The sequence below is a fragment of the Nelumbo lutea genome, chromosome 3, assembly GCF_056320005.1.
Source record: "Nelumbo lutea isolate HS-2025 chromosome 3, American lotus-T2T, whole genome shotgun sequence".
In the NCBI taxonomy this organism is placed as follows: domain Eukaryota; kingdom Viridiplantae; phylum Streptophyta; class Magnoliopsida; order Proteales; family Nelumbonaceae; genus Nelumbo; species Nelumbo lutea.
Window position 1 is genome coordinate 19021788 of NC_142686.1, and position 72089 is coordinate 19093876.

Here is a 72089-nt window from a genome sequence, read left to right on the forward strand (position 1 = left end):
GGCTATTTAGGGCCAATAGCTTAGGGTGTTGAAAATGTTCTCATGTGCCTGTTTATCTTTTTGGAAAACGGGAAATAATTACACTTTTACCCACACAGATGGTAACATTAGTATTTTCAACATGTCATCAACTTGTCTCACTTTTACCCCACACAGATGGTAACATTAGTATTTTCAACATGTCACCAACTTGTCTAGTTGAACCATTCGAAGCATCACCCAGTTATAATTCGGGGTCCAATTGTATTAAAACTTGAAAATTGGTCAAAATCATTTAAAAGTTCAAAAATTATTTGACCTAATTAGTTAGACCATTGACTTGTTCAACCCAATGACTGGGTCATGGATTACACACTAAATATGTACGCAAACTTTTAGAGGCTATAGTTTTGCGCTCCGATGTTCAATTGGGGTGACCTTTTATTTTATTTTATTTTGGGTGATTTTTCAAGATCTCTACATCCCAAGGGTTGTAAGTGCCTTGTCCCACTATTACAAAAAACACAATTTTTTACTCTAAAATCACATTTCTTAATTCCTTTTACAAATAAAAAATTAAATATAAAATAATGCATATAAAGAATATAATTATACATTATTTAATGATAAGATGTGATGTACTTGGTGGCGAACTGTCTGGTGAACTGCCTAGTGGAGAATTGCCTGGGGGCGAATTGCCTGGTGGCGAACTGCCTAGTGGCGAACTGCCTGGTGGAGAGCTACCTGGTGGCGAACTGCCTGGTGGAGAGCTACCTGGTGGAGAACTCCCTACTAGGCGGCCTATGACTTAGAGAATGGTGGAGCCCCCTGGTGCAGTGCAACCCGACTGCCCTCAGCATGAGGTGGTCTTCTTTCCTTTGTAGTCAGTGGGTGCTAAGGGACCTGCGAGAACCCCATCTTTTCCTCCTCTTTGTAGGTGACGGGAGCTGAGAGACCTGCGAGAACTCCATCTTTTCCTCCTCTTTGTAAGCGGCGGGAGCTGAGGGACCTGCGAGAACTCCATTTTTTCCTCCTCTTTGTATAAGGTGGGAGCTGAATCAGAGGACCCGAGGGTATTTTCCCGACGGGGGCTCTCCGACGCTTAAGTTAGCACTCTGATTGTGGAGAGCTTTGAAGATAATATTGGAGAAATCGTAGTGCTGATCTAATTCCTAGTGTGGCCCATAGGCTTTGGGAGTGAATCGTAGTCTACTCTTTTTTGACTTTTGCCTGTGCCGAAGAGGCGATCGGGTCTTAAGTAGTAATGTGGCCCGTAGGCTTTGCTTGTGAGGTGTCGAACTATGATTGTGCTGCATCAGCTTTGTAGTGCCGGCCACCCACTCCTACAAGAAGCTACTATGAGCTCGACCTTCAGGGGCAACACTACTAACTTTAGGTTGCCAACTCACACAGGAGCCTTGGAAGGCTCGACCGGTAAGGGCGCCTATGTAGTCAGTTGGTTGCCAACTCCCGCGGAAGCCACGAAGAGCTCATCTTTGTAGGGAAGACCTTGCAGGGAGGACTGATGAGGCATTATCTGAATTGAAATTAAGGTTGGTAGAGCTACTTAGTCCATTAGCTCCCTGCATAGTCTTTGGGTTCATAAAAAATGTAAATTATAAAGTGATAGCTTCAATTTCTAAAAAGTGAGGACTTAGCTTTGGTAAGATGAGAACTTATCTTTTGTAGGATGAGAACTTAGCTTTTTGTAGTGTGTTCCCACAGACGGTGCCAATTGATGTAACCGTTTTCGGCCACAAACAATGTTTTGTGATGTAAAATTTTTTTGGCTAAGTACCTCGTTATTTGACCTGGTGGTGACGTGCCTTAGTGATGAGCTACTTGGTGGCGAACTGCCTGGTGGAGAACTGTCTAGGGGCGAACTGCCTGGTGGCGAACTGCCTACTAGCGAACTGCCTGGTGGCGAACTGCCTACTGGAGAGCTACCTGGTGGCGAACTGCCTGGTGGAGAGCTACCTGGTGGCGAACTGCCTGGTGGAGAGCTACCTGGTGGAGAACTCCTTACTAGGCGGCCTGTGACTTAGAGAATGGTGGAGCCCCCTGGTGCAGCGCAACCCGACTGCCCTCAGCATGAGGTGGCCTTCTTTCCTTTGTAGTCAGTGGGTGCTGAGGGACCTGCGAGAACTCCATCTTTTCCGGATTACCTCCACCTTCCCCCCCCCCCCTTTTGGGGGGTGAGGTCTTTATCTACCGGAGTCCTTGCGGGTTAGGTGGGTGAAAAGCCTCCAAACGGTAAGACTCGTCACATCCCGTCAGAACCGGGGTACGGTGGTGAACTCCTCGAGGTCGTCAGGCTGGCGCTTGTGTCAGGCGGCCAGGTCGGCGCCTGGGCCAGGTTGTTAAGGCGGCGCCTGCGTCAGTCGACGGGTCGGTGTCTGGGCCAGGTTGTAAGGTCGGCGCCCGTGTCAGTTGGTGGGTCAGTGTCTGGGCCAGGTCGTCAAGCAGAAGATCTTCCTACGATACGCCAAACTACTCCTGTACCGAGCTTCTCTACAAGTGACAAACTGCCTAGGGCGAGCTGCCTGTGGCGAGCTGCCTATGGCGAGCTGCTGCCAATGCCTGTGGCAGGCTACCTATGGTGAGCTGCCTGTGGCGAGCTGCCTATGGCAAGCTGCCTGGCGAGCTGTCTATGGCGAACTGCCTATGGCGAGCTGCCTATGGCGAGCTACCTATGGCAAGCTGCCTGTGGCGAGCTACCTATGGCGAGCTACCTATGACGAGCTGCCTATGGTGAGCTAGGCCATACTTAGTTGGCACGAGATGCCATGTGTCACAATTCCACTGGAGGGCCAAATCTGCCCTCATCAAAATGTATTTATACACACATATAATAATATATATGATAACATGTCATGCCCAAAGACGTTTTCAGCCAAAGTTTTCTCAAATTTGGAATCTGTCCAATTCACCCCCTCCCTAAAATCCCATGTAGCTGTAATGGCCTTTTGTTTTTATTTTTGAAGTACCGATCGAGTCATATCCATGTTAGAATATCTATGACAAAAGTGAAGATGATGTGCTCTGTTCGGCTGTTCCTCTACTATCAATCATCATTAATTAGTTTAGTAACTTCGTTACAGCTAAAGACTCCGAATTCAATAGAAGCAAAGGATAAGTATACAACAAAAGCAGCGTAGCATTCACAACCGAAAGAGAAACAGAAATGCCATCGTTGGGTGCTACACTGAGGATTAGTGCTCCTCTCTCGACTGTCTCAGTAGAAACCAATGTCAAAATTCTGCAGTTCAAACAGATCAGAGCTTGAATCACTCTCTCTACCATCATCTACATCATCGAACCTTGTAAAGCTCTTCTTCTCTGCTGAGTAATCCTCAACCCAAGTCCTATCTTTCTCTAAAAACCCATGATTCAAGTTGTTGGTTTTCTCTTCAAGTCCACTGTTGAACTTGAGTAGTTTTTCATCCAACCAAGCCAAATCCATACTTCTTTTCTTATTCAAACCCTCTCGTTTTAAGCTAATCGAGCTTACCTTCTCATTGTTTTTCGACGGCAAAGGCACCACTTGTTTGTGATCAGAGTAACTAATGGGATCCTTGTACATGTTTGTAGAAGTAGTACTGTTTGCATAAGGAGGTGTTCTATAACCAGATGAGCTTGAAGATGATCGCATCGACTTTGAATCGGTGGTGGTGCTGGTGCTTCGAAAATGACTATTCATGCTTCTGCTCCTCCTTTTTCTCCTTCCACCTGAGCTCTCTTCTTCATCTTTCTCTGACTGTGTACTGGACTTTGATTTCTTCTTCCTGGAAACTGCTTGGTGGAATAGATAGCTGAGAAAATTGACAAGTCTACCACATGGAGACCTGGGTTTCTTCTGTATATTTTCGTTGATGATTTGGCTTTCGATTTGACGAGACTGAGACTGAAGCGTATGCCGCATGGGCATGCCCCACTCCTGCCTTTCTTCTCTCATGGCCTTGTGGGAAAGAGCTGCACCATAGAGCCCGAGGACCTCATTGCAGCCAGAGAAATACTGCTTCGCTTCGAATATATCAAGTTCACTGGAATCATTTCTCCGGTGAACTCGCCTGTAGACCCTTTCTGCTGGGTACGAGAACCCGGTGACAGACATGATTGCTGCGGGCTAGCTAGCTAGGGTGTTGTATGGAAATGGAAATGGAGAGAAAGGAAGCATATATAGATATACAAGGAGGGATATGAAGGAATTTTTGAACTTTTGGGGAGACCCACTTGCTTTTTTCTTTTAGCTTTTCTTTTAGCAGAGACCCGGGAGCTGAGGGGGAACAAGTTCTTATCGCTTCTTATTCTGTCAATAACAAAAATATTTGTGTCGTGGGTGGGTGTAGAAGCCGTGAGTTTTTCTCTGTCTCCTTGGATTCTCGATGGGCTCTGTATTCTGTAGTACACAAACTGGGACTGGCCGGTAGGTGTGGCAATTGGGCGGATTGGATTGAATTTGGTTTTGAATTGAGTTGATTCAATTCATCTAACCTGCCAACCCATTAATAATTAATAATGCATTTATATAAAATTAAATGAATTGATTTCAATCCAAACTCGCTTTTAGATAATTTTTTTAATAAGTGTAGGGTTGTTGCTTTAGAACCATCAGTGGAGTTTTAATTCGTGGCATTGAAAGAGACATGTCACTTTATTCTTTCACTGCCCATCACTCCCTGTCCTCAACGTTGGAGATAATAGAGTCTATAAAGTATTTCATGCCTATAATATCATCCAGGTCTTTGTATACAACATCCACTGGATGGAATGTGACAGTTCGATTAATATTAAATTGGGTGAACTCTACATACTTTAATTCAGTAGTATTGAAATTTTGGGTCTTATCTTTGACGAAGGATTTTGGATTGTATAAAAAATAAAAATAAAAAATCAATTTTGAAAAATCTGATATTCTATATATAAAAAGACTTGCCAAACGCTGTAACTCAATCTTGGCCATCAATGTCATCAACTCTCTATCTTTTATACGACAATATGGTCCATCATCAACCCATATCCCACCCGCTAATATACAAACGCAGGTGCACAAACATAAAAAATAAACCATGCAGACGCAGTTATAGACTGTATTGATGCTTACATAGATATTTTACAGGATCAGAACGTGTGAAACTGTGAATTGAACCACGGTATATCCAACCAGACCAGACCAACCTCAGCATCAAGTCTATAGGAGATCCGGTTTCCTGCACAACCTTTAGCCAATTTCACCAGTGAAATCATTTGCTCTTTCTGAGTCCAACTCCAACTCAGATCTGATACACAGACAAGTAATTGAGATAATTATAAAACTCAGTTCTAATGTTTGTTTTTTTGTTTGGGCCTCGGTCTACATCAATTCTATATTCATTCTACAACATCGAATACATGTGGTATGTACGAGCCTGACAAGCCGGACCTAATCGGCTGATTCAATCAGCCAATCAAGACTCAAGAGACAGGGTTGTGAGCACCAAAAAGATTGACCCATTTTCTGTGCTCCAAATCTAAGTATCAGGCCTGCCTGGCCTACCCACAACTGGAAAAAGTGTACCAGCTTTTTTATTTTTATTTTTTAACGCTGGCCACATGAAAGGGCCCACGTAGCCGGGTGGCCTCACCATGTAGAGTCCGGATCTTCTGTTCACTACCCACATAACATTGCAGTCACACATGGAGAACATCTCATCCTCTTATATAGGAATGGCAATGGGGCGGGGATCATATTCCCCGTCCCCAACCCTGACTATGAAATTAACCCATGTCCCTATCCTCAATCCCCCCACTGGGGATAAATTTGTCCTCCATCCCCGATCCCTGACAGGGATGGGTCCCCTGAGGGGACCCAAATCCCCAAAATTTTTTTAGATAACAGTATTTATTTGAAAAATAAATTTACTTAAAATAAATAAAAATTTTAAATTATAAATAATTTTTAAATATGTTTTGATACATAATTTAAAACGTTTGAAATTTTGGGAGCATTTTGAATTATATAGTGGAATCTCTTTATATCCGGTAATTATATTCATTTTGAAATCTAACGTTTTAAAATTTCATATGATTTGGATCTTTGTAATTCTGATGATTTTGCCAGAATTTGTGTAGGTTGTAAACAAGTTTTAGAATTCTATATAATCTAGAACCAAACATCGGAATTATTGTTAGAATTTCTGCAAAGAATAATCCAAATTCTAGTATATTATCCAAACAGCTTCTTTGGTATCCATTTGGGAGTATTGTTCTGGAGTGGTTTCTTGATTTTCACAGATCCCAACTCATAATCTGCAAATGTCTGAATTTAATACATAAGTATATCTATTATAATCGGGTCATATCGATAGTAATGTCCGGTTTTGAACTGGTTTGCACATTTACCATAAAAACAACAATTTGACGTTTTAGGTAGAATTATCAATTTATATTAATCAGCTTAAAATATTTTAAATAGAAATAAAATCTAACATTTATACTAATCAATCCAAAGAGGCAATGACAAGGCAACACCATTGTATCAAATACCCCCTTATTGGGCTGGACCAGACCTGACCCATTGACAATACTACTCATAGGAAAGTTGGTGCTGACTTATAACTAAAAGGAGGAAAAGCTCAAGTTTAGAATGAATATGGTCAAATTTCATCTGAGACAATGACTTATCATTGCTTACGGTACCTTTCTAACCAGACAAAGTTTATATATCTTAGCAGAATTAAAGGGCCCATAAGAGTTGCAAGAAAATCGCAGACTTGATTCAATTTGTGGTAATGGGCGATTAGTCGTTTTGTGGCAATGGGCGCTGCTTAGTCCAGGCTCTCCCAAGGCAGATTGATGAACAAGAATTAAAGAATTTAGATTTGTAGGGTATTCGGCGGAACGTCTTAGCATTTCTTTATGTTTGGTTTGGGGGAAAAAAGTAGGGAAAGCAAAGGAAACCTATAAAAGTTTTATAAAGATTTTTCTATTTTTCCCTTCCTTTCTCTACTTTTTCTTTCAAACCAAACAGTCTTAAGTGAAAGCGTGGCTATCCCAATAACACACATGGTGCTTTCTAAACCATGTTATGCACATTTGAAATCTCTCTCTCTCTTGGTCTCTATTTTTAATTCATTAAAACCATTTCACTAATAAAATCTTTGATTGTCACAATTAGGCTGTGTTTAGTTTAAAGGAAAACTGAGCATTACCATGCAGAAATGAAAACATACTTTTTTTTACATTCTCCATATTAGTGCCTTTGGATTTATATGGCAGTGGATCAAGTTAAGTGGTAAAGGGGTAAAGCCACACTGACACAACCCTAGGTTGGGTCAGCCTTAATCGGGTTGAGGTAAATTTCGGCCAATCCGGTCTGTTGGTATTGTAAATTGAAATATATATATATGCATAAACTTGACTTAAAAAATGAAAGCAAAACTTTGTTGATATTATATATTCACTTTGAGTTCAACGTGAAATTAAAGAACACAAGATTTTATATACCATTTTGTCAAAACAAAAAATATAGGATTATTTTACCAAAATATATCAGTACTATTTGGATATTTTACCAAAAACTTGACTCAAATAGATCTTACCTCTAGTACTATTTGGATATTTTCCCATTTGGAGACATTTTTTTTTAATGGGATGCGATTTGATTGCAAAGACTAATTTATTTTCGTTTCAAATTTTATTTTATTTTATTTGTTTGTAATGCAGATAAAGTGATTAAACATAACCTGAAATAGTGCAAAAGAACATGCATTCATCTTATTTGCATTATATCATGCATTAGTATCAGTGCAAATGAGATTGTACGTACGATACAAATTAACAAATAGAGTCTAGAAAGCCCGAAGGCAAATCCATTTGACTAGGATCTAAAATTATAGGGTTATGGCACAGCTGCATGCTTTCAACGATAGCAAAAATACAGTTAATTGAGGAGGAAGGATAAAGAAATTGTCAAACTCAGATGCAGAAAGAGCATTACGAGCAAATTAAGTGATGGGCTTCCGAGTTTGCGTCATCCCTGTAAATATGCTTGATATCATAGCAAGAGAGGGAGAAGTACCTTGCAATTGTCCAAAAGCATTCTAATATGTGAAGGAATGAAATTTTAAAAGGGTAAGAGTGTAAGACCCCAACATGGGTTAAGCAACAACCCTCGAGCCTCCTTCGATCGAGTACTATCACATATTGCAAATAGAGTGAATGAGTTCGCAAGAGGCCTTCTTCAAGGAAGGCTAAGGCTTCCTCATCAAATGGAGAGCAACAAACTATCTGTTTAGCATTTCCTGCCACCAATATTGCAAATACCAACACCCACAACATAGAGCAAGCCATTAATGGCCCCATCAACATTAATTTCCACCACGTGAGAGATGGAGCTGACCACACTCTAAATTTAAGTGAATTAAGAATAGCAAATTTGGATCCAAAGAAGACTAACTAAGGGTTCAGTTCTGAGCGACTACAAATACAAATATATAAAGTGCAAAACCTTATATTTTGTATAGCTGCATTTGAAATGATGCAAATAAGTGTGAATGCAAATATATAGCGTGCGAAACTGTTCATATAAATTACAAAGTTGGGTTAGTTTTGCATTAGCAAATTTACCTTTTTGCCAAACATACTTTAAACTGTAGTGGATGCAAACACTAATTCCAAAAGCCCACTTGAATGCAAATTTATTTCTTTTTTATTGATGTATTTGTACATCTCATTATCGATGTAAATATGCATTGAAAAATGTGTTTTTTTTGTCATTTGTCAATGCATAAATGCAATGTTGCCAAAGTGAACCAGAGTGCAAATTTACCCTGAATCTAGATTTACACTCCATTTGCATCGTTTCCAAATGTATCCTATGTATTTGCATGTGTACTCCTTCCAAACTGAGTCAAAGGAACAAATGATTATTAGTTTCAGTTGTTGCCTCACAAAGATGTTTGGGTGATAGTTGAGCTGGCCAAGGATGCCACGTGGCAATTTCCACTACCATCATCTCTCTCTACCATGTCTACACCACGTGTGGTGGAAGAGCATGACCAAGAAAGAGTGTCCTACACGAGCAAGTAAGCAGACTCTGCCGAGGAAGAGGATACCTCCCAAAAACCTCGACGGATTACCTCATCCTAAAAACTCCATAATCCCTATCCATCTAGGATACAGATACCTCGCTATAAATAGGGCTTGAGGTAAGGGCCCCATTTTTGGAAGAACACTCTTTGAATACCTCTCTGCACTACCTCTTCGGCTCAGATTAGCATTATTTCAGCTTATTCGGTCTGACCACCTCTTTCTCTACCAAATTGTCTTGAATGTCAAAGTACCTACATGGGGAACAACTCCTTGAGCCTTTGACCTTTCTCCTGATTGTAAGTCTTAGTGCGCGACTTTGTCCTTCCACCTTGGCCTCGTCTAGTTAGCAAGATTATATGATTGTATCCTTGGTTCGAAACACCTCGGGTTGAACACCATCAGGTCAAAGGGGATAGATATGACCAATCCTTAAAGGAATAGGAGAAACTTAGGTGGGGCCAAGGTTCAAAAAATCAATACAATATGCTTCGTATCGAGCGTATTATATCATATGACCCCACTATTTTCTAATGAAAAATATGGATATTAAACTACCCAAAAACCAAATTTAAAAAAAAATAAAAATAAAAAACATATTTCTGCATGGTTCAAAGTACTAATACTACATAGAGGCATATCAATACTTGGAACCATGGGTGGAATTAGTTGTTTTATAAGCTCAAAATTTTAAATTTTATGAATAAGTGCTCACGATTCACAAACTTTGTCGTAGAAAACTTCTCGTTAGATGGGGTAAGGGTCCAATACAAAACTTGGTCAAATAGAGAGGATAGCTTTAACTAATTCCAACATATCCTGTTGAGTGTTCACGAACAATAATAATAAGAGGGGTTAACAAAACCTTTTGCATTGTCAAACTGTTTTGTTTTGTCTTTAACTCGCAAAAGTTGTGATGTTTCAAATATTTGAATTCGAATCCGATTAGAAAATCCGATATTTGAATTTGTTTCGATATCCAACAAATATTAAAAATTAATATTTGAATTCGATTAAATATTCAAACATTTTATTTATTCGAATTTGACCAATTAATTATTTTAGATAATTAATAAATATTTTATTTATATAAAGCATATAAATATATAAATTATTTATATAATTTAACTATTATATATATAAACTATATAAAATATTTAAATATTTTATATATTATATATAAGAATTAAGTAATTGGTCAAAATTGGGTCATGGTTTAAGCATTGTGTATTGCATGTTGACTTTGTTATTGCAAGGCATATATACTTTTTTTTTTTTCATGCTGCAAGCATATACACTTATGTTATGAAGGATATTTGATAGTTTATGTATTTTGTGCACGTTTCAATCAAATGATTGGATTGATGTTTGTACATGCTATTTTACTTGTTAATTGTTTAAATGACAAAAATTTAGATGTGGTTTATGGGAGAGTTTGGATTCTGAAGATCCAATTCACTATGAGTTTTGGGGAGGGTATCAATTGCAATGTTTGGAGAGGTGGGGAGGGTGTGGAATTTACAAAACCCTCTTTGAACTCGACCCATTGGAAAGTGAAAACAATAAAAAAGAGAGGGGAACTTCTCAATTCAAATTCCCTATATATGGGCTCCACCTCCACTACATGAGGAGGGAAAATTCTGAGTTCGATTGACATACCACTTTGCAGTGCACCAGACGATTAGAATAGTCCTTCATCATCTTTGAGTGCTGAAAGGGAGACGTCTGACCGGGGACCAGGTATGGAACCTAAAATATCCTTAGAAGGTGAAACAATTTTTTGTGGAGATATCAAAGAAAATTCTTCAATCGAGTGATTGTATTTTTCCCTAGGAGAATCTGAAACTCTAAGACATGTCCTGCTCGCGACTTCATCTTAGTTCAGTCAGTTTGGTTTGGCTCTTAGGTTTCCTTCTCATCAGATGCTCTAACGAGAATTTCAGTTTGAGAACGGTTGCAGAGCTGGACGGATATGGATAGGGGCGAGCATAATTCGGTTAAAATAAAAAAAAAAAGAATCTAAATTTCGGTTTCGGTTTAATTGGTTTGGCCAATTCGGTTTTTATATTCAGTTTTTTGCTTCAGTTACCATATTTCCCAATTACGGAAAAGAAATGAATTAATATTTAATTAATTAATGCATATACTTATATATGGAATGAAAGATCGAAATCCATAAGATAAGACCAACCATTAACCGAATTTGCAAAAAAAAAAGGCAATTCCGCACACATTAGTGTATTAGACACGTTCACGTTATCATGTAAAGTCCAAAACAACAAGAAAATCGAAAATAGAAAGAGAGAGACTCTTCGTCTCTTCGTCTTCCTCACTATGGCGCTTCTAGTTCCAGAATACAAACTTGAGAGTTGAGACTTCCATAGTTCCATTCCATAGCCCATACTTTCCACTCCAGTTTGCAGTTTGGCACTTCATATTCCTCATCAACTGTTCCAGTCGACTCCAGAGCAAGAGCCAAGAGCATAGCAGACTCCATCACTCTAGAGAGGCAGAGATCAGAATCCTCCCAAGCAAAGTTCTTCGTCTGCCGCAGTTCAGGCAGGCACTCTACACTCAGGCAAAGACGCGAAGTTCTTCAGTTCTTCTTCTTTTTCAGTCTTCACCACCATCCGACTTTCGACTACCACAATTCAGGCATGAATTCTGTACTCAAGCAGAGTTCTTCGGTTCTTCCTCTTCTTCGGTCTTCACCGCCAATTTACAGGCTTACAACAGCCAACAGGTATTTATTAACTTCTTCTTCTTCTTCTTCAAAGGGCCAAAGTCCCAGCATTCTGAAAGTGATACTACCAAAGGTTGAAGGCATTATGAAATTCTCTAATCATTCTTTTTACCATTAATATATACTTGTAATATATATATTTGCAATCTATTTCATGAATCCAGCTATTCTGTTATGTGGAGTGTAGATTCAGTTCGGAGATTGATATTTTTCCTCAATGGTCATCCCAACAAGTCACAACTTCAAATTAACCGATCCACTCAATAAATTTATTGAAAGTTAAATAATAATATAAAAAATATTTTGGTTAGAACCAAAATAACCGAAAAATTTTGGTTTGTCATTTAGCTAATTCGGTTTTGAACCTAAAAAAACTGAATGCTCACCCATAGATATGGGAATGATGGCGTAGAACTTTAAATTAGCTTATCTAGCTTTAACATGCTGGCAGCTTTGCTTTTCAAGGAATAAGCAGTTTTAGTAGGTGTTTGGCATTGTTGCTTGGAACATTGTACCATTTTGTTCGGAAACAGTGCTGCCATATAGTCATTTTTTGAGAAAACAACATTGGTTTTGTTTGATACTAATAACAATATTTTCAATATTGATCTATATTATATAAATATTTAACATTCAAGACGATGCCACATTGATGCCATAGGCAACAATGCACTGTTTTCTCATAAAACATTGAATTTGGTGTTGCTTGAGACCATACTTTATAATGCCGTTTTCTTAAAAAATAGCATTGATGCCAAACATCACCTTGGTTTCTTTTGCCTTTAGTAGTCGAATTCATAATGGCCCAGCCCATCACTTGGCATGTAATGGGCTTTTATACCACTTCCCAATCGTAATTCTAGTAATGAATCTTTATTTGAAATAAATAAAAAAGAAAGCAAAAAATTAATGGGTACTTTTTCAGTTCTATCTATGTTAAGTATGCCTAATCCAGTTCGAGGCCCACTTTACATAATTGTGTAGTTCTTTTCTTGGCAACAAATTGGGCTCGGTTTTGGCCCAAGGCCATCCCAAGCACAAAATATTTGGCTGACCTTGGTGCGGCATAGATGTTTACCACTATTTGGTGAATCGAGTCTATTGGACCGACGGGACAAATCATACCTCCCTTAACATACCAGGATCATATCCTATACATACTATATGTATGTATTAAAATTAATTCAAAGTAATCAGAATATCATATATGATATCATCTATAAAATTCGCTAAGCATAGAATATTATCCAAACCAACTTTACTATTGGATATTTTGGGCTCGGGCCCGATCTCTTTCGATCCATTTACAAAGAAAGGGATCGGATACGGGTCACCTTAATCGGACCGCATTTGAATACGAGCTCGGGATACCCCTGGGAGCACAGCATCCAGCCGCACATCGAGAATATGAGTCATGAGAGATATTTTACTTCGCTGGATACCACGCTCTCAGGTTATACTGCAAACCGATCCAAAGTCCAAAGTCCAAAGTCCAAACCTATTCAAGTTGATACATCACGATTATACATCTACTGCGACGAGTAAACCCTGCCAAAAACCCACACTCCGAAGCCGCAGCCTCTTCGGAGCCCAGAGCATCATTCTTCCCGTCTTCTTCTCTTCGATCAGTATCTATTTGCGGCCACGGCAAACCCCGGCGAGGAGAGTTTTGCCTTAACATACGCCCTCGTTCCTCTTAATGTGCGCACCTATTCAGCTCAGCAAACCCTCTGCATCTGTTCTGTTGCCCTAAATTTGCTCCGGTGGAGTTTTCAGTAGAAGAAACCTTCTACATCGACGCGCTTCGTGTTCATATTGTTCTTCACTGTTTTCTCTGATTTTAGAAGTGAATTATGGATTCCCACGTAGGTCTTGTTCCTCCTACTCCTGCACCCTATAAGGACAATGAGCCCAAGGCTGCGGAGAAAATTGATTACCTGAATCTTCCTTGCCCCATACCGTACGAAGAAATCCATCGAGAAGCTCTGAGTCAGTATTCTATTTTTTTAATGGTTTTTCACTGCCCTTTTTTTAATGGTTTCGTAGGTTCTAGTTCATTTCCCCCCTTTAAATAATCTATTTGATCTCTGAATGCTTTTCTCTCTGGTGATTATAGCATTATCTGCATTTATTTATTTATTTCAATCATATTTGTTTATGACATTTATTTATTTCAATCATCTTTGTTTCAATTTAGCTTGATTTGAGATGAAATTGACGGTGAATAGGTGAAATGACGGAAAGTATGAATCCATTACTCCAGGTCCAGGATGAAATAATGGAATTATGAATTCATAGTTTATTGTCAATGGAGTTTTGGTTTATGCTGTTTTTTTCTTGTACCTGCTCATATTTTGCGTATGAGATTTCTGAAGGTGTCTTGTGAACTTAATTATGATGTTTTGCAAATTAGTTTTAGGGTCAGCTGTAGATTGCAGATCCCCATTTAAAGGTACAGAAGCAAATACTGCTCACATCGGAAATTAACGCCATCTCCTAAACATATTCCGTCATTCATTGTTTTTTTTTTTTTTTTGTTTTTGTTTTTTGGTATGTACTAATTTAGTGAGAAATCTCTGGAATATCACATGAGAAAACTTAATTTGTGAAACTTAACGTAAGCTTTATGCTTTTTGCTTGATTTAATCTACTTAATGCGTGCTAACATATGCATATGCAAATACTTTTTTTTGGTGAACATATAGTCATACACACATGCTCGTGTACGTAAACATAGACGCATAAACAAAAGCTTATGCTATGTGTACACATAGACAATTTAGATGATGGTTTCTGATGAGACCTATAAATTGCAAACAACAATCAAATCATGAAACATTTCCTATTAGTTTCCCCTTGTTTTGGGTGTTAGTGGGGAGCATAAGTATTTAGCATGAACTGAAGAGTTTATTTAGGAGAATTTGTTTACAAAAATGATCATATTTTGGCCACATTGGGGAGAACACATTGCCATTCCAATATGTTTAGCAGAGAGTGGACCTCTGCGTTGGTCATGTGTTCACTAAGCCAAACTGAGTTGGTCCTATTGATACTGCAATATCAATTATACCTTTTTGCAAATTATTTTAGCGATTAAAAACTTCATTTCTTTTTTTTTTCTTTTTAGTTTTGGGGAAGACCAGAAAAAGGGTTGGTTTACCATGTGGCTAGGGTTTCTTGGGCTGAAACTTGCCCCTGAATAGCTGAGCCTGAAGGTCAAACATGGAGCCTTTTGGACAACCAATTATGCTGCCGTGTGAAAGATTCTTAGGCTCCATTTGACAATACAAATACAAAAATGATCAGTACAAATGCAAATATGTCTGGTTGATGAAAATGCAAAGTTGGTTTAGTTTTATAATGATAATTTGTGCTCTTGCGAAATGATTTGTAGTTATAATAGGCACAAACACGAATCCTGATATTGGAATCCTTTTTTTTCTTTTTTTACATTGACCAACTTTGTGTGCAACGTTTGCATCCATTTTTTGGATTCAAACTTTGCTCTCATTTTGAGTGCAAACATATCTTGGAATTTGTGTTTGCTGTCATTTTCAATACACAAATGCATTCTTCCCAAACACTTACAAAATTGAACCAGAGTGCATATTTGCACTGAACCGGTGTTTGTACTCTTCCCAAACAGAGCCCTAAGATCAAATAACTTATGTGGCCATGCTGATCAATATTGAGTTCAATAAGAAAAAGAGGAATGTTAAAAAACATTTTACAGATTGTCCTCCTTTATTATCATTTATCTTGATAAACAACCTAGGAAAACTTAGTTTGGAGCTCAAAAAGGAATTTCCATTATTCTCTCTCTACTTTTGTTAATGGAAAAGAGTTTAGCCCTGAAAACCCTGCCATGTGTTGAAATAGACTCTTTGGGTAAGTTTTATATTAAAAGGTTAAAAATATTGGAGGGCTAAAATTGATTGGGTGAAATGCTTCTTTTAACTCGTTGCACCTGGAAGGTGAGAACCTTGTTGATGCAGGAAATTTTGTGGAAATTGTTATAGGGAAACTGGGAAGAGATTTGGGTAGAAGAATATCTGAAACTAGTGAGGATGGAAGGAAGCTGGTGGTTGTAGTTAGAAAGAAAACAAGATCTAAAGATTTAAATTCAGGGCAACTGGTTCATGTGGCTAAGGTGTTTTCCAGGTTGAAGAATGGACTTTTTGGGGCAGAGCCTAGTAATAGATAAAAGAATATATAAGAGGAGAAGGGTGAAAGTTAAAGCTGATCAACACTCTGGGGATCAAGACTCTTCATTGGTGGGGGATGCGGGGCATGTTGAAGGACTTCAAGAGGAGTTGCATTAAATTGTGTAAGCAGGGAGTTGGATATGGAGGAGGGTTTGGAGGGGCAAGAAAGTAATGATGGGAAAATCCTTGATCAAACTAGAACCAGTTAAGAAAAGTTAGTGCTGGGAGATGTGGTACAAGCAGATGTCTGGGTCAGCAAAATATTGGGTATTTGCTATTTGGGTGGTGAAGATTTTGCTAGGAAAACTCTTTTTGGATAAGATCAGGGTGGTTGCAGCTGAAGGGTGAAGTTCGTTGATTAAAGGTAGGGTGAAGAGGGGTTGGGTTGGGTTCTAGTTTGGTCATCTCGATGGGTTAGGGTCTTCTTATTTGTTGAGTTTGGAAGTTATATGGGTTCGTTTTTGGGTTTTTTTGTTTTGTCTTCTGGTTGTATGAGGTGGGGAAAGTCTGTGTTGGGTGGTGGACCTGGTGGTTCTTTTGTGGGCGTTTCTGTTTTTCTTTCTTTGGGTTATTTGTTATCACCTGATGTTGTATTTTTCTTCATTAGTTTTAATAAAAATTTTCTTCTTTATTTATCTTGAAGAAAACATTAATTAGTTAAAACTCCAATATAAGGTCGGGCATAGCCTTATAGGGGCAAGTCCATTCTTTGGTGGACAGTTAGGATCATCCAGAGATTCCTCCACATGGTAGAAGTGGGTAGGGTTCCTGTCCTTTTTATATTTTAGTTATTTAGTTGCATTTTCCCTGAGAGCTATAGAATATAGATGTTCTTTTGATGTAGGATGGGTAGGGGGTCCTACCTACTTAGGATCTGGGTTGTGGGCTTGTGGGTTGAATGAGGGCTGTGGGTGATTAGAGATGAAGAATATGAATGGAGAAGCAAGTAGAATGTGTATGTTAGGGTAAACAGCAATGAGATAGGTCACTTAGAAGAAGAAGCAGGTGACAGAGAGGGGAAAAAGAGAAATTTCCCGCAACAATGGGAATTCACTAAACCAAACTTTATTTCATCAAAATATTCTGTTTTTTTTCCACAATTACAATGACTCTTTTAATAGACTCAATACATGAACTCGGATGACCCTTTAGGCCTTTACAGACTCCAATTTGGACTAGGAAACCGATCCAAAACAACTTCTAATCGTTTTAGAAGACAAATCAATACACCCATAAATACACTCCAATGAGGACTCTAATTACTAAAACAACTCTTAATAAAAAATTTCTAATCTCATTAAAACTACTTTAATTTAAAGACATCTGAAATTACTAAAAATAGTAAACCATGAGCTTACTGAAATAGTATTATTAAAATTTACTATGAATGGTTATTCTGAAAATTACTATCATAGTATAATTAGTAATATCAAAATAATGGAAACTAAGTAGACTCCACATTCAGTTTTTGCCAGTTCTCTCACAAATTTCCTTCAAGACGAGAATGAAGCCAAAAGTATTTTTCATGTGCATGCTGCTACATCGTCTTGTTTAGTATTTTCTTAGGATAAGGTATGAATCTAATGAAATCTTTAAGCGACATTCTGTGGCAATTTCCTTTTCAATTAATACTTCATGAGTAGTGGTTTTAGTTTTTTAATGTGTTTGACAGTGTCGCTAAAGCCAGAACTTTTTGAGGGAATGCGTTTTGATTTCACTAAGGGACTCAACCAGAAATTCTCACTCAGTCACAGGTATACATTCCTTACTATCTTGTAGTTACCTTTTGCCCATTACTTATTGTGAGGATGCAGTGGACCTCTGACTAAGGATATTATGCGTATGATTTTCTTTGTGAAAAACTCTTTGCTTCTTTATCATCAATCAGTGTGTTCATGGGGCCCATGGAGGTTCCTTCACAAGCCACTGAAACCATCAAAATCCCTACTGCACATTATGAATTTGGGGCTAATTTTTTGGACCCAAAGGTATGTATCTATAATCATCTTTATTTTATTAACTGCCTTTTTCAATTATTAATCCTTCATAGGAAGCGTATTTTATGTGGATCTTCAATTTAATCTTTGAAGAGTCAATTGGTGTTCCACAGCTGATGCTTTTTGGGAGGATATTAACAGATGGGAGGCTTAATGCAAGAATGAAATGTGATTTGACTGACAATCTTTCATTAAAGGCGAATGCTCAGGTGTTTAACTTTTTTTGCTTTTAAGCTTTAGTTTTAATATTTGGATGCCATATTATGTGGCTATCTAATGCTAACTTAATATCTTCCATCTGTTTTGTACAGCTTACAAATGAGCCCCATATGTCACATGGTATGGTCAATTTTGATTACAAGGTCAAGCACCCTTACTTGTTCACTCCCATTCTTTTGCTATACTTAGCATGTTTTAAATCTTAGAGTATTCGAGGATATACATTTTTGTTTTTTTTTATGTAGTTGCTAGTCTGTAATAACTCTTCAACCAGACCTACAGATTCATAACTAAAGATCATATTTTTGTTGGGAGTAGGCTTATCTCCTTTTTTCTGGTCAGTAAATTAGCTTTTTTACTTGAAATGCAGCTTCATATGAACTGCATGAGTTGGTATACAGTTCTATAAGTTAACTAAGATCAGTAGTTTAAACCACACCTAAGAAAATGCCATTATTTGATGCTGGTCCCAGCAATCTGGGGTGTTGGGAGTCGGGAGGGGTAAATTGAATATGGGCCTAATCTCTTTTAATTTTAGCACAAGGTCGCCACACCTTATAATATTTAGTGTCTAGATGCCTACATCCCCTGAAGCCTATCTTCCTAACATTTGTTATTTTATCATGATTTAAGGGTTGTCCTGCTTCTATGTCATATGTTGTTCTTTCTAACAATTGTTTGAACGGTGCTCGTTATTCCCATCAATCTTACTGAATGCCTCGTTGCCATTGAAATTTCATTTATTAGATTTAGATGTAAATAGATGGATGAAGAAGATGCTTTAAATTTGATATAATGATGTTTACACTAATGGCTTTTTGATATGAAATGGTACTTTTTATTGGTGGTGCTGTTCCACCTTCTGTAATGCAAATATTTCCTCAAATTTTATACAGGGTAAGGACTTCAGGACTCAATTTCAACTGGGGAATGGTGCTTTATTTGGAGCTAGTTACATCCAGGTAAAATATCTTCTTGAGATGTATTTTGTATAGGATAAGATCAGTGTAATTAATTATCTTTAACGTTCCCTAGAGTAGAATTGGATGCATCAAGCTGTATTCCATAAATGTGTTCATCTTATGTACCTTCATTGTGTGGATTTGGAGTGTTTATTATCTATATCAATGTTTTCACCCCACTGTTAAACCAGAAGGTAGAACTGTTCAAATGGCCACCTGGCCCAATTTTCAGGTCAACTTTTCTAAAACCTGAAAATTGAAAAAAAGCTGTTGACTTGGTCAAAAACCTGTCTGACTGACATGGTTGGATTGTTAACCAGCTTGACCCAATCACTGGGTCACGACTTACAAGTTACATGTATATCAAAACTTCTGGAGGCCATAGTTTGGTGCTTGGTTGTTTGATTGGGGTGATCTTTTTTTTTTTAAATTTTGGGTAACTTTTCAAGATTTATGTATTCCAAGGTGCCTTGCCCTGCTATTTTTGCCAAAAAACTCTTTTTTGGCCTCAAATCCTAAGTTTTCCCTTTTACTATAAAGAAAAAAAATTAAAAGCAGAAAAAATATAGATTAGATATAAATACATATGTACATACATACATGTGTTTGTGTGTTACATGTAGAATGTAATTATATTCCATTTACTTTATATGCGTGTGTGGCACAGTCTGACCTGTCCTACCTGGACGTTTGAACTGCTGACATGTAACCTGGAGGCAAAAACGGCTCAGCCTCCAGGTCTGTTTTTAAAACACTGATCTATGCCAGAATATATGTTTTAAAATAGAAACAGTGGAAATTCATTATTATTGGTACTCTTGATCAATGGATGTTTCAAAATAAGCAATCATCTTATTTATCTAAAAGAGAAAGAAAACACAACTATCTCTTCATCTCTTAGTAGAGGATGTTTCTTCCATTAATATGTAAAGATTTTATTAGATAAATAAGTAAATAAATACATTTATGTAAACTAGCTTTTTCTTATTGATCAATGAGCAAATAAATACATAAAGGAGAGGAAATTAGAGGATAGCTTGACTTCAATTGGCACATCAAATTATGATTATCATTTATTTTCTTATCTATGATAATAACTTCTAATTTTGGGGTTCTCTTACTGTCTTTAAAATTAACTTTGTGGTGTTTCCGGTTTTAGGGCATTTATTTCAGTTGTAATTTGTGAAGCTTCAGCAAACTCACCTTTGTCATTTTCCACCCTCAGTATATATGTTATATACTTCTTTTTGTGTAGTCCTACTCAGTTTTGTAAAATCGTTACTTTCTTTGCAAATTGTAGTCGTACTCGGTTTAAATTGCACTTGTTTCTGCAGAGTGTCACTCCACATTTATCTTTGGGCAGTGAAGTGTTTTGGGCTGGTCAACATCGGAAGTCTGGTATTGGTTTAGCTGCTCGATACAATAATGATAAGATGGTAATGCTTCTAGTTTCTTAAAATATGCCAAGTTCTCAAACCCATTTAATCTGTTGAGCTAAACTAGAGTATTCCAATTAACACAATAAAAAGAAACTAGCGGGGACCTGTGCGATGCACGGAATTTATTAAACGAAAGATAAATAATAGAAAGGGTCATTTGCTAAAATACCCTTATAGTTTCATGGATTTACTAAAATCTATCGTATAGTTAGCATTTTACTAAAACAACACTTATGATTTGCAATGGATTTAATCAATCTTCTATTAGATGATAGTGGAAAATGACAGTGTTGACACTAATGTTCATTTAAATGAATTTAATCAAAAGAAAATAGAAATTAAAATACCATTCCTGCCCTTAATAAGGCATGAGCAACCACTCTATTGGCTATATTTGGCAATAAAAAGAAATTGGTTGGCTGTCAGCTATAATTTTTGTAGTGCTTCATGAACATGCTATTGGGCCTGGACCCATGCTTCTTTTTTTTTTTTTATCAGCAAGATCCGTGCTTTATTTTCTATGTGTGTTCTATCATTTGTCAAATCCCCAGTCTATTAATATCTGACTTTTAAAGGAGTTAGTAAAATCCAATAAATGTAGAATCATATTTAACCAACTCAAGACATAAATTGATGGACATGAGTTCTGTATTGACATAGACATGTAGTGTCAGTTTGACATGGCAATTCCCTAAAATCTAGACATGGAGGTTATCTATCAAAAAAAAAAAATCTAGACATGGAGGCATTGATGTAATAAATTGAGAATTACATATACACATTTATGTAAACATAATATGTTCTAATGAATGCACTTTCTATTCTAATGTCTCTAATGGTCAAAATGCATAAAGCCATAGAAATTCCAATTAAAGGCAATTTGGTTTTCAAATTATAAGAAAATTTAATATCTTTTTTTGTCCTTTTCTGTCAATGGTTCTCCTATAACTAAATGTATAATAATACAGGGAACTAATCATAAATAATAGAAACAAAAGAGATGCAAATGTAAACAACCATTCTTTGTGAATATACATAAGTGGTGGATGTGGAATACATGAACCTAAGAATTAATACTTTCTCTAATGACCAAAATGCATAAAGCCATAGAAATTCCATATAAAGGCAATTTGGTTTTCAAATTATAAGAAAATTAAATATCTTTTTTGTCCTTTTCTATCAATGGTACTCCTATAACTAGATGTGTAATACAGGGAATGAATCATAAATAACAGAAACAAAAGAGATGCAAATGTAAACAACCATTCTTTGTGAATACACATAAGTGGTGGATGTGGAATACGTGAACCTTAGAATTAATATTTTCTCTCCATCTTCAACAGCTAAGGGGAAGCCCCAAATAAATAAGTGCTTTCTTCCATGGCGGTAAGATGCTTGAAAGAAGCCACTACCCACTAGTGCCATATTTCCACATTGGTTTTATAATACAAGATACAAATATATAATCCTGTGTCCAAATCCATGAAGAAAATATAGAAAATAAATGTGTTTACCTTTTTACGATTTTACCTGAATGTGAGTCCACAAGATCACAACAAAATCTATTATGAGTCTAGGTTCTAGCACAGATTCACAGCTCACAAATAACACTGAATATATGACCTTGACTAGGGCGACACTTGCTATTCTTCTGGTTTATTTCCTTTTTGTATTCAAGATACCCTCAAGGGAAGCCAAGAAGCTAGAAAAGGTGATGAGGGACTTCTTGTGGGAGCTAGGGGAAGAGAAGAAGGATCATTTGATTAGGTGGGAGATAGTCAACAGGAGTAAGGAAGAAGGGGGATTAGGATTGGGAAATCTAGTTCTTAAGAATGAAGCTCTACTAAGGAAGTGGCTTTGGAGATGGCCGTTAGAGAGAGAGAGAGGTTGTGGCACAAGGTGGTGAATAGTATTCGTGGCTGTTTGCAGAACGGTTGGGATGCTGGGGTATCTTGACGAGCGACTCTTGCAACACCCTAGAAGGCCATTCACGGAATTCTACCCCTTTTTCTCAATCTGGTAAGGTACGATGTTAATTCTGGAAACAATGTTCTTTTTTGGGAAGACATTTGGGTGGGCAACCTACCTCTTAAAGACCTTTTCCCCTCTCTTTACTTTCTTTCCCTTTATAAGGAAGGAAGGGCCGTCTGTGGCCCTAAACTGGGATTTTGGTTTCCGTAGAGGGTTACGTGATGATGAAAGTGCTTGTGTTTTAGATTTATTGTCTTCACTTGAGTCTATTTGCTTAGATCCCCTTAAACCTGACACAAGAATTTGGACCCCTAGCCCGAAAGGTTTTTTCACTTGCTCCTCTTTCTTAAGTCCCTTTGTTCCACTTCTGCACCTCAGAATTTCCCAGTTAAATAATTTTGGACTAGGCCAATTGCCCCAAAGATTGTTGTTTTTTGTTGGGAAGTTTATTATGGTAAGATTAATACCTTTGAAAACCTACAAAAGAGAAGACCAAAATGGTGCTTATCCCCCAATTAGTGTGTTCTTTGTAAATCTTAGAATGAGGACTGTCACTACTTACTGATCTCTTGCTCTTTTGCTACAACTTTATGGAATTGGATTCTTATGTTTGTTTGAATGTAGGTGGAACCTGCCATCTGATACTAGCTTGTTGTTTAGTCCGTCTATTTTTGAATGGCACACAAAGAGAGGGAGAGTTATGTGGAAGTGCATAAGAGTAGCTTTGTTGTGGATAGTTTGGGAAGAAAGGAACACCAGAATATTTTGTGAAAAAGAAAGGAGCTTCTCGGAAGTTAAAGAATGTATTCTGACAATGGCAGTTCAGTGGCTGAAAACTCTAATGCTCTTTGATGCATACTCTTTTGATGACTTATGGAGAAGCTGGTTAGCAGTAGCTAATATTTCTACCGGAAGAACAGACATGGGGTTGAATGGATGCCACCAGGGGAGGAGTTTATCAAGGTGAACTTTGATGGGAGTACCCGAGGAAATCCATGACCTTTAGGCATAGGAGGAGTGCTGAGAAACAAAGATAGTGACATTATATCTTTGTACTCAGGTCCTGTGGGTGTGGGAGACTCGTTGAGGGCTGAATTACGTGCTACTGTACAAGGAATCCAGCTTGCAAATCAGCTAGGCATAGAGCATCTAATCATTGATGGGGATTCCCAGGTGATAGTGGGTTGGCTGAAGGATCCGAACACTGTGATTTGGGGTTTTAGAGATCTTCTCAAAAAGGTTAAATGGTTAACAAGGAATATGACAATTAGAGTTCAGTGGGTAGGCAAATCAACAAACTCAATGGCTGATTCACTTGTAAAACAAGGGGTTCTCCGGCATACTTTATTTTAGGCTTCTGTGTAATTTCTTTTGTACTTATAACTCTGTAACTAACTTTAAAGGAAATGTCGCATCTCTTGCCTTTCTATGGGTTGCATGTGCCTTTTATTTGGTGGTTTAATAAAATTTTACTCATTTATCAAAATAAAACCTTTTCGATTGAATTTGTTAAAAGATGCTGGATTGCTTGGACTTGGAGTCTTTACACGAACAAGGGTTTGAGTTTGACCACTGGTTTGCTTGAGTTTTCTTGCTTGGGAAGTTTTCCCCACTCTTGGTCGGCTTTGAGTTGTTATGTTTTTACTATATGGTATACAATAGATGTAACAACTAAAAGAAAAAGGCATTTATATATTATAATAAATGTCTATAAACTACTTATCAAAAAAAATAATTGTCTATAAACTCAAAACATAAAACTAATGAATAACTTTTAAAAACTTAGATAAGGCACTTGCCTAGGGCACCTGGTGCTTGGCCTGGCTGCAAATTTTGAAAACTTTGTAGACGTTTGGTCGAGATGGAAACGTGTCTCGTAAATCGATGGAAATCTGCAATTGTGCTGATGCTTCCATCAACAATATGTGCAAAGTTACATTGAAGAAATCAACGTAAACTTAGCTCACATCGACAGTTGAGGTAAACAAGCTACCTATTTACTCTAATCGACCTTCAACAATCCCACACCTAAAGGGTTGTCTGCAACTTCTCCAATGAGTCACCTCATGTGCTTTCTGTGGATCTCTTCAACTAAAAAAGAAACATGCACATCCCTTTTTTTTGATAGATAAATGTGCACAGCCCTTCTTCATCTTCGTCATTTACGTTTTCCAGTGAATGGAAAACCGAAAACGTCATTTTCTGGTATCCACGAGTCAAAACCGAAAACGTCATTTTTTGATAGATAAATGTGCACAGCCCTTTCATTAAACAAAAAAGGGAGGGATGCTATGAGACGTACAAGATCAAAGACCTTGAAAGCAAAAAAGAGCAAGGCCAACAGCATTTGGCCAAGTATTTGCACTGTAGAAAAAATCCCTTCCCAATCCAGATTTAGTTAGATTATCTGCAACCAGATTCAGTTCTTTGGGGATCCATCTGAAGCTGCAGCTGATGTAAGAAACTAACTTATGTGTTTCTCCAACTGTATATGCATTTACATGCACGTTTGTGAATGCACCTGATCCCTTGCCTGCCTTCCTTTCTTATCTATATGCTTATATCTATGCATATATTATGCATGTATTATGTGTATATGCATGCATGTATTATGTGACTTTGTTTGCATTATGTCTTCATCTATGTATGTATGTGCATATGTACACACATGCATGTAATGTTTGGTACTTTGGTTTATGTTTCCATAAGTTTTAGCTTTGTTGCAGTCTTTCTTTTGGTAGAAACTAGAGAGTTTGGTGTAGTCTTTAATTGCAACTTATGTACACCTGTATGTGTGCCTCTCTTTCTTAAGCTAAAAATACCATAAAGGGATAAAATTGGCAATTTCGTTTCTCAGCTAACTTTCATTTTCAAGTAACTCAAGGAACTAATATTGATTTTCAAGACAATAATTTTGTCTTGTGTAAAGGTAGCTTTTATAAGTATGGCTATCTGCAGGGCATAGGCACCATATAGACATACAAGGACCATTACAAGGTTAATGAGATAATCCCAAGCACAATGTATAAAAATGTATTCTTTATACCAAATGAAGAATCGAAAATAGTTGAATCACAATGGTTTCTTAGAGACGGATGACTCACCCCTGGAGATTGCGACCTACGAATGGGTAAGAATGAGAGTTCGTAGGGGGAACCAAATTCGGAACAAGATCGAAGTGGTGGCGGGGGAAGTTTTGTTCACTGTCCAGATTTGGCAAGAGTTGTTGCCATCCGTTCGAAGATGGAGAGGTGGAGAAGAGAGTTGTCTTGGAACGTTTAGAGAGAAGAAAAGGGGCTATCAAATTGTACCAAGACTTTGGTCCTGGAATACTTTGGCAAAAGTGTTCTCCTCTGTTTGTCTGAAGCAGTGCGAAGCTAGAAGACTTGTACGCGAGCAACCTCTCCGGTGGCCGGTGGTAGAGAATAAGATGCAGATCTGGGGGTTCTTATGAGCCGTCTGATCTCAACGACAACGAAGGGTCCAGATGGGTTTGGCCTGGAAGTTTTTGGAAAGGATTTTCGAAATTCAAACCTGGGGGACAACGGGTAGACTTTGGGAGTTGAAGCCATTAAAGGGTTGATTAGAGAGTGCCTGGTCGAGCTTCAATTGGCACCTAGGGAGGGCCGCGTGACAGATATTCAAGTTGTGGACCACCAGCCCCCCCTCTCGAGTCTCAGGTGTCCCATGGCAAATCTGATGAAGGTTCTGGGCCTGGGTCGCTCTTCCCAGCCTAGCCGGATTTACATCCCTTTAACTTGGATGTTGGGTCTAGGCCAAAAGCTTATAGTGAGCCCAACTCCCCTCTGGTCGAAGGGTGCATATGAATCCTGATCTCAGTTCTCTTGGTTGGCGTAGTCAACAAGTTGTGAGTTCAGGGACCATTCGGGATTCGTAGGACCGTTGTTTGTTTTCTTCATGAAGGGAGAAGGGTGGGGGTGGGGGGGAACTTTGGACCTCGGCTCGGCTGCTGTGAAGCCTATGCCCCCTCAAACTGCTTCTTCTGAGGGTAAGGTTCAGTTGGAGTCCAACCAGTTAGTGGTGCTGCGAGAGGAAGAGGAGCTGATTGAGGTAGATCTGATTGCGATGGTGGCCTCAGATTCTCAAGTTGAAAGTGGTGGAGGGGAGCAAGAGGGTGTTGGTTCCCAGGTGGAAGGTAGTAAGTTTTGTGAAACTATTATGGATGCTGATTCGAAAGGGCAATCTTAGAAGAGCACTAGTTTGTTATTGGTTCAGTCGAATCTGGTGGGGGAGCAACCAGTGAGTGCTTGTGATTCTTCCTGGGTTGCTTCTAAGATGATGGGTTTGGGAAAGTTTCTGGGGATCTCGTTAGAAGGATTGGAAGAGGAGACTATCAAATACTTGGAGGGAGTTGAGCAAAGAGTGTGTCTGGCTAGGGGGAAAGCTGCATCAAAGAAGGGGGTAACAAATCTAAAAGAAGTAGAGAACTGTTGCGTTTGATTTGGAGCCTAAATGACAAAGCAGACAGTTGTGAGGGGAGTGTGAGGGGGGAGGGTGTGAGAAAGGCTTAATAGCCAAATTTTTTGTTGTTTTAGTGGTTAGTAATGGAGTTAAAGTTACTCTCTTGGAATGTTAGGGGATCGGGGTCGGGGAGAAGGAGACTTGCAGTATGTGAATTTCTAAAAAATTCAGGTTCAAAAGTTGTGTTGATTCAAAGTTGGAGAGTGTGGAGGCTGCAGTGGTTAGAAGCATCTGGGGGGAAGGGAATGTTAGGTGGAGATCAAAGTCAGCAGTCGGTAGTGCATGGGGGTTGCTGAGCATGTGGGGCTTGATGGTTTGCAGTTTGATTTCCTATCAGATTGGAAAATTTTGAATTTCCCTTGTCTTGAAGTTTGTAGATAGTAATGTTTGTCAAATTACTAATGTGTATGGTTCTAATGATCGAAGCCTGAGGGAGGAGTTTTGGGAGTTGGCCGTGGCTAGGGGAAGTTTCTCTTATCCTTGTGTCATTGGTGGGGACTTTAATGTCACTTTGTCTGCGGATGAGAGAAGCTCGGGTGGGAGAAGATTGAGGGATATGGTTCAGTTTGCTGATTTCATTAACAGATTTGAACTTCAAGACTTACCTCTTCATGGTAATCGGTTTACTTGGACCAACAACCAAGAACTTCTTACCCTTGTGAGGCTGGACAGGTTTCTGGTCACTTCTAATTGGGAAGATATCTTTCCGGAGTTTAAGCAGGTTGCCCTGCTTGGTTGCAGGGACACACACCCACAGTTAATGAGGGCCATGAAGTGGGACCACCCTCTACAAGAGTAGGAGCAATGTAATAATTGGTACCCCAACTTTATTTCTTCACTTATTGATAAAAAAAGGCGACCAATGATCAAGATGTTATTTATCACCACTATATCGATTAAAAAATTTTTGCTTGATGCTTTGATTGGCTGAGAAGTGGCATGTAAAATGAAGTGCTGAATGCACCATTTGAATCTGGTTTTTGATGAACCTGAATATTTGTCTCCTACTCTAACTGAGGTTCTCTTGAGGTGGTTAGGAACTCCAACTCAGCCTCCCAATCATTCACTTGCTCACTCAAATGGGAAGTCCAAACAGTCTCTTTGATTGCCATGTTGTAGCATACATTGATGGTTTCCTACTTAAGGCTATTTTTGATCAATAATGGGAACATTTCATTAATATAAAAGCTTAAAATACAATAGAGGGGAGATAAACTATCTTAATCCCCAAGGGTGCAGAAAGACACCCAAAAAGAAAGATTAAACAGTTATAAATGAGCCCAGAAGACGTAATCCCTATTCATCCCTTGCCTAGCTAACCCATCAGCAAAGGAATTTGCACTTAAAGTTTCTCTCTTTTGTTGCTGTAATTCCAGATCCCATTCTTGGCTTCCTTTAACTAGCTCACTACTATCTCAGAATCTCCTTCTATGAGCAGCTTACTGATATTCAGGTCCCTAGCTCCTTTTATCCCGTCCAAAGCTGCCATTACCTCAGCCCTTAGAGAGTCTCCCGCTCCAATTGGCCCAGAAAACATAACTATTACATTCCCTTGCTCATTTCCTTAGAACTCTCCGAATGCCAGAGGGCCCTCTATTTCCCAAACTTCTACCATCGAAATTCAGCTTGATAAAGTCATGAGTGGGGAGGATTCCATAAAGTACTTGATGTCATCTTAGCTGGGACTGAACTTTATGCAAACAACTCCAAAGATTTCAGCCAATGCAATACCTTATGTGGATCACTTCTAGCACATTTTCTAAACTTCTCTCTTTGTCAGAAAATATTCTTGAGTTTTCATGAATGATTAGGCAATTTTATTAAAGAGAAAAAAATGGGGAAAATACAGTATTTCTTGGCTGAGGCACAAGATGCTGTCTCCCCAAAGGGATGAGTACAGACCCAAACATTGCGAAATTATAAATTAGCCAAATACAAAATAACCCAAAACCCCTTGTTTAGCCAAAGAGTCTGACAATGCATTAGCTGATCTGTTGACCCATTGGAAATTGACTATTATGTTTCTTGTAAGCCAATTTACTTTCCTCAGAAGATCTCTGTACCCCCAGCCCCCAAGTGACGCTGTGACAGTGTCTGGATTCCGTAATGAACCAACTATCACCTTGGAGTCTCCTTCAACTACCAAATTTTCCATTCCAAGTTGGCTTGCAATCTGTAAGCATTGTACAATTGCTAGTAATTCAGCTCTTGTTGAGTCTCCAACTCCTACTGGGCTTGAGAATAAGGAAACAATGTTGCAACCAACCATCACCTTGGAATCTCCTTCAACTACCAAAATTTCCACTCCAAGTTGGCCTGCAATATGTAAGCCTTGTACAACTACTAGTAATTCAGCCCTTGTTGAGTCTCCAATTCCTACTGGGCTTGAGAATAAGGAAATAATGTTGCTGTTCTTGTCCCTCAAGATTCAACCAATACCTGAAGGCCTTGGGTACCTTGACTTCTGCCATCGAAAATATTCTCGAGTTTCTTTCTTCCCATATACTCCAACAGGTAACGACCCTAACACATCTCCACATAATCTTTCCTCTTTTCATTGGCCAGTTGAAAGAAGTAGCAAACACACTTTGCACATTCAGTGAGAGAATCCATCTGCACCCAAACAAAGAAGTAAACCATTCCCAAATGCTTTTTGCAAATTGACTGGAAATTAATAGGTGGTAGCTAGACTCACCATCACAATGTTTTAAAAGCGTAAGGTGCAAGTCGAGGCATGTGCCTTTTTGAAGCAAGGTGCAAAAATACAAAAAAAAAAAGATAAAAAAGAAAATTCAAAAAAGCCAAAAAAATATTAATAAAAAATATAAACTTAAGTTTTAAAATAAATATTTTAAAAAACCTATTGTCTAAAATTAAAATACATAAATATAACATGTAAAGCATATTTAAATGAGAATTTTAAAATAAAATCAAACATATAAAACATTTTCAAGCATGTAAAACCTACATATCTTTTTTTCCTTAATTGCATTACTTCAAGTAGTTAATGTGATGTAAAACATATTACATTCCTGATTCTACGAGCTGCCTTTGTGCCATGCCCCTCGAGACAAACCCAAACAAGTCATGGAATGACAAACCATGGAATGAGAATTAAGAATTTAAGACCATAACATTGACTTGTTTGGACTTGCCTCGAGGGGCGTGGCATGGGGGTTCGGGGGCGGAGCCCTGGCCCATCCACTAAGTTAAAAAAAAAGCACAAAAGCGTCAAATTTTCAAAAGGCGCATGCCTGGGCTGAGGTGCAAGGTGCACCAAGCGCACACAGGTGCACCAGGTGTGCACCTTTTGAAAGAGTTGCGCCTAGGACGTAGGCGCAACACATCCTCTGAAATGTGCCTCGTCTATACGCTTAGGCACGCCTTTTAAATCACTACACCATCAGCCTTACATAGAACACACCAATGAGGAGATAAACATCTATTGGGATTGATAAAAAAAGATAACCATCTATTGGGTCTCTTTCTTTGAAGCAAATCACCTGTGTTGAATCTCTCTACAAAAACTTCCCAACAAAAACTCCCAACCTTTCGAGGGATAGGTTGACACTAGACTTCTTTAATGGTGAATGACAAACCAAAAGGGTCAAATGGTTGAGTCAGGGCTTTAAATAAGGAGGCACAAGTGAAGGGACTCAAAGGAGAAGGGGTCCAAGAAAACACCATCAAGGATGCCTCAAAGAGCCAAGGTAGTGTCCAATTTTGTGTCCCTAATAGCTCTTCGCAGACCCAAGTTCCATCTAAACCCAGAAGTCAAGTTTGAGGGTTCAAGGAAAGTGGAAATAGGTTCATTTGTAAAGTTAGAGATAGAAAATCTAGACACAAGTGGATTAAGGAAGGCGGTGGGAACACTAGATTCTTCCATGATTTGGCAAATGGGAGACGAAGAAAGAATTTTGTGACCAAGCTAGAGATAGGAGAGGAAGTGTTTACCAACCAGGATGACATAGCCAGAAAATTTGTGGACCACTTCAAATCGATTTATAGAAGGACTTTGAGAGAGAGGACAGTCATGGAAAGGGTGGATTGGCCAAGAATTGATGGAGTGGCAAGGTGGCTGGAAAGTGATTTCGAGGAAGAAGAGATTAAGAAAGCTGTCTTTATAATGGATAGATCCAAGGCTCCGGGTCCAGATGGCTTTACAATGGGTTTTTATCAAGACTGCTGCGAGGTGTTGAAAGAGGATCTAGCTGAAGTCTTTAAAGAATTTGCAGACAATCACACTATAAGCCCTGGAATTAATGCCACCTTTTTGGCCTTGATACCTAAGAAGAATGATGCCAACCACCCAAAAGATTATAGGCCTATTAGTCTGGTGACAAGCATCTATAAAATTCTGGCTAAAGTGCTCTCATTGAGAATCAAAACAGTCCTCCCTACCATCATTAGTGAAACCCAGGGGGCTTTCATTCAAGGGCGACAAATAACAGATCAGATCTTAATTGCAAACGAGTGTGTGGAGGAAATGAAAAGGTCTAGTAAGAGGATTCATTTGTAAATTGGATCTTGAAAAGGCCTATGATTTGGTGGACTGGAAGTTTCTATTGGAGGTTATGCAAAACTGTGGACTTGGGGACAAGTGGTGTAGTTGGATCTTTGGGTGTATCAGTACTTGTCAGTACTCTATTCTGGTAAATGGTACGGTGAGAGACTTCTTTCCAGCTTGCAGGGGTGTCAGGCAAGGGGATCCACTTTCACCCTTCATTTTTACCTTAGTAGCTGATGTGATTAGTAGGATCATTACTAAGGCTGACAGCGAAGAAGCCATTAGGGGTTGGAGAATAGGGAGACACCAAGTCCCTGTCACCCACCTTCAGTTTGTAGATGACCTAATGATTTTTTGTGAAGGAGGTATTAGTGAAAAGGTAGCAAACCTAAAGGAGATAATAAAAGGATTTGAAAGTGTCTCTAATTTGAGAATAAATCTGGAAAAGAGCTGCATAGCGGGTATAAATTTGGAGGTAGGGGAGGTCGAGGCTATTGCGGAGTGTCTTGAGTGTTCCACCTCTGCTTGGCCTATGTCATATTTAGGGCTTCCTTTAGGGGCAAATCCTAGGGAGAGTATATTTTGGACCAGTGATTGAAAAGTTTGAGAAGAGATTAGCCTCATGGAAGAGGAACTATATCTCTTTAGGAGGGATAATTACCCTAATGAGAGCTACCTTGGCTAACTTACCTACCTGTTATTTGTCTGTCTTTAGGATACCAATACAGGGTTGCCAGAACAAACTTCATACCTGATAAAATTGAGGAAATGAGGAAGGGTATTGTGAATAGCCTTCCACGGTGCTGCTAAGTTAGCTTGCCTCGATACACCAGCATCCCATCCGTTCTCTGACCTCCCATGAATGCTTCCCACCACCTCATGCCACAATCTCTCTCTTTTCAAAGGCCATCTCCACAACCATTTCCCTAACAGAGCTTGATTCTTTCTAATTACCCTCCCAATTCCCAAGCCCCCATCTTCTTTACTTCTGCACACAATTTCCCAATTAACCAAGTGATCCTATTTTTCTTGTCCCGTTCTGGCAACCCTGTTCTTTTTTGAGAGGATATTTGGGTAGGAGACTCACCGTTAAAGGACTTGTTCCTTTTGCTTTTTTCTATTTCTTTGTACAAAAAAGAGGTGGTCTCAAAATTTGTTTCACCTTTGGTAACACCCTTAGATCCTACTTGGGATTTTGGGTTTCGTAGAGGACTTAGGGATGCTGAAATTGAGTCTCTTTCTATTTTGCTTGGTTGTCTTAATCAGGTTTGTTTGGATCCTTCCAAGCCAGATAAGAGAGTTTGGACTCCTAGACCCATTGGAACCTTCTCTTGTGCTTCTTTCTTCAAGTCCTTCTCTCAACTTTCTTCTCACCAACCCTTTCCATCTAAAGAAATTTGGTGCAGGCCAGTGCCCCCAAAAATTATGTCTTTTTGTTGGGAAGTATTCCATGGGAAAGTAAACACTTTAGACAACCTACAAAAGAGAAGACCTTTTCTCTGTATTTCTCCTAATTGGTGTATCCTCTGTAGGGCTCTCGGTGAGGATTGTTACCATTTACTAGTATCTTGTCTCTTTTCTGCAGACCTTTGGGCTTGGCTACTTTCGTTGTTTTGGGGTAGTTGGAGTCTACGAGCAGAAGTTCACATGCTCTTCAACCATTCTACCTTTTATTGGCCTACAAAAATAGGGAGAATTATGTGGAGATGTGCTCGTGCTGCTTTGACTTGGACTCTTTGGGAAGAAAGGAATCTCAGAATTTTTCAAGACAAGGAAAGGAACAACCAAGATTTGAAAGACTGTGTTAAACAGGGCAATACATTGGCTGAAGACCTTGGAATTCTTCCATCAATTCTCCTTTAATGACCTTTGGAGAAATTGGTCAACAGTAGCAAGGTGCTCATCTTTAAAGGACAAATCAATTACAAGCTGGTCTCCTCCACCCGAAGGTTCAATAAAGTTGAACTTTGATGGAAGCAGCATGGGTAATCCAGGATTATCCGGAGTGGGGGGTGCTTTGAGAAATGAGAAGGGAGAGATTTTGTTGCTCTACTCAGGTCCCTTGGGAATTGGGAACTCCATCAGGGCAGAACTCTTAGCTGCTTTACAAGGGGTGCAATTTGCAAACCAGCTGGGGGTACAACACCTAATAATCGAGGGGGATTCCAAAGTGGTGGTGGGTTGGTTAAAAAATTCTGAAGAGGCTATGTGGTGATACAAGAATGAAATGAAGAAATTTAGTTGGTTGACAAGGAATATGTTGGTCACTATACAGTGGGTGGGGAGATCAGCAAATACTTTGTCAGATGTGTTAGCTAAGCAAGGGGTAAATAGGGAAGATTTATTTTGGGTTTAGTTGTGATTATTGTTTTTTTCCTAGTTTACTTGTAAGACTCAAGGAGGGGCTGCAGCTCGTGCCTTTCGTTGGGATGATGTATGAACTCACTCTAAAGTTGCTTCTGAATCAATAAACTTATTATTATTCATAAAAAAAAATAGCGCTGGAAATTAGTCTTTTAAAGGGGAATCTCCAACCCAAACCTGTTCAAAAAATTGGATGAGATTACCTGAGTGTAAGTCATACCTGATCCAGGGTGAAAACAAAGGTAGGATAGCTTGGAATGCTTTCCAAGGTGAAGCTCTTCCAGTCCTAGTTAGAATCCTAGAATCACATCCATTATCTGCAAGCCCATGAATACTAGCGACTACCTTAGCCCACAACTTTTCTTTTTCTAGAGGGAACCTCCACAACCACTTTCATAATAGAGCCAATTTTCTCTTCTTAATATTCCCAATGCCAAGACCTCCAAATTTCTTACTTCTGCTCACTACCTCCCACCAACACTATGATCCTTTTCCTCCTCCCCTGGTCCCCAATGAAAGTCTCTCGTTTGCTTTTCCAACTTTTTAGCCACCCCTGTTGGAATCTTAATAAGTTTCTCAACTTTCTATTTCTCTCTTGTTTTCAACCAAACCACACAGCGTAATTGTTGCAAGCTGGTAAAAAAAAAGGGAATTCAGCAAACATTGGACCTCCATTTCATTCACTGCAACAAATATTGATCCAATTACCGTTTCCATGTTTATATGCTATGAAACTTAGAAACTAGTTGGCCCATTATGTCCAAGCTCAAATCATAAGGCTGTCTCTGGATTGTAGGGTGGAAGTGTACAGTTGGTGCAGATTACCTGAGTGTAAGTCATACCTGATCCAGGGTGAAAACAAAGGTAGGATAGCTTGGAATGCTTTCCAAGGTGAAGCTCTTCCAGTCCTAGTTAGAATCCCAGAATCACATCCATTATCTGCAAGCCTATGAATACTAGCGACTACCTTAGCCCACAACTTTTCTTTTTCTAGAGGGAACCTCCACAACCACTTTCATAATAGAGCCAATTTTCTCTTCTTAATATTTCCAATGCCAAGACCTCCAAATTTCTTACTTCTGCTCACTACCTCCCACCAACACTATGATCCTTTTCCTCCTCCCCTGGTCCCCAATGAAAGTCTCTCGTTTGCTTTTCCAACTTTTTAGCCACCCCTGTTGGAATCTTAATAAGTTTCTCAACTTTCTATTTCTCTCTTGTTTTCAACCAAACCACACAGCGTAATTGTTGCAAGCTGGTAAAAAAAAAAAGGGAATTCAGCAAACATTGGACCTCCATTTCATTCACTGCAACAAATATTGATCCAATTACCGTTTCCATGTTTATATGCTATGAAACTTAGAAACTAGTTGGCCCATTATGTCCAAGCTCAAATCATAAGGCTGTCTCTGGATTGTAGGGTGGAAGTGTACAGTTGGTGCAGATTCTGCAATTTGGTGGAAAGGGGAATTACTAGCCCCTTTGTAGTCATTCCATGTTATATTGAACCAATGGAAAATGCAGATAAAAGTCAGCACGTCTCCTCAATTTGCTCTTTTTTTAGGAGCTGAACAGCAGGGCAATGTCACTGAAATTGAGATCATCTTCTCAATCTGATTTATTATGCCATTCTTGCCAGCAAACACTCTCCTTTACAGCTTGTAATTCCCTTCACCATATCGACATAATATTTGCACAAAGATCCCTTTGGATAAATCCCTTAAACCTCCCCCGCAAATTTTGAAAAGGCCTTAAACCTCCCTTGAAATTTGAACTGCCCTTAAACCTCCCCTGACCCCTTCTGTTACTTTTAGGTGGACAAAGAGTGTAAATGACCACTATGTCCTATGAGTTTTTTCAGACAAAAATTTACAAATTTTCTTATCCCAACTTAACCTTACGTTTTTACCTTGGAGGCTAGGAAGACACTGTTGATTGTTTTCCTGGTTCGAACACAGACCGCAGAACCACAGAGCACTGAGCTCTTATACTCTTTCTCTCTCTCTCCCCTCCACTTTTCTAGTTTTCTTTTTTCGAAGTTGGTTCTCTGGTAGTTTTTATGCTTTTCAAAACCGGTCTTAGTAAGACCACACAACAGCTTTGCTGGGGAAAAAGATGACTGCACAAAAATGCTTTTCTCATGTGAGCAGTTACAACTGAAGGCAGTTACAACTGAAGTTTGCTTCAGTTGTGCTTGATTGCCTAATCATTTTTCCCAGTGGGTCCCATCCGGTAACCTTAGTATTTCCTTGCAATTTCATGAGCCCAGTTGAACGAACAATAGAATACCAAACCCATCCAGACCACCCAATTCCCCTCTTGGGAAAAAAAGAGGAAATAAATCAATAAAAATTCCAAAAAAAAAATCTAGTATGGTATTCTCATTACAATTTATGAATAACCAACTCAATTAAACTCTGTTTCAGGGTTTCAGCCTCTCATAGCAGTTGCCAGAGAATGAGCCATAATGCTCTGCTCCCTTGGAAGGAAGTGGAAAGTACAGGAATTCAATTTCCTCCTTAAGGATTCCACATCATTAGTAATAGGCATCGTAGGGTCAGATGGGTTCCTCTGCTTTTCGTTACTTGTTTCTAAGATTTTAATGCATTCATTTCACTACTTGTAATCTAAGATTTTAATATGGAATACAATATATTTCTTAAAGCAAATAGGATAAATGGGCAATTGAGATGTGTATGTGATGAATAATTTCACATTGCGAATGAGTTGAGCTTGATTTTTAACATTGGCTGTAGCCAAGACTAGAAGGATCAGAAAGAGTTCCTTAGAAACTACCGGGGGTGTTTAGGGGGTCTTCCACAGACAAAACAGAGGTTGCCTTTGTCTTCACCATGGTTCCTGTTAGGGGTATTGCTGATGCTATCATTAAATTCCAAGACACAATAGGATCTTCCAAGGGCAAGAAAAATCCAAGGAAGCTCTTGTTTAGGTTTTCACCATTATGGTTATGTATTGGTCAGAAGTGCAGCATCTCTTCAAGGACTTCTCATCAGCTGACTTGTTTAGAAATTGAAGTGCTATAGCTGTATCCTTTCCCTCCTGTGGTTCAAGTAAGTTGGTTACCACCGCCTCAGTTCAGGGTGAAGTTAAGGTTTTGTTCTGATGTTCCATCCATCCTGTGGATGGTAAATGTGTAATTTTATTTCAAGTCATCAATGGAAATTACCGTTTCCTATCAAAAAGAAAAGAAGACACAGAAATTTCTGTTTGATTCCTAACATCACACCAACAGAAGGGATCTATAAGTCCCTTTATATCCAAAACTCGGGAAAAGCCATGTCAAAGTTCAGGGGAGGTGTAAGGCTTTTTCAAAAAACCCAGGGGAGGTTTAAGGGATTTAACCCCTTCTCTTTATTTTTTGATTTTAGTGGACGAAGACCAGTTCTCTTTGATTAATAGAAGAAAAACGGTCCCAAAAGAAAGAAAACTGATTAAAAGAAGGGGAAAAACAAAGGAGATAGCAGCAGCAAGAAGAAGAAGAAGGGTTCAGTTGTGAGAAGGGTGCGGAGAAGAGTTGTTCGTACTATCCCTCCTTCCCCTAATCCTTTCATTAAAAAATTAATCACTATTTTTCAGAAATTACAAGTAAGCTCTTAATTGGGCAGCCAGCTCATTAAACAAAATAAAATTGATGTTAACAGGCCTATAAGAGAAGGCCCATTAACAAAACAGAACAGAAGAAATAACAACTCTGGGCTATGGGCCATTCAACCCATCTTCTCTACATTAATTGATGTGCACATCTAAGACTAAGATTATTCAACTAAATGATACATCTATTCTTGGCATTTAATCTGGATTAGATGAGGGGAAGTATATTGTGCAGTTCATATTTTCCGTTATTGTGTTTGTTTATAATTTTAATCCTCCTACTGGTACTTTGGTTTCTACTGGACTGTGGGTTGGGACATGACAAACGATAGCAGTTAATAGTTACATTTTTTTTTTATGTTTTCTTTAGTTGCAACATCTTTTATAATTACCAACTGAAGGGCTTTGATTTGTCCTCTCCAGGTTGCAACTGGCCAAGTTGCCAGTACTGGTATGGTTGCTCTTAGCTATGTTCAGAAAGTATCCGAGAAGGTAAGGATGCAACTTATTGATAGAAGCTTTTGTGGCCTCTGTTCTATCTATTTGTATTATTTCTCATATTGCTATGTATTATATAGGTTTCTCTAGCATCGGATTTCATGTACAACTACATGTCACGGGATGTTACAGCAAGTTTTGGTTATGATTACATCCTCCGGCAGGTAACTTATTTGTTCTGTGACACCAATACCATAAAATAGGAGTTCTTATTATTTCTTTTATGAATTATGTGCTGATCTTTCTGTCATGGGAATTAAGAAGTACATGCTCCACAAAAGATGATGGTGGTTTGTTTTTTATTCATGATAACATTTGTGGATATATTTCAAATTAGTGGGCTTTGTATACATGCTTATGCCCAAAATACCATCAATTATATGTGTGAAGTAGTATGCAGTACCTAGAGCCTCACCTCCATCATTATATTTTAAAGCATCACATGCTTTTTCCTCAAATCTTCTTTAGGGTGTCATACTCCTCTGAAACCTATGGGAAACAATTAGTAAATGCACAATGGAAGAAAAGGTGGGTGAAAATGAATTCAGCGTATGTTAATTTGTATATAAAATTTATACTTAAATTTAGATATATAATGAGTTTGTTTGCTTTGCCTTGAAGGGGTGTATATTTATTGTTTTTGGTGGACTTTTTCCCTTAATACATTAATATTTCAGAACAAAAATGATGACCTATTCTGTTGTATTCTATAAGTTATACATCTCTAGGATTTTTATTTCTTTTATCTTTATTTATCTTGGTAAGTTGGTAGTTTCGAAGTTTTGTTCTTATGATGTCGAACCAAGGTCACATCATCTTCTATGCCTTGTCGCAACTATATGGGGTTTGCTACATGAATCCTGTTTTTCCATTCTATTTTTATTAGGATCAAAGTTTCTATTCTTGCAAATTGAAAGCACTCCTATATTTTATCCCCTTAATTGTATTTATCCTTTATGTATCAACATTTAATTATACTTATTTCTAGGGGCCATTCCTTGATGGGATGGTAAATCCTAGAGCTGACAAGTCTGAGGATGAAGTTTTAAGTTTGAGTGGCTTTGTGCAAAAAATTGCTGAAGGTTCACTCTCCACTCAAGTTGATTTGAGCTGCCATCAATGTGGGCTTTACTGAGTTTTTCCTTATCCCTATTCAAGTAAAAGCCCAAGTTTTTAAGACTTGTTTCGGAGAGCTAAAAGAGGATACATTTCTTTTAATGGTTAATGGATGGTCAATTGGGGGAAGTAAATCCATACAAAAGGTTATGAGACATTTCTTTTGTAGCCACTATTTGTAACTAATAACCTCTAATAAAAGGCCATTGCCTACTGTTGGTCCCAGCTCTCTGAAGCCTTGGGATGGTGGGCTGGATAGAGACCTAACCATTGGCATTTTTGCACAAGGTGGTTGCTGCCAGATCTATACAAAAGGTTATGAGACATTTCTTTTGTAGCCACTATTTGTAACTAATAATCTCTAATAAAAGACCTTTACCTACTGTTGGTCCCAGCTATCTGAGGTTTTTGGGATGGTGGGCTGGATAGAGACCTAACCATCGGCTTTTTTGCACAAAGTGGTTGCTCCCAGATCTAGTAATCACTAATAAGTACTAAAACCTTTTACTAACATGATTTTAATCTTAAATTCCTATTAAACCCACGAAAGCCATGTATTTCGCTACATTCATTCTGGATGATATTTAAATAATTAGGGATGTCAACAGAGTCTGAAAGTTCCATGCCTGATCCGACTTCAGATTCATTTAAGATTTGAATTCAATTAAATTTCATATAATATGTATACTATACTATATACACACATATAAACATGGATAATTATATAATTATATAAAAGTTGTAATTAGTAAACTCAGTATTTGTTTTTTATTTAATTTTATTCTATATGTGAAAGTTAAAAATGATTAACCATTTATTTATTTTTTTGTTTTTCTTTTTTTTAGAAATAATGAAGCAGACTTGGGTTAAATTAGAATCTGATCTGATCCAAGGCCCCTATATCTGACTGAATATGGATTTATTTTTTTACTAATTGGATCAAATTCAGATTTGGTTTTGATCAGAATCTTATCCAATTACAGCCTTGTAAATCATATCACCTTTGCATTTAATTAATGGTTACTCAGTGCAACTCTATTGGAAAAGAAAATAATGATGGTTTTTGTGTCTGTCTGACTAAAGCTTGTGGTTGTTGCAGTGTCGTCTGAGGGGGAAGATAGATTCTAATGGTTGCACAGCTGCTTTTCTTGAAGAGCGATTAAATATGGGTCTGAATTTTATTCTTTCTGCTGAGGTGAGAATTATTTTAGGCCTTTTTTAATAAATTCTTCCTGTGGTCCTGCACAATGGATTTCAGTAACCGGTTAAAGTCTCTTTGAATAAAGCCAAAAAAAAGGAAAGAAAAAAGAGAGAGGAAGATGTCTTTTCTACCTTTTACTGTAGATGTGGAACATATGTAGTGGTGCCTGTCAGAAATTGTAGGAACTATTCTTCTAAAAAAAAATCCACTTAATTAGATGAACATAACCATGCATCTATTTCACTATATTAGAGGGTTGGGTAATTGGATGGCGGAACTGTCAGAAAAATGTCGGTCATTTGACAATTTGTTGTTTTCAAATTTGATAGAACTATATCCGAATTCAATCTAATTATTAATCTGATCAAATTCAAATATGACTAGTTCTCTGGACTTTGTTCATATACTCATTAGTACAATTATCTAAAAAGATTGGCATTACAACCTTATAGTTAAGAAGTTATGTTATTGATGGATGTATGGATAGTATAACACATAGTAAATTATTAGATTTGAATCTTAACACAATTGGGCAGGTGGGTCTGAAAACTGATTATAAATCAATCTACATATAGAGAGCTGTAGCCTGCTTGATCTGGCAAGGTTTGGATTGGATCAGGATCCTGATTTGATCCATTGACAACTCTATTTATTCAGTGGTTCACGTGTTTTGTGGTACTATTTTTTCTCCAAAGAAAAAAGAAGAGAAATAGCTATTAAGATGCAAAAGCTTTCCTGTTTTTTGTTTGCCCATTGTGTCATAGTTCTGGCTCTTTGTTTATGTAGCTTCTATGTAACTGTTAATTACCATTCTTCTTGCAGATTGATCATTTGAAGAAAGACTACAAATTCGGGTTTGGCTTGACGGTAGGAGAATAAGTTAGAAGCCATGGTCATCCATTTTTATGGGGTTTATTGTTTGTCAGCCTGCTGCTCTTTAACCTGCATGGCCTTGTTCATCAGTTTTATTCTAGCCTCATTGTTTCTAGTAGCTTTACTAGTTTCTGGAAGGGGCATTGTTTCTGCCTTCTATTCAACATAGAACTAAAGAAATTTCAGTTTTTGTATTTTGTACTGAGTCATCTGAATTACATCACAAATACGGCAGCTCCGAGAGCCTTGGTTATAGATGATCTGGGAATTTTGGATCCAGGATTTTTGTTCAAGTTCTGAGCAAGAATTTAGTTCTCAATAGACAATAATGCAGGTCAAGATTTCAATTTTGTTTCCGTTCCATTATTGAACTGTATGACAAAGCTAGTGTCGTCTTTCAAGTGTTATGGCAGCCTTTGCCCTGGCTTTCACTTTGCAGGGACATCAACTGACTGACCACATTGTATTGCATTGTCTGTATTACTTTCCTTAGCATGGAATGCATTTTATCACAGCTGTAATGACACGGGCATTTCTTTGGTGGGTAAGTTGTCAACTGGGTCTGGATGATGCCGGATTGTTACCTGCTACTAGATGAAGGCCAAAACGAAAAGTGAAAAAGGGAAAAGTTACTCCGTTTTAAAAAATTTTATAGGGAATTCTCACGAGTCCCAGAATTTTCATGTCAGTCCGTTCATCTGCAACTGCGTGTAAACCCCCGTTGCCCAGTCATAAATATTTGTGCTGTGCAACATCATCTCGCGTGCTTCAGAAGTGTCTTAAATTCAACCTCTATTATGTTGCCGGAACTGGTAATAGGAGTATTGCTATTCTGGACTTCAAAAGTGGAAGTCAGTCAGATTGCCTAGAGGTTAGAGCTTTTGTTGCCTTTTTCCTTTTTTTTTTTTATAAAATTTCCAGGACCTTGTTCGAGTTAACCCTTATTATGTTAAGTTTCTCTATCTTATATTCTTCTGTTCTGACTTCTTATTCATTCCTTGTGGAGTGACTTGTAGACAACTAAAAAAATGAGCAAGCACTAGTGTAGTGTTACATACATGGACGGGTCAGTGAGCTATTTGGGTACGAGCGCTAAGCCGTGGTTTCATAGAGGACTGAATCTGAATCCTCTATGGAAAACATGACGATAATGAGCCAAATATTAATATACCACCTCTTCCTCATGCTTGGTTTCCACTTTCTACGCATATGAAGGTGATGTGGGTTATCGTGTGATTCTCGGTCTCGCAATGGAGAATTATAACTCGGAACTGTGGTGGAGTATATATATATATATATATATCTCATATTGAAACCTCTTTTTGGTATTACATAATTTACATTATAAGGGAATCAAGGGTGAGGGTTGAATAGGGTTTAATGGCAATTTTCCCCATCCCCGTTGGGTACCTGGCCTCCCCAACCCCAATGGAAATTGCCTTGGTGGGGGGTGGGGACAGGGGTGTGGAATAATAGGAATTGGGGATGGGGAGTGAAGTCCCTACCCACCTGACCCCAATATATTATCTATATTTTAAAAATTTCTTTTATTTTAGGTAAATATATTTTTAAAAATATTTTTTAATAAAAAATTTTGGAGATTTGGGTCTTAATGGAGGAATGTGTCTTCATTGGGGATTGGGGATGGAGGATAACTTTTATCCTCAGTAGGGGTTGGGGTCGAAACTGTGGATTTGTTTCAAAGTCATTGTTGGGGATGAGGAATATGGTCCCCACCCTGAACTCTCCCCCGCCATTCCTACAGGTGAGACTCACTGAGAGCCTATGGTTGCATGGGTTTGATCCCATGCCTTCTATTTTGGAAGGATGCCAACTACCCATCTCAACTACTAGGCCATTGGCTATTATAGAAACCAATATTGGTTCATGACATCCGAAGCCTGGCTCATATCACGTATGAGTTATCAAAGGATTAAATAAAGAAAAAAAAGGTATGAGGGTTTACAATATTGAACTGCTATGGACGTTATTTGGTGTAAGACGGGATCTCCTGAAAGCAAAAACATTGCCAACACCTTGACTTGATAGCAGGGCATCCAGCTGTACATTCGGATTATTTTCTTATGAATTTAATATAGAAACATGGAGATATTCCCAATGTGCGGATGGATGCTTTTATGCTTAATTGCTAATGCTCTCAAGGTGTTAGCACGTTTTTTGCTTTCAGGAGATCTGGGCTTGTTTGTTGCTACCACCAAATAATATTTGTTGTCATTGGTGTAAGTGGGTGGACTTATAAAAGACTGCTGACCCGGTCAACCTAACCTAAACCCATGTCACACTAAGTATGCCTTCCGGTTCAACCTCCCCCATTCTTGTCATTGCCAGAATGTCGCACCAGGTGTGAGTTCCTTCTGCCATATGTCTTGTGTTGAAGTGGTAACAATTTACAAAGTGGTCACTGGTCTACCGGACTTGTTAGAGGATGAAGCTGGCCCTAGAGTTATTTTGGGTAGCAAACTGGGCCTTAATCTCATCAATTTTTATTGAACTTGGGTGCACAAGATCCACAATTTTGGCCCTTTTAACACAGCAATCTTCATAACCATTAAAGTTAATTCTGTTTTAAGTTGGTTTTGGGCCCAGAAAGAGCTTCGCATATTCCTGTTAAACACGATTCACTTTGTTGAAGTGCTCAAAAAAAATTTCAACAACTCCATGAGGGTTTTCCCTTTGCGCAAAACCCTCTATATAAAATATATTTTGAAGACTTGAGACTGTCTCAACAAAAGGGTTTGCCCTTTGAAGTATGAAATTCTGGAGTCCGATCACCTGCCAATAAAATATGTTCCAATCTTCTACCAACATGATCTCATACCATTCATGGTGAGATGTGTGGTGATAGATGAAATTGGTAGAGGGTTGTAACGTGTTTTATTGGTGGAAGATCCCAGCTCGAAATTCTGGTAGAAGGAAATCGGTTATAAGAGAATTTAAATCCTGGATCACAACAGCTTATGTTTCTTTGTGAAACTGGTTCCCAAAACTCTTACAGAAACAGGTACCAACTTTGGAACTCTTAACACATTTATTATCCAAATTACTTTAAAATTCATGGGTGCAGAGATCCAAACACTATCTAATTATGAAAGTTAGGGTGCTTAGTACAATGCACTCCTATAGTGGGGAGACACCCTACAAACAAACTCGTAATACGTTGTTATTTTATTCGTGGGGATCCGGCTGTTTCGGTGCAATCCGGATGAATCGAAAACAAAATCATTCACACTGGGTGGGGTTATCTATCATGACTGAAACACAGGTGTATTCAGTATAGAAGAGGCCTCAATAGAGCACACAGTGAACACTGGTGTGTTAAATGGTGATAAGTAGCCCAATTAGGTATGCATGATTTTGTCTCCAATCAATCTAGGCTCGTTTTGTCTCCAATCATTATGTTATGTTTGATTTGAAGGAAAATGTAGGGAAAGGCAGAGAAACTTTTATAAAGCTTGTATTGGTTTTCCTGTCTTTCCCTTCCTTTCCCTATCTTTTCCTTCAAACCAAACATAATAGAGAATTTTTGTCAATGGTGGATGACAAAGCCAACGTCACCCCACATCCACGTGGTAAGAATTATAAACTTCACTGAGATAACATGGTCTACGTGGCCCAGTTCTTCCGAGTTCCACCAGCCACTGACCCACTTCTCCTCCATAGCTGATACCTGACCTGATAGCCCCCAGTGTTAGAATTCACGTGTGATTCATCCGTATACTTGAATCATTTATTTATATTTTTCTGATTGATAACTAAAAAGCTGAAAAGATCAAAATGATAAAAATGTCTAATTTCAGTTTTGTGAAGATACAAATGAAACTTTCTGGATGGTCTTTTCATGTGATAAATACCCTCTAAGTACATTTTTAAAAGCCCAATAACCCTTATCAAACGCATTTTTGTTTTAGACCCCAAAATTTGAATGTCTTTTAACCATCTGGGCTAATGGGGAAGATCTCTTCTTACCAAACGGCACCTTATATATTTATTAAGAAGCCAAAGCCAAAGGTGGAACAACCAGTTAAGCAGCTAGCCGCTCAGTTCGTGCCTCTCTCTCTCTCTCCTTTTGTTGCTGTGTTTACGTTCTCTTTTGTTCCAATATAATTTATTTTGGATTTCTCTCGCCATGCTTGTTCCAATTCATTTTTTCCTGCTGCTGCTGCTGCTGCTGCTGCCGCTCTCTCGTTCTGACTCCTAATTTTCTTTGTCGATTAATTTGGTTTTCTCTTTGAATTTGAAACTATTATTTACTACGATTTCTGCTCAACTTTGGCTTACTTCGTACTGTTTTCTTTATTTATTTTCTTTTCCTTCTTGAAATTTACTTGGTCTGATCTAATGCAATTATTCTCTTTTCCATAACGTAGAAGGTCTATCGATGATTCTGCAAATTTTGGTTTTATCAATTGCTGTTCAATTTTTACTCTTCCTTCTTATTTTCATTATGCTTTTGCATTGTTTTTTCCCTCTCAGACCCACTTCTAATTTATTCCTTCCATAGATTTTTCTTCAGTGAAGGAGAGAAGAGTGAATGCAGAGAGAATTAAGGACGAAAAATCATGAAGAAGATTGTAGCGTGCTTTTCCACGGCTTTCTTGAACTTGGTACTCAGGTCGATTTCTCTCCCCCTCTCTCTCATATCTCGCTCTGTAAGCAATAACAGATGCAAAGCACATCGATCACATCTCAGTACAAAGCTCAAGAAAGCTGTGGGAAAACATGAAACGATCTTGTTAATCGTCGATATCCCATCTCTACCCAAGGTAACGACTTATATATACCATGCCTTGCACTTGTTCACTTCAGTATAATTGGAGCAAGAAAAGCCTAGATCTGGCTCACACACTACCTGAATCCATTTCCACCGGAGAAGCAATGCATTTGTTTGAATTTAAACCAGATCTTCTTTTCTAGATCACGAAGAAATCACAGTCTTCAAAGCAGGCGTCATTTCGGTGTATAGATTTTATGGTAAACTATTGCCATTTGAACAAAACCTATTAATGGTACCATAGTTCTGTGTATCCTATTCCTATTTGTTGCTTCACTCCACACGGTTTCTTTAATTCTTTTCTTTCCTCACGGGATCCGAAGACAGACATTCAGATCGGATTTCACTCGTATACGACAGCTGCAGCTTTTGCTTTTCGATTTGTTTTATTTTATATTCATTCCAAATTTTGTTTCATCACTGTTCTGCAATTTGTATTGTTTAATTTATATATTTTTTGTTCTGAAGCAATTGCAGATGGCTTGCATTATATTACTGTTAGTTTCTGTTCATGCAGGTTTTTTGAGATTTGCATGTGGCCATAACCAGTTCAAGAAATTAAATATGAGAGAACACAAAAACTCACAGATCTCAGCTCTATCTTTGTTTTTGTTTTTCTTTAATTATTTAATTAATAAAAGCAGGTGAGGAAAGAGAGCGTCATTCATGGAAGTTAAATCGATGTTATATGGTTTCAATTCCTTAATGGACAAGTTAAGAAAGATGGAAAGCAGCGGACCCTCACCTGTTTGTCTATTAATGGCCAATGGTGTGAGCAGAGGTTTCAGCTTTTGCCTGCTTTCTGTTGCTGAAGGTGTGAAGGTGGAAGGGCAGCTGAAGGCTGAAGCAGCCAAAGATAAATGAATGTGTGTGTGGGAGTGGGATTGGAGCTGATATTCTCTCTCTCTCTCTCTCTCTCTCTCTCTCTCTCTGTTTCAAACTTCAAACCCAACTAATTATCATATTGTTACTTGTTCTTTTTAAGCCTTGTTCAATGTAAGTAGTAGATGAGTAGGTATTTGTTTCTTAATCCTCTGCCAGAGTAAATAGTACTCACTTTCTAACAACACTATTGAGGCTGTGTTTGGATTTTTTTCCACTAAACGGATCTTTGGCAAAGCAATTTTCTAAGGAACCCCCGCATGTTCGGGTACCCCATACAGCAAAAAGAGACAAAAATATAAATGGTTGTTAATTGAAGAGAGGTGCAAACATAGGAGGCTTTTGCTAATGGGGTGTCTATATGGCAGCCTTTATTCAATAAACACGAACAAAACCAAATACATACTAAATAAATAGTTACAAACTATAGGGTGTTTTAATAATATGCAAACCAGATGGTAGGTTTTAGTAAATAAGTGAAATTCTGGGAGATGTATAAATAACCCTATTTAAAAAAGTGCTTTTTAAGCATTTGGATAGATGCTTTTTTGCAACAGCTTTTTAAAGGAAAGTCTTTCCATTTTCATTTTTTGACATGGGCATCTTAGGAAGAAAAAAGAAGGCTTCTCGTAAAAACAGAAGCCAGTGGAGTTATAAAGTGAAAGACACTTCTATGAGTGGCTTCATCAAACGGTACTTTCATTTGTTTATGGGTTCTTAAGTGCAAAAAAGCAACAAAAAGACCATTAGAAAAGCACTCCGAAAAGCAGCCTTGAGAGTTTGGTGAGTAATAATAAAGTAGCTTGGCCTAGCTAGGGCTGGTGAGTGGTGGCAAGTGAGAGATTTGGTGCAACCACGCTCAAGAGCCTCTGACCTCTCCTTCACATACCGAGCAATGACTCCCAACTCTCCAAGGGAAACTGTACGGTACGGTTGCCTCATATGGTTTAAATGGTCTTTACTGGGTGTATGGGCACCCAGTGACAGGCCCATTCCCTGTGCATGTCTGAATTCTGATGATCAACAGTCGTCGTGCAGTTAGCCAGTTACAGCTTACAGGAATATTCTATGCAGGTTTTGGATGTCAGCAATATATATATATATATAGTTCTTTTACACTCAATCAATGTGCTTCGTCTGTCTAATAGGAAAGCTCTTCAAATGTTAACTGTGGAATTGAGGCCACAGAGTCTTTGATGAAATGATTTGCTCTTGCTCTGTTCTGTAGCTTCATCTAAGCTTCCTGACTCTGAATTCAACCACCTAACAGAGTTCCAAGTTCTTGTATATGAATTAAGGAGAACTCAGGATGTGGATTGGGTAGAGAAATCCCTGGGTAACAAGATTGACGAACATATATGGTTTGGGCTAGAAAAGGGAAGGCTGGTTGATTGTCAACGGCCCGGTTCGCTTCCAGTTCCAGGCCCAACTAAAAATGGGTCTGGTCTGGGCTGGATAAGGAGAGGCTGGGCCTACAGTTTCATATATGCACAAGGTACAAATTGCATAATTAATGATAAGGATACAAGGGGAATGCTAGGAAGAAGAAGGGCTGGCTGACAACAGTGCTACAGACAGCTGGGCCTGGGCCCCTTGACATGACAACTCACCGTGGGCCCTAGGAGTCTGTACTCTGTAGAGATAGAGGTATTACCTAGCCATCTGAGCTGTCTGCAGGCAAATGTTTTCGTCGGGGCCTTGATAACCCATCTGAGCCATGTCCTTCAAGCCCAGTATTGGCTTATACCGTGTACTTAGCCTGGCCCATCAATAGTAGTACAATGAAGTATGATATAATTTTGTAAACAAAATTGGGCCATACACTAATCGTTCTGTCTCTATGAATGAAAGGGTAGAATTCGGATTCAGTACTCACAAAACCGTCTTCACACTGTTTTTTACAGTTTTTTTTAGCTGTGTATTGAGAATATATCTCATGAATTAAAAAAAGAAAAAAACAATACAAATATGGAGAAATTCCCAATGTACGGCTAAAAAAGGCTGTAAGGATGATGTGAATACGGTCTTGTGAAGACTGAATCCGATATCAAAACAAAATTAAGACAAATTTTGGAGCAGGTTATTGGATAGTATTAACCTAAACCAATTTTTTATCTGTCCTCAGATCATATCATCATCATCATCATCATCATCTTAATTACATACTCAATATAAATGAGATTTCCTAAAAGATTGAGATATTGCGGCCAAAAATTTGCTACTTTCAGTTCAGCTATATAGATAATATAAACTGTTGTTGAAAAATGGCATAATTTGCCTAAGAAGTCAAAGAAGTCATAATCTTGGCAGCGCGGTCCAGATAAGCTATTCAAAGAGACTGAAGTAGACAGCCCTTCAATTGGCTGATTGACAATGGATTTGATTCTGGGAAATTTTCACCAAACATAGCTTACAGGCTGTCTGTGCAGTTAGTTAAGAGTCGCTGTGATTCAGCCCATCCAAACGGGCACTTAGTCTACGTCCTCCAATATAATTCCTTTTTTCTGGGGCCTATTTTAAACCCAGGGAAAAAGTTCAACACTTCACAGCTAATATCGCTTGGCAAAAGTTGGGATGAATAGTGAGGTATAGAAATAGAATTGGTGAGGACTAGTGATGATCCAAATGGTTGTTAAGTTAAGATGGTCACTTGACGTCCCTCCAAATATAAAAGTACAGAGCCAAACCCATAACACCACAGGCTCTCATCCTAAGATTAATGGACCTCACGTGCACCCTGTTCTATCCCCATCCCTAAATTCCCCCTATTTCTCGATATGGCAGAAATAGGTGGGTTTTCCTTCTCCTTAAAATAAGTCTAATTAGAATTATTAGGCTACATTTTCCCTACAACATTAAATTGGACCCTCTATGAATGGGCATTACTGCCCTTACCGTCCAGGCGGCATTCTTAATGTAAATTAGGTTGCAGTGCAATTTTATTTGCATAGTATAGATGCATAGGAATACAAATAAAAAAAAATTCAATTTTGTTTTAGGTTTTATTTTATTCTACATGTCTTAATCTGCTTCATTTATACTGCAATCAAATAAAATGAGCTAAATTTTGAAACAAAAATAGGTCAGAGTTTACACTCAAATCATTTGCACCTTTATAATTTTACATCAATACAAATAAATATTTGCATTACAACCAAACACAGCACAGCCTTATGAACTTTTTGCTTCAAGAGTTATTGTCAAAAGTCAAAACGTATAATATTGGAGCTTGTCATTTTTGTGACCAACAAAAGTCTTGAAATCAGATATTATTAATTAGTATAACGGCAATATTATTAGGAGAAGAATACTTAGATTAGATTTCTTAATTATGTATTGTTGTTTTGTGTTCTTCAGACCCGGCATTGCCTTGGTCCATGGCAGTAGTATTCCTTATTTTGGGAATCGGCGATTGATTGTTTGACTAAATTAGTTACTTGATAGAAAATGAAATTTGAGATAGCTGTAGTAGTTTAGAATTAGTATCTAGCATTCTTTGTGTTTTTTTTTAAGCCCATCAAGATTATAACAATGAACAATTTAAGATGTAAAAATATTTTCTCTGTGAAGCTGATGCTAATTAATTAGAACAGATCGAAGAAACAAGAAAATAGGAGACTATTTGGGTGGCTATGATTTTAGGCATTAAAGAAAATGGGAGATCTCAAGGCGTTCTGGAGTGCTGCAACATTAGTCCAGATCTTCTATCCACAAGAACCCTACCCGCACTTACCAATAAGACACCACGGTCACGCATTGAGAACACATCCTCATGAATGACAACATACAAGTGCGGGAGATGTTTCCAGTTGTGGCTGTAGTCTCCTATATTGAGGTGGCAGATTCCCGATCTCAAACAGTTCTGATGTGTATGTAGATGATACCACATCTGACATGTTGATTGTTGGAAATGTACATGTTTCTATTCTGTGCCCATTCCCGGATGGTGACTTTGCAGCACAATATTGAGGTTGCGAGTTTAATTTTAACTTGCTTTCCTCTAAGAAATTCATCATCATCACTATCACCACCGCCATCATCAAAGTCTCATCCCAACTATATGAGCCAACTACATGAATCTTATTTTGCTATTCTGTTCAAGTCAATGCCTTATCCTTTATTAAATTATGGGTGCTTAAATCATTTCTTATTATTTCCACCTAAATCTTTTCTTTCTTCCAAAAAATTATTAGGTATAAATTAAGTTGAAAATAAGATAAAATCATGTCTTCTTGCATACCAGAGTGTGCCTTGGAACCTCCATTATTGGAGTAGCTGGATCAAATTACCAGGTGGACTTTTCTGTCCCTTTTATGTAAAAATTCTGTAAAGATGATGCAGTTAGCAGCTTTGTTAGATTATATTCATAGGACCAGTTTCCTTTCCTGTGCTTTTCCAATTCAGGACGGTCCTGGAGTTTGTAAAGATGGTAGCAACATCTGGTTTAATCACTTGCAGACGTGGACACCACGTCATATTTGTTGAGTCTTTGTAAGGATGATAACGACTTCCGGTCAGATCACCGGCGGGACATCAATGCCATGTTATATTTGCTAAACTGTAGCACTATAATGTCAATGAAAGAATCTCTTGCATGGCCTATAAAAAAGGTCAAGGATGGACAAGGACATAGTATCATTAGGATGTAGATTCCTTCCGAGTCCCTATCTGACAATGACATAGGCCCATCTCATGGGGTGCAATTATATCTCCTTTGGGTCACAGCCTTCAATTTGAAAGTTGGGTCTAGGTTGTGAATATGACATATCACATATCCACCTCCCTGCATTACACAGTAATTCCAGTGTGTATATGATTTAATTGCGCCATTCAAATAATGATTGCTGTGATTGTGAGTAGGGTGTAAATGGACTGGTTTTGGGCTGGATCCCGTCTAAATCAAAATCAGTCCAAACTTAATGGTCCAAAGTATTTATTGGATTACATTGAATCTGATTCATCTGTAATGAATTTGTATAGGTGTTAATGGATCAGGTTTGGATTGAAATCAATCTAAATTAAAACAGATTTGAACAGATTGAACGGTCTAAAATAGTCTAAAATATTCATTAGATTGGATTGGACCTGTACCATTTGTTATATTAGACTGAATCGAATTGGACCAAATCCAATCCATTTGACACCCCTAAAATTTGTGAACTTAATGGTGGAAGTTAGGTTAATTTGAAGCAGATAAGACCAACCCAACTGATGTAAAGCTTAAATAGATCAGGATTAGATAAGCGAAATTTAGGGTGAAAGGGTTGGCTACTTTGTCGTCCTAAAGAAAAATGAAGAAATGGACCTTTCTCTTGCGTTCTTCTGTATTGATCCATTGTGGGTTGGAAATTTCAATTTGAGATGAATGGCTGTATGGGGATCCATAATATCAGGTTTGAGATCCGTGTGGGTCCAAGCCATGCTTCGAATGTCCCCAGACGTTCAAATCATGTGTTTCTTAGGAATTTAAAGTATCCAAAACCATGGTTTTTAAAATCGATTCAGAGACTGAACCGGTTAGGGGTCTGGTTATTAGGTCGAATGGTCCGATCATTCGAATTGAATGTTCGGTCTGTTCTGACGAATAAATAAAAAAATTTAAAAATAAAAAATGGTCAAAACCGTTTGAACGGTTAATCACCTGGTTCAACGGTTCACTGACTAAAATTAACGGTTTTGAGGGAAAATCCGGTTTTTAGGAAAAACACTAGCCGGTTCCCGGTTTTCCGATCTGACCGTTCGGTCCGATTTTGAAAACCATGTCCAAAACAGATTACAAAAGGAAAAACTGTAAAAACCTCCCTTTATTTATTTATTTTGACAATTTTGATGATAATAAAAGCTTTCCCTTTAATTTTGAAAAAAGTATAAATACATTAAAGATATCAAAATTCTCAAGGCATTATCGTATATAATTTAAACTTCCAATTTTACCCTTCTCTATTTTACTATGCCCAGCAACTCTCAGAAGAGTAACTCTCTCTAATATTGGTAAAAAGGTTGAAATAAAATAAAGAGGAGGGAATATATTCTTTTCGGGGTGTACATTTGAATGAATTTCGTCAACGGTAAATCTGATACTTCAAAAGAGTCAATGCGTTACATCAGGTTTGCAACAAGGAAGGTATTATTAACTGTTTTTTTTTTTTTTTCAAAATCATATAGGAGATTTTTGTTAGAATCAAAAAACATAAGGGAGGTTTTTAAGATTTTTAGACAACCCAGAGGAGGTTTCTACAAGTTTTCTCCTTAAAAAAGCGGGACACAGCTCAGATTTGGGCCCAAGTCTGACAGGTTCAATAAATCTAAATCGTTCTCCTGATTCCAATTTCCATTGGAAAGAAGAAGACATTTAATAGTTGAAGTCTATTTCTCCTTCTTTATTTCTTACCATAGGGTGTCCAAGTCTATGTCCATTAATATTTAATCTGGTGGGGTTGGGGGGACTTTATTCGGATGTAAAATGTTGGTGATTGTGAATGGAAAGCAAAAAGACATTTTCGATGTTGTCTGCAGGTAAAAAGCTTTACCACAGTTGTCTGCGGTGCGTAATTCAGTTCACATTGGGTCCATTCAATCTGGGTTGAATTGATTTTTTCTTTTTCTTTTTCTTTTTCTTTTTGGGATAGATGGGTTGAATTGATTTGGGGGCTTTTCTTAGCCTCACTTTATGACAATATCTGTCTGTAAAATAGACTAAAATTGATTTGGGGGCTTTTCTTTTTCTTAGCCTCACTGTGGGCACCATTTCACGGCATCTATTCATTCCTGAATCCTGACTAAAATAGACTCCAGATTTTGAAAATATAAGATCAATTAAGGGGGTAATCTTGAAAATATAAGATCAATTAAGGGGCTATTGGACAATACGATTGGTGTTGTTTTTAAAAACAAAACAACTGCCACATCAGTAAAATTGTATTACTTTTGCTGATGTAGAAACAAAACCAACCATGTTGTTGGACTTTGTAGAGATGGTCTGACGGAATAATCAACTTAACTACATTTGAGATATACTGTAATGTCATCATCAATTATTCTTTCTTCTCTTTCTTTTGCCTATTTCCATTTTTCATAACATGTGCCTCAACAATAGGCATCAGAAGTAGGAACTCAAAACATCTGGCAATCCCTTCACCACCTCTTTTACAAGGATAACATTATTGGAATTTCACATGAATCCATGCCCAATTCATCATTCACTAATTCCTTAAGATCAATACTTCAGAAATTCATTCTCATGCTCATAAAAGTGAATTTAGGTGGCATAAGAGTTATCATTTCATATCTATGCCCATTACAACTGTGATTGATTATTTTTCTCCTTGATACTAAAGGTTTAATGCAACCTTAGATCCAATGAACTCACAACTCGAGAAGCTTGATGGGTGAATCAATGAATCTCAACCAAGAAATAGGTTCTTCATCCTTATATATTATATAAAATCGAGTAGTCTCCTTATTATTATTATTATAATAAGTTACTGACTGCCATCCTGTACTTTGGGGTAGTGATGCTTAAACCCCCTCGCCCGGGCTTTCATTTGTGACAAAAGATCCACTCTACAAAAAAAAAAAAAACAAAAACAAAAGAAAGGTAAGTTGTAATTTATCCTTTTCTTTTGAAAGGGTAAAATGTAAACACCCCCTAAGGTTTCATTTTAATAAAATCCTCCTTTGTAGTTTTGAAAAAAAAAAAAAACTAGCAATTACCCTCCTTTGGTCATTTTCCAGTAATAGTCTTGAAATTTATTAAATTGCCCTTACTACTTGTTAGGGTATCTTTGTACACAATTCAAAATACCAGATTTTTCTATTCTCCATTTCACTTTAGCCAACAAATTTACAAAGTAAAATTACTTTACTCTTTTCAATTTGACCCAAGGAACTTTTTTTTTAGCTAAAAAGTTAAAAGTTTTTTTGGGTTATTTTTTTATAAATCTTCATATGAATTGATAAGCATAAGGGTAAAATAGGTATTTTCAAAAATCTAATGCATTAGGCCATCATTTTCAATCTATATACGACAATAATGGAAGGGAGGTAATTGTAGTTTTTTTTTTTTTCAAAACTATGGGGGAGGTTTTTATATTTTACCCTTTTGGAAAAGGGAAGCTGGGGATTAATATCATTCACAAAAAGACTTTACAAGTGGGGAACCCTGAACTGATGAGCGGCCTCCCAAACTATCCAAGCAGCTTAGCTAGGGAAAACAAGGGATGCAAGCCCATCTCATATATATTAGTGTAAGACATGTGTGCAAGTAAAGGGTAAAGATAAAAAAATTGACATTATACAATCAAATTTAACTTTTATAACTGCATCAAAACCAAGACAAGTATCCACTTTAAAATAGTTATATAAATATAACATATCAATTAATACAATTTAATAAAATGTCTACAACATTATTCCCTCCCTATAAAAATGCACAAAAGATGTGAAGTCTGAAAAGAAAAGTAAAAAAGAAAAATTCCAAGAGCTTGAGACAACGTCATTTATACACTTATGCGAACATGTTGGATAATATGGCCTACATGTATAAAACACCAATTTGTTTTTGCATGGCCTCTTTGGGTGGAGGTAGCTTCAGTCCTTTCAAATTAAAGTTGAATATGGTAACAACAGGCTTCACTGGCACATGCAATGCAGAAATCAATTCATAGAAATTAGAATATATATATATATATATTTCATTATGTCTTGCGTTGAATTGGTTTTTATCATGGTTTTCAAAATTGGACTGAACTGGAAAAATCAGGAACCGGTCATTTGACCAGTTTTGTTTCCCCCCAAAATCGGATTTCTTCAAAAAAATGTTGATTTTAGTCAACAAACCACTGAACCGGGTGGTTAATTGTTCAAACGGTTCTGACAACCTGCCGATCGTTCGATTCGAACGGTCAGACCATTCGACCTGATAACCGAACCCGACTGATTCGGTCTCTGGGTCGGTTTTAAAAATCATGGTTTTTATTGGTGAAGGCTCAAGGCTGTAGGCCCTTTCGTGTGGGTGTGGGGTATTGGTTGGTATAATACTACTACAAGCATGGGTCAGGAGTCGCATCCCTGATTTATCAGACCAACATAAAAGGGGAAAGGGAAAGTAATCAGCGAGAGAAAAAGACAAGTGAGGATGCAATCTGCTCCAATAATGTTGCTTTACCTTGTAAACAATTTTAATTAAACAAGCCTAAATGAAGCTCTGAAAGGGTTGTGCCACAAAAGGAAGCATAAATAATTTAGGGTCAAGCCTCAACCTACACTACCACCACAGTGCAGTGGTTTCTGAATCTGACTTCTAAATATAGAGAATCAAAAAGCTAATACGTTAACAAGCCCCACTAATGTGGCTATTTTGACGAGGAAAATTTGTAGGGTCATGATGGTTATTAGGTGTGTTTGTCTGATAGTTATAACTAGCAGAAAAGATATAGAGAGGATACCTGATTATCTTTGCTGTTGAGGAATCCACAAGCCTTTAGCAGCAGCTGTGGAGATAAAACCGAGTGCATGCCCATCTGGTAAAGCTGAATTAACACAGCGGCTTTTGGCTTTTTTAAGGTGACTGCACACAGACAACTTATAAGCTATGTTAGGTGAAAAATATGGAGAGCCCTGAATCAGCTGTCAGTCAGTCATTTGACTGTCTGTTTCAACTTCTTTGAATAACTTATCCGGAATGCTTCAAAGCAGCTGAACCAGTTTAGTCGAATCTTCAGCTCAGCTCTCCCACATGGACCCATAGAGTTGAAAGTTGCTATATTATGGAAAAATTGTTATTAGGTTACCTAATACTTTTAGAGTAACAGATTGAATCTTTAACTACAATGGTGGACTTTAGAATTAATGAAGTCCACCATTGTAGTTAAAGAAAAATTAAATCATATCTCATTACATGATTTCATTTAATGGCTTGGTGACATGACGGCACTTTGGAACTATTCTTGTCTTCTATGAAATATCATCGAGACAGATGCAGTAAGGTTTTCCCTCGGCAATCCAATTGGGTGAAAGGAGAAGTGCAGCATTTCCTAATTATTAGCCCCTAATAAGGAGTAGTAGTGTCAACCAATATATATAAGAATCAAATGTGGTACAAATCAATGTCATTTGATGCTTTGACAGGATGATCCAATTAATTTCATCACTCTCCACATCTTCCAAGATTTCATGATTATTCTTGCCAAATACCCAATCAAAGATGGACAACTTCGATGTAAGGTTCTTTCCTTTCAGCATTTTGGATAAGTGCCTATCGACATTTGTGACTTAAAGATGGATTATTCCTCTATATATGTGTGATGATGGCAAGGAAAATTAATGGCTTATTGAGAGGATATATTGTTATTCCCTTCTGAAGAATTGCTAGGCAATTGTAGAAGAAAGCAGCGGGGTGACATAAAGCTACACTGATTCCTTTTCTTCCACCCATCATGAGCATTCTTTGCAGATCAAGTCATGACTAAAGCAATCCGATTCCTTTCCTATGAATTGATTCCATGTCTTTAGACAAACAACAACAACAAAAGTTGGTCTATAGTTAGTAGCTAAGCAATATATATGCATCACTAGTTTGCTCTTTTTTCTTGTATCTCCCTTTCAATTGCTTTATCTTTTGAGGGGTGCAGGAAAGACCGAAATCAACATGTAAGGTCCCATATATCAACATTGAGGGGGACAGCTAGAGGATTCGTTTCCTTTCACATTCTCTCTCTCTCAGAATACGTTGGTGCAGTTGAGTGCTGAATTGATGCGCCAGAAACGTCAAACCAAGTGAAGATTTTGAAAGGAGATAATGAGGATTAAGTGGGGTTGGAGCACTGCTAGGTGGAGCATGGATTAAGGAAGGTGGATAGCCTTGTAAATGTATCATGATCATCCCATTTTGGGTGATCTTGTACTTTGTCTATTTATTGTATAGTATTGTAGTGAGTAGCAGTGGCCCTCGTCACTATCACAAAGCTTGGCTTTTCACTAGCACAACATGCACAATTAGCTAGGAGGGTCTTATCAGTCACCCAACACTACCCCTCCAGCTGCAACGGCCACCTTTCCTCTCAAGTCTCACCGGATAGATCTTTGGGGCTTGCTTTGTAGGTGGTGGTCATGGTTGAGCTTAAAAAAAAAAAAACACCTTTGGGTAGCTGTCCATGTTTGACAGCAATCTGGGCTGTCATATAGGGACTTCCTAATTATATGTTAGTTTATACCCAGCCATGCATGAGCCATGTATCATGTATGTATCCACCACCACCAGTACTGTTATACCGAGCCAGTAGTGTGAACAAACTGGTCATGCTCATCAGGGGAGAGCCCTGTCGCCCTTGTTCACAGCCGAGGCTGTCAAATTTGGACAGCCAAAATCTTCTCAGCTGAGCTTGCACTGATCTATTAATTTCAGGATTGATTTTTAGGTTCCACAAAATATTGTAATGTATCAAGCATTCTCATGAGTTTATGCTTTTTCTTTCCCCCTCTTGTAAGTATATATGCAAACTATTCTTTAATGTACAAAACAATTAAAACCATCTAAGCCAGCACCATTTAATTCCTTTTAATTTATTATTGTACAATTGTTAGGGGTTCAGGGGTGAGACCCTCCCCGACCCATATGCTTTGGCAAATTTGCTACAATTAATGGGGAGGTATCTTGGAAACATTTCGGTTGTAATTAACGTAGAGCATTGAAAAGAAACCCTAGTCCAATGATAAAATATTAGTATATTTTTTTGCCAAGGTTGTAACAATTTTTGTCAATTAAAATTAACTTAGGGAAGATTGTTGGTTACATGTATTTCATAAAGTGCGTTTTTTTTTTTTTATCATATTTTGCTAAATAACTTGGTATCGTTCAAATAATCTATTAGGGCTTATTTACAAGCCAGAAGTATGAAGTGCCCTTTGGGAGGGCGTTCATTCAGTGGCTTCTCGCTTTGTTTCTAAACCTTCAAGAAAGCTGAATGATGGAGAGAGGAATATGCTAGAGAGAGAAGTCACTGAAGAGGAAATTCGAGAGGCTTTGTTCCAAATGCCTCCTAGGAAAGTCCAAGACCATATGTTTATCCTAACTTCTTTTTTCAAAAGTTTTAAAGGAATTTAATGTTACCTATATTGTCTTAATTCCAAAGGTAAAAAAACTCTTTTTATGCTATTCAATTCATACATAGGCCTGTAAATGGTATTTAGAAATTTAAATTTGAATGCGAGATTCGGTATAATCGAATCGAATTCGGATAACTCGAATCGAATATTTGATCAAATCTAGATATTACTTTTTATCGAATAAATTATCGGACCGGATTTGGATATACATTGATTCGATCTGATAAATATCCAAGCCGGTTATATATATATATATATATATATTAAAAAATGAAAAAACAAGAAAATGAGAAATGAGTTCAAAAACTCATTTCAGTCTTTTGAGTTTGAAGTTCGAACCTTACATCCTTACCTTTCTCTCTCTCAAGTTTCAACTTTCAAAACCCTAAAACTCTAACCCTCCATCACTCCCTTTGCCGTCGTTGAACGCCGCCTGAGCAACCACCATCAATCCATCACCAGTCACCACCCATCATCGTTTGAGCAGCCACCAGCTCTTCGTCAGACGCCATTGTCGCTCATCTAGTCATCTTTCCTCTTACCTTTATCTCTCTCTTCTCTCAAAGTCTCAGTGAGATAGTGATCCGCTGCCTAAGCAACCATCATCACCGATGGCAACGCCAGTGATTGCGGTCGAGCATCGGTCACCGACCATAGCTCAAGCTCAAAGTGCCGTCTCCCTTGCCGTTGCTCAAGCTCAAGCAACCCTCAACCATCTAGCATCACTGGCCTTGTGCTGGGAACCCATCACATTCGCATTGCCGAAACCCACGCCGTCACACACTCACACTTGGCCCACCGCTGGGAACCCATGCTTGCCACTGTCAATCCCCTACCTCTTTTCTCAAGGTAATTAGATTTAGATTTTCATAAATTTTATAAATTACAGATTGGTTTATTGATTTATTTATGAGCTAGATTTTTTAACTCTTTTTCGTGTGCTAAATTTCTAATGATATAGAATAGATTACAAATTTATGATAACGATTTAGATGATTTATTGGTTTTTTGGTTTCTGGTTATGAGTTAGATTTTTTCATTTTTCCCCTTCTTTGCAATCAATACCGATTTTTCAGCCAACCGGTCAAATTCGAATCGAATCGAATATTTGATTTAATAATCGAAATCGAATTCGAATATCACTATTTCTAATCGGTTTCAAATTCGAATATAGCCTGATTCGATTTGAATTCGATCCGTTTATAAGCCTATTCATATCTATTAACCTCTGTAATATAATTTACAAAATCATTTCCAAAATCTTGATCTCTATAAACCTCTCGTAGGGAAAATCATCAATATAAACCAAAATGTCTTTACCCCGAAGAGATTCATTCTAGATAATACATTGATAGATCATGAATTAATTGATTTCATGACAAAAACTAAGGTTATGTTTGGTTTGAAAGAAAAAATAGAAAAGATAAAAAAACCAAACTATACATTAGCAAAGCGTATGATAGGATGGAGTACTTATACTGCTTTATATAACGGTACGTTATCTAATCTTTTACAAATGAGCACACCTATATTTCAAACACGTGCGGTGTGAGTTGATCCGGGCTCTTTCACACGGCGGCCCACATTGTGCAACTGTTATTTCCGTTGGATCACTACTGTTATCATTCAGGTGACAGTAACGTAGAAGTTAACGACCGTCATCGCCGCCGTTAATTCCGTAATATTCCTACTGTTAATGCCCACGTAGGTATTAATGGATTGACGGATATATTAATAAGGTGGGTAATTTGGTTCAAAGGAAAAGTACTCCGAATCTCGTGCACAGTCCAAATCTTGACAGCTGTCGGGATGCTGACGAGAAGTGCTCAGTGAGCATGGTCTAGTTTCTGCTTAAACTGTTGACACGTATGCGTCATTGTACGGTTAGCTCCGTTAACGAGGTACAGGGTGCTGGTAACGTTAGCCGTCGAAACATTGGCTTCGTCAGGTGTCGCAGCGAGATCGATTCTCCCTGCCCAATCAGAATTCGACATCTCACTTCTGTTTTCAGACGATTCTTCCAGAACCCTGTTGCCTTAAAACAGTTTAATAATTGTTTTCTCGTAAATGAAAGTTGACGTATGTCCTCTAGCTCTGGCGTTGCATTTCAAAACACCTTTTAACTTTCAAGTTAATTACACAAATGCCACTCCGCCCGTAATAATTAAGAGAAAGAGAATCACAACATCATTATTTTAATAACAAGGGATTTTTCTATTAGCAGTTATTCACCAAAAACAAGATTAAAATTAAATTACCCAAAAAGCCCCAAAAAAATTATAATGATTAATAGTACCGAAAGGCATGAAAATACCACCAAATATATATGGTATATGTCTAGTTCAACATCCAGCAGTAGTTCAAAGGAGACACATTGATTAAAGACTTCAGTTTGAATGCAAATGGAGTCATTTTAAATGAAAGAGAGATGGAATTTGAAAGAGTTGGTGAGTACCCATTTGAAATGAATTTTGTTTCTGGAATCTGGAGTGGACTGTGTAGTCTACTCAGGCAATTCTATGAGCATTGACTAAACATGACCATCCTTCTCTTCTTTTCTTCTTTCCATGGGCTTTTCTAGCTTATTCCACATCAAATCCAATCTCTGGCATGGAAGGGCTTGTAATAACCTGATCCAGTGCTTCACATAAATATGGTATTTTCAACAGTACTACTGGTGGAATGGAACAGAATAGATAATACTACCATCTTTCACATGGTGGATAAATAGGAGCCTCTTATTTCCTTTGCTATTTCTAGAAATCAAGGCACAACAAAGAAAAAAAGAAAATAAAGAATACACTCTTTTTAGAACTATATGCCCATATAAGTCAGGTAATACTGATTTTTTTTAAGCCTGCTGGGACTGGCAACAAAGAACCATACCAGAGCTAGAAAAATTCCTGACCCATCCAATCAGTCTGCAGAAGACCCACCATTGCATTTAATAGAAAACCCTCCTCTACCTATGTACAGACCCCCCCGATAAAAAAAAAAAAATGAAGGGGTTTTTCATCTGGATGGGCAAAAGGATGTTAATGACTTCATCAACACTTGTGCCCTTCTAATTTTTAGGGTAACCCTGTTACCTTAATTTATATATACTTTTTTTTTTCCTTTTTTCTTCTGCAATTGCTGCCTCATTAGCTATGTCCCAAGAAAAAAACTGTTGAGGAAAATACTAGATTTGCAATTGTATATATGTGAAAAGGCAGCAATGATCCTAAATAAGTATATTGACAATGGTCAAATGATGCATGCAACAAAGGAAAATAGTGAAGCTAGAAGAGTTCTACTTCATCTACTCAATTGCTTCACAAATCAATTTAATTACCCTAGTTATAGAAATACCTCAACTCCCATAAATTAATGTTGGCTGAGATTGATGTTAATTAACTTAACCTTTTATATTGCAATACCGAAAGTCTTCTCAAGTACCCTACATATAGTAGTCCTCACTCCCGATCTGTGTAAATTCCATCCCGGGATTGGATTGAAGAAACCCACATTTAAATGAAGCAAGTTCTTAAAGGTGGGATTTATATCAAGAACAGCTTGTATTAGGAGGTCCTCCTCTTGTAAATAAAGGTCTGAAGTGGGTCCAATTTCCCTGCTGAAATCAACTTGCATCCCATTTCTCTCCTGTAAACTGTTTGTTACGTAGCCCCCCACCTAAGAAATAGAACGACTGATTCACATGCAGAGATCAGGGTGCCCATACAATAGGTTGTACGTAGGAGGGCATTTTGGGGCAGGTACAGTGCTTTTGACTAACTCATCTCACTCAACTCGAGTCAAATAGATTCCTTGATTAACCAACACTGTTAATCTTGATTACTTTCACTTTCCAGTTTCCACCCAATTGCTACTTTGATACTTTCCCAAGTTCCAATTATTTTATGGAAGAATTTAAGTAAAAGGATTGATTGATTACAGAACCCTACGAACAAGGGGAAAAAAAAGGGGAAAAGAAAAGGTGAACAGTAGCAAAAAGTGGTAGACTTTAGGGCCATTTTCGTCCAAATGGGAAAAGCAATATGGATGGTGTATCGATCGGCCACTCTGAACTCGACACGTCGAAAACCAAAAGTCGAATGTTTTAAGGTTGGTGTTGACGTTAAGACATTAGAAGGTGAAAAATTATAGAAGCAACAGAAGAAAAAATTTCCCCTACTTCTCTCTTTTTATTCTGGTATGGGGAAGTCTGTGGGGGGGTGTTGGGTGTAAAGCCCAGTTGGAGCGAGCAAACCAGAAGAAGGAAGAAGAGGATATAAAAAAAAAAGTATGTATGCATACGCATATAGGTCCAAAGGTTTTGCCATTTTTGATCTTTCATTCACCACTCTCTCCCTTCTGTTCTTTCTCGCTTTTCAGGAACATTAGTACACTCACCCACGAAGGAGGATCAGCTCTTAACCAAGAAGAGAAGACAGAAGAAGAAGAGAGAAACCAGAACTTATAATATTTAATATATAAAGATAGATACGCTTGTTTAGATATATAGAATAATATAAAAAAGGAGAGAAAGAGAGAGAGAGAGGAAGAAGAAATGGGGAGAGGAAGGGTAGAGCTGAAGAGGATTGAGAACAAGATAAACCGTCAGGTTACTTTTGCAAAACGAAGGAACGGACTTCTTAAGAAAGCTTATGAGCTTTCGGTTCTCTGTGATGCCGAGGTTGCTCTCATCATCTTCTCCAACCGTGGCAAGCTTTATGAGTTCTGTAGCAGTTCTAGGTATGCTCTCTCTCTGTCTGTCTGCTGTTTGCTTTGATGTAGAGAAATTTGTCTGGTATTTTATTTTTCCCGACTTCTGTTAGACAAAAGCTTTATATTTTGTCTTATTTTCCTACAAGATCTAATTTTGGATGTCAGTTTGCCAAGTTTTATGAGATTTTGCTGGTCTCAGATATCGAAAAATGAATTCTTTTTTTTTTTTTTAATTTTCTTCAGTTTTGATGTGCCCTTCTTCTCAGATATTGTCATTTTCTGTCTAGTTAAGATTAGGTTTAATGGTATTTTCTATGTTTTGGTCCTGGTACTATGAGATCGGAATGGGTTTGGTGCTTCTTGGGATTGTTGGAATGGAGATCTACTGACTGTATTGTGAATATGTCGGTTGTTACTCTAGATTTTCTGAGTTTTATATTTGTGGGTTTTGATGGTAAACTAGGGATTAGCATCTTGATTAACGTACGTATATGTATTTTATCTCGTTTTCTTTGTTTTTCTTCTCCTTTATTTTACTTCTGGAAGAACTGAATCAACGTTTTTGAGGACTTGTTTGGAAGTTTGATTAGTGGTTACTTTAACGCCAGGAAGAGCTGTTTGCCTGTTTGAACCTTTTAGGTGTAACAAAATGCAAACTTGTATAAACTTTTTATACGGGTATAGGGTACTTTGTTTAGTGCCGTCTTGCACATTTGCACTGCTAGATTTCAACTTCTGGTTGCACGATTAGCGGCAAATTATTTGTTAGTGATCCTTTCTAGACCTGAGAGGTTCAGATTGATTTAATGCACCGTTTTTTGCTGGTTGCATGTTTTTTTAGCTGATTGTTGTTGTTCTTTCTAGGTTTTGGTTATTACTGGCTTCTAAGTTTGTACTGTCTTAACTCTCGAGAATAGATGGTTTACAATTAATTGTCTTGTCTTTGTAAAATAGCTGCAATGCATACCAGAGGTAGTGCAATTGGATACCTTTTCATGTTTTAGGTTGCGGTTGGAAATTGGCCATAGGGTGTGAATATATTCTGCTGGAGGTTGTTCATTCTTATTTAGTAGGTATTGCCTCCCGAAGGGTGCTTCTTCCATTCTTGAGTGAGCATTTTAATTTTTATACAGTTAGTGGTGATAAAAGACTCCCCCGTTTTTTGAGGCTTATTGAGGTATGATCCTTTGATTTCAGCGCTTTTGAAAGATAGACATTCGTGGCAACATATATTGGAGCAAAGAACCAAATTGTTCTGGGGTTCAAGTTTGAATATGTTTTAAGGTCCAAGTTTAAAGAAACAGTCATAGACAATGGGAGACTCCGATGAGCATTAACAATCCTGTATTGATTAATTAATTGCAATGACAAACAGAAAACTGCACCACGCCTAGCTAAAAGGAAAATGAAAAGTAAACTAAAATAGTTTTGTAGGGGATGAGTAACCAAGAGGCAAAACACTTCAAAAACAGAATAATAATCACTTGGGTTTCGAATATGTTTGATAAAGATCCTTACATGTTTAAATTTGAGAAAAATGAAAACGGATATATTTAAATTACGCTGCATCTAGTTGTCTGATATGTGACTTGGCTTCTGTTCTCTAAATCCACTGAATTTTCCCAATGCACCTTTTCATTTTCCATAAACGTTTTAGTATATGGTGTACTAAATGATGATCTAATTTGACCTAATGAGAAGGTGGTGTGATTAGTTTAATTAGGATAAGGCTTTATTGTGTTGAATGTTTTCTTTGTTACTATTTAAGTTTATTCAAGTTGTATTTATCAATTCATTACCCAGAACCCATGCTAAATACATCACTTCAATTTTAATAAACATGGATAGCTTATTAAGAAGCCAACCCCATATGGTGGGGATAAGGCATGGATGATGGTTAGGATGATAGCTAGTTTATTATGGGGTCATTTCTTTATATCTGTTTCGATCTAAAAGTTTAAGCTGTTAGGTGAGGGCCTGGATAGGTATTCATATTAGTAATTAATACCTAGTAATATGTACAATTCAATTTAATATCCACCAGGCATGAATGATGATATGATGATAATGTTGAACAGTTTACATTACCAATAAAAATATTTATAATTTACTTTTTCTTTATGTGGAGCATTTATATTTTGTTGGGATAAGCTGAATTATATATGTTACATGGATGCTGATAAGAGTGTCAGCATCTGACATAGGTATAGGCTTGGCCTTGACCAGCCTGAATAAGTAGAATTTCCGCTTCTAAACTTTAATTTTAAATGTTATATCTTTTATGTTAAATAAATAACACGATAATTGCTGAAAAGAAGATCAAATATAGATGCCACAGCCCCAAGTCACCTACTCTAAAATGTCATACTTACTCACATTTTGCCTTATTTTGTAATTTCTTCTTTGTTGTTTCAGAAAATGCATCTTTTATGCATTGTATTTATTCGCTTCGAAACTGAGCTTAAGTTTTAGAAAGGATTCAACTGTGATTCTGGAAGGTCATGATAATTGAAAGCCTTACAACCAATCAACTGGCATCATAAAAATGATAACAAATCAGATGTATTGGTACTTTATTAGGTTATAGCCTCTTTAAGCTGCTAAAACCTAAAATAATCATCACATTATATGGGTTCTAATTTTTAATTTGAAACTTCAAATTTTATTATATACTGACAGTTGATATTGTTTAAACAGAAATCAAGTTTCCAAATGGCAAACTGCATCATTAGTTTTGCAAATTAAACCAATGTTTCTAGGGGGCCGCCTGATAACAGCTGAAGTGACCGAACTGAATGAATCATTGTTTCTTTATAGATAAAATAGCTAAATAATAAAATACTCTAACATATAGTATTTTTTACCTCTTATGCAACAACCCCCAAGTCTTGAAACAACCTTAAACTGGCAAAATGTCTGAACAATCTCCAATATTAATATAATTCATGGCCATTGAAACTCAAATTACCTGCACTTTATAAGTAGAATTATCAAATTTTTAGAGTTTCTATCTCTGCTTCACAAATGATTTTGTGCTCTTGCTGAACAACCAAATTGCCTAGACCATCTCATATATTTTTTGATTGGGATCATTTAAATTTTATATTTTTTTGGTAGTAAGAAATTGTATCATGAAGTGAGATTCTTCCAAAATTCACATCGAATACACCCTTTCTAGGGATTAAATATGTAGAATGATATTGTCATACATACGTAACTCATTGCCATTGTAAGTAACCGTCTATTTACATGTTCACAAAACTCAAATCAAACCCATTGTCCTAAATGATGTGACTCCGGTGATTACTTGAAGTCTTAAAATTTGAATCCAACAAAATCTTTCCGAATACTGGCCCATCTAATAATGTGCTTTTCTACTCGCCCCACAGCTTCTACAATTGGACCCTTTTTTGTCAAGAATTCTCCTGTTAATTTTAAGTCATATATTATATTGTTTGGAAAAACACCAATCTATCAACAGATGCCCCAACTCTCCTTCCATTTCAAATAGGCATCAAATGTTGTCCAGCATAATTCCCCTCATCTTCAGATGATCGATTGTGAGGATTGTGCCTTCCATTGCTGTCCAAAGGAAGAATACTGTCTTTGGTGGGCGTTGGCCCCAATTAAGAGTGTCAATGGACCCGTTTTGGACTGGACCCCATCCAGTCCAAAATTAAATTGGACGGATTGAACGGACCAACAAGAAATATTGGATTGGACCAATCCAGGCCAAAATACTTATTAGATTGGAATAGACCTGTTCCATCCGTAATAAATTTATATTGTATTGGGTTGGATTAAGCCAATATCTGGTCCATAAATACCAGAGAACAATATAGGTCTCGATGGAATGGGTTTGGAAAAATCAATCTAAATTAATTTGGATTTGAACAGATTGAACGATCTAGACATTGAATTGGACAGGTCCAAAGTGATCCAAAATATTCATTGGATTGGATTGGACCTGGTCCACTTGTAATGGACTCACATTGGTCTAGATCAGATTGGACCAAATCCAGTCCAATAGACACCAGCCCCAATTCTCCAGATCCATTTTGGTGAAATATCTTCAGAGTCCAATTCCATCAAGCATTCCTGTAGTTCAGGCTTGCAATTAGTAACCTGACCTTTTTTTTTCTCATATTATATTAAAATGCCCTGAAAATAACTGAATTGTCATTGCATCAACCATAGCATTCTATGAAGACCTTTGAGTCCAAGAGAAGGTGCATTCCATTTCTCTTGGCAAATATATAATCTCCCTATTGATGTGCCTGAACTGCCTCCTCCCTTGGTTATTGTTCTTTCAAGCATGTGTTCTTTAATGTGATGCTTGGAACAGGCACCCTTCATGTTCATCCAGCATCTCTCTCTCGCTCTCTCTCTATATCTATCTATCTATCATTACTGAACTTCATCATGCATGTCTCTCGTACCCTGGTTTACTTGCTTTTGTGGTCTATTAACTTTTTTGATCAATTTAATCTCATTGTTTTTCCATTCTAAATCTATGGAGTTGATCTAATTGTTAATCCTGTAAGCGTGAAGAACTTAACTAATCTAAGGAAGAAGGCATGAACAGCTTTAGTTGATTTTGCAAATCTTAGTCGCACTTGTACATTCACTTGTGTGCATTTTTTGTCATTGATTTGTAGTCTTGAACAGAAGTTGCCTCCTTGAATGAACATGAATCAACCAATCTTACTTGTGTCTCAATTGGAATTAATCTGATTAAGATTGAAATACTATTTGCTATTTTAAATTTAGATAACTATTTAACCATAAATGTATTGGATTGGATTTGAAAATGTGATCTATTTATTAATAAAATTGAAGTTGCATATTGCTTAATGTAATATCCCAGGATCAATCTGATTATATAATGCACAAATGTTGTGTTTGGTTTGAGAAAATAAGATAAAAAGAGGGAAAGCTATTCTTAAGGAATTTCATAAAATTTTTTGGTAACGTTCTCTCAACTTTCTGTTTCTCTACTCTCAATCAAACCTAGATTACCATTAACTTGTAACGTTTATACCTACCTAGATTATCATTTAGTTGTAACGTTTATTCCGTACCTAATTGTGTTCTATGTCATGTGTGCTAGCTTGATAGTTTTTGGTGGTTCAGAGTTGAGCTGTTTTTTCTTTAAGGATCTTCTTTTTTTAGTTGCTACATAGATGGGGTGATCAAAGCTTTACCCAATGACATAATACCAGAATCCGTACGTAGCAAAATTGGTTCTTGGAAGCATCAGTTTGCACTTATGGCAATATGTTGGCTGTGCTTATTCTAGTAGTGTTAAGTATGTGTAACTTTCGTTTCTCTTTTGCTCATTGGACCTTAAATTTCCTTTCTTCTAGAGAATTTTGTGGCATTCAACTGTAATGTAAGAGTTACTGTAACACTACACTCCTGCTTTCTTTATTTCATCAATACGGGTTTATACATACATGCACGAAAGGATCATTTATTTTAATTTACTTGTTAAATCTTATTCTATTCTTTGATTTTGTCATCCCATATAATAATCATGATCTCTTTACTATTCTATTAAGGAATTTCAAGCCCTAATAGCAAGAATATGACATTTTTATAGAAACGAACTTGGAATGCATGACTGATGGATTAGTTTTTATGTTGGGTGCAATATTATATTTGTGGTGAAACTGGATTCATGTACCCAAGCCCATATAGTTGGGACAAGGCTGGGATGATAAGGATGACTACTGTTAATATTGCTTTTTACATTAGGTAAAACTTTTCTTGATGAAAATATAATTTGAAGGCAACGAAAGGCAAAAAATAAATAAATAAAAAAGGCTGTATCTAAATAGCCAGGGGTGGTTTATTTATGCAAAATCCTACTACAAATTTACTTTAGACAGTGCCTTGCTTGTTTCAAACGTTAAAATCATATTCAAGTTGCCTATTTATTTATGAGTAAAGTTGACAGTTAAAATAATAGATTTAATAAACTGGCTCATGTGAAAGTATGTTTCCTATAGCTATAATAAACTGTTGTTTTTTTTAATAGGTTTTCAACCTAAAAGAAGCCACGAAACATAGTATTAATTAATGAGCGAGTTTAGAGGTCTCAAACTGGACTTTCTGGATTTTTAGGATTAGCTTCCTATTCCCCCCACCCCCACCCCACCCCCAAAAATAAAAAAAGAAAATACACATGAAGATCATTATTGATGATATATTTTAAAGCTGATGATCATCAGACTTTTCAAATGGCAATTTCATCAGAATTTTTGGGTATCTAACTTGTCCTGACCCTAATAGGACTTGATGAGGGCATATTTGGCCCTGCACTGACATCATGACACATGGCATATCGGAACAGTTGGACTACATCCTAGGATCACCAAGGTGACAACTTGCCTTAGCCAAAATGGGGTCCTAAATGGCGACCTACCTCTACTACCGACCTGGTGATCTGCCTCTGTCGCCGACCTGGCAATTTGCCTCTGTCGCCGACATGGTGATTTGCCTCTGTTGCCGACTTGGCGACCTACCTCTCTAAAAGCTTGCCAGTTGTCTCCGAACCTTTCGGGATCACGTCGCGTAACCGTAGGCCTTATCCTCATCCCGACCAAATCGGAGGGAAACAGTAAGCCTTATTAACTAGCACGTTATCTTCCTTTCAAAGCCGAATTGTCCCCAACGTTGTGGACTGAGGATTCCGGGAGCGTTTCGCTATATGTACAACAACCAACTATATAAGAGCGTCAGCCCTTGAGACCAATGTAAATGTGCAATTTAGTTCTCGCAGCTCTTTAGCTCTCTCACATTTAGCTATCTTAAAATCTCTGATTTGTTAACTTAAGCATCGGAGTGCTCACCCCAGATAAAGCAACCCAGGCACTCTAGCACCGTTTCCTTGCAGGTCGCATTAAAGCCATCTCTCCAGCTCGTCACCATTTAGCTAGGCATCAGAGCCACCTCTATAGCCCATCATCATTTAGCTAGGCATCAGAGCCACCTCTGTAGCTCATCATCATTTAGCTAGGCATTAGAGCCACCTCTCCAGCTCGTCACCATTCAGTTAGACACCAAACTCACTTCTCCAACTCGTCACCACTTAGTTAGGCGTCAGAGCCACGTCTCTAGCTCGTCACCATTCAATTAGGCATCAAAGCCAACTCTGTAGCTCGCCACCATTTAGTTAGGCATCAGAGCCACTTCTACAGCTCGTCACTATTTAACTAGACATCAGAGCCACTTCTCCAGCTCGTCACCACTCAGTTAGGCGTCAGAGCTATCTCTTCAGCTCGTCACCACTCAGTTAGGCATCAGAGCCACCTCTACATCTCATCACCATTCAACTAGGCGTCCAAACCACCTTCCAGGTAGGAACCGTTCAGCTAGGCATCCAAGCCACATTCCAAGTAAGGATTATTCAGCCAGGCATCCGAGTCACTTACTAGTCGGGAGCTGCTGAAATGCGCATCATCAGGGCCCATTTATCAAAACTCTTTAAGGTTTGGGTTTTAAATTAAAACCCCGATAGGTCTTGGGTTTTGTCTTTAGGGTATCTGATACCCAATACCCGAGATGCATAAATATGAACCTAGTATAGTATATATCATGCACAAATCTATAAACTTTAAATGCTAAGATAATTATTCTATTATTAATATTTTATTTCTATAAACTTCTTAGGATTAAAATCATCATTTGATGTAAATTTGGATTTTATAGATTGTTTATTTCATTTAGTTGTAAAATACTAATTTTAAATATTATTTCTTTTAATTTTTAGTTGGAATTGTTAATCATATATATGTATTGATTGTTTTGATGAACACAAAAGTTAATAAAATATATTTTATTTCATTATATAACATAAAAGGAGAGATGGCTTAATGGCTTAAAGCAATGTTAAGGGATTTGACATTATCATTAGTTAATCTAGTTTCAAGTCACATTATTAGCATTAACAAACTTTTATTTTGGAAGAAAACCTTTGGTTAATCTAGTTCCAAATCCTAATTTTAGCTCAATTACTGTTGTTATCAAAGATTGTCCCCCAGACTGACCTTTCTAGGGTGCCAAACATTATTGGCAAAAACTCTTTTTTCTTTTTTCTTTCTTTTTTTCCCTAACGCTCTATTTGGGAGGAGTACAAATATAAATATATTGAGTTCAGAACCTTGTATTTTATATTATTTTGTATGTACTTGTACTGTACATATTTGTATTTGTATTCCTTCCAAAATGAAAAGAGTACAAATACAAATGTGTAGACTGTAAAACCTTGTATTTTGTATGTATTTGCACTGTACATATTTGTATTTGTATTCCTTCCAAACTGAGCCAAAGGCTGTGTTTGGTTGCAATGCAAATAAATTTGT

The 72089-nt window shown here is 37.7% G+C and overlaps 3 protein-coding genes and 1 long non-coding RNA gene across 6 annotated transcripts in view; 3 read left to right on the plus strand and 1 right to left on the minus strand.

The window, feature by feature from the left end:
- Positions 1–3047: 3047 nt before the first annotated feature.
- Positions 3048–4170, minus strand: LOC148863366 (protein BIG GRAIN 1-like E). Its single transcript, XM_088981701.1, has one exon. It carries the CDS (start codon positions 4091–4093, stop codon positions 3215–3217), a length of 879 nt encoding a protein of 292 aa, XP_088837827.1. The 5' UTR covers positions 4094–4170; the 3' UTR covers positions 3048–3214.
- Positions 4171–13205: 9035 nt separating this feature from the next.
- Positions 13206–41584, plus strand: LOC148863367 (mitochondrial import receptor subunit TOM40-1-like). The gene is made up of 11 exons (XM_088977472.1): positions 13206–13780; positions 17669–17750; positions 17885–17984; positions 18107–18202; positions 18305–18355; positions 19109–19174; positions 20509–20610; positions 37973–38041; positions 38128–38211; positions 40263–40358; positions 41187–41584. Exons 1-11 carry the CDS (start codon positions 13645–13647, stop codon positions 41241–41243), a joined length of 939 nt encoding a protein of 312 aa, XP_088833598.1. The 5' UTR covers positions 13206–13644; the 3' UTR covers positions 41244–41584.
- Positions 41585–45102: 3518 nt separating this feature from the next.
- LOC148863368 (uncharacterized) lies at positions 45103–47059 on the plus strand. Its single transcript, XR_016109360.1, has 2 exons — positions 45103–45298; positions 46547–47059. It is a non-coding gene; the product is annotated as an uncharacterized LOC148863368 (long non-coding RNA).
- Positions 47060–63143: 16084 nt separating this feature from the next.
- The window catches only part of LOC148863369 (agamous-like MADS-box protein MADS2), a 13542-nt gene continuing 4596 nt past the window's right edge, over positions 63144–72089 (plus strand). The window contains exons 1-2 of one of the 3 annotated variants that reach the window (XM_088980638.1): positions 63144–63298; positions 63391–63750. In XM_088980638.1, the coding sequence (XP_088836764.1) occupies positions 63566–63750 (185 nt within the window). In that variant the 5' untranslated portion in view covers positions 63144–63298; positions 63391–63565. Of the gene's footprint in view, positions 63299–63350; positions 63751–72089 lie in introns of those variants that run through there. The other 2 variants (XM_088980636.1, XM_088980637.1) reach the window with 2 other exon arrangements.

Bases quoted from the DNA above. Each gene is read 5' to 3' on its own strand.
- LOC148863366 (XM_088981701.1), bottom strand. From the start codon at position 4,093: ATGTCTGTCACCGGGTTCTCGTACCCAGCAGAAAGGGTCTACAGGCGA.
- LOC148863367 (XM_088977472.1), top strand. From the start codon at position 13,645: ATGGATTCCCACGTAGGTCTTGTTCCTCCTACTCCTGCACCCTATAAG. The intron at 18,203-18,304 runs GTGTTTAACTTT...TGTTTTGTACAG, and splicing joins CATTAAAGGCGAATGCTCAG to CTTACAAATGAGCCCCATAT. The intron at 38,212-40,262 runs GTAACTTATTTG...TGGTTGTTGCAG, and splicing joins ATGATTACATCCTCCGGCAG to TGTCGTCTGAGGGGGAAGAT.